Source organism: Saccopteryx bilineata, chromosome 12 (assembly GCF_036850765.1).
Source record: "Saccopteryx bilineata isolate mSacBil1 chromosome 12, mSacBil1_pri_phased_curated, whole genome shotgun sequence".
NCBI lineage: Eukaryota > Metazoa > Chordata > Mammalia > Chiroptera > Emballonuridae > Saccopteryx > Saccopteryx bilineata.
The window spans coordinates 49,102,263-49,174,351 of record NC_089501.1 but is presented as its reverse complement, the minus strand read 5'-3'; the positions used below and the strand labels follow the sequence as shown (position 1 = coordinate 49,174,351).

The 72,089-nt window shown below is 45.0% G+C and overlaps 1 long non-coding RNA gene across 1 annotated transcript; it reads left to right on the top strand.

Moving 5' to 3' along the window:
* Positions 1–53,577: 53,577 nt before the first annotated feature.
* LOC136316447 (uncharacterized) lies at positions 53,578–70,953 on the top strand. Its single transcript, XR_010727708.1, has 3 exons — positions 53,578–54,095; positions 67,616–67,699; positions 70,884–70,953. It is a non-coding gene; the product is annotated as an uncharacterized lncRNA (long non-coding RNA).
* The last annotated feature ends 1,136 nt before the right edge of the window (positions 70,954–72,089 follow it).

The following is a 72,089-nucleotide window of genomic DNA, read 5'->3' as shown; positions in this document are numbered from 1 at the left end:
AATAAATAAATTTTTTTTCCGTCTGAGGTTGGTTGGATCCTGGAACGAAGCACCCTCATATGCAGAGCGCTGGAGGGCCGGCTGGACCAGGTCAAAGGTGAAGTCACTTCTCATTTACACAGTATCAAAACCGGCAGTTTAAACAGCTAGCTGGGCAACAGTCTGTGTGACCTGACCGGGTGGCATGGCCTCGTGAGGTATTCACAGCAGCCCCGTTCCGCCATGCCAGGGCGCAGTGGGACCATTTCTGTGGAAGCGCCTAGCATGGTGCCTGCTCCTAGCAGGCAATGAATTTAATTCTGAAACTAAGAACCCACTGTTACTCTATAGAAGGCAGTTTCGTGATATTTCACATTAAATGCAGCCCTTTTAGTTAGTTGCAGAGAGAGCCAGGTCCGAGAAGGAAGGAGCGACTTCTGGCCAAGGGGAAGTGGACTTGTCTCTCTTGCTTGGGAAGTGGAAACTTCTAGGCCTTTCCACAAGCCACCTCTCCAAAGACTCTGGGGAGGGCCTGGAGCAAGAGCTGCCTTCCATGATTCCTTCCAGCTGGTTTGGCTGCTGAGTACTTTACTTAGGAGGAACGGGCAACTATTACATTAGCAATGCCTACCCTCCCCGCACGTGTCTGTATGAGAGTGTGTGAGTTAGTATGTATGCTGAGAATGTACATGTGTGTGTGTGTGTGTGTGTACATGAGTGTGTCTTCTGTGACTGCCTTGTGTGTCTGTGTGTGAGCATGTGAGTGTCTTAGTGTCTGTGAAAATGTACACGTGTCTGTGTGTAGATGAGTGTGTGTCTTGTGTGACTGCGTTATGTCTGTGTGTGTGTGTGAATGCGTCTGTGTGCATGTGAGTTAGAATGTGTGTGCGTGTGTGTCTGCGTGTGTGTGTGCGCGCGCGCGCGTGCAGGGGTGGGGCAGGGGCGGGGCTGGGAAATTACCTAGTCCCGCAGAGGCCCTATTAGCAATGCAGGCAGTCGGTGCATAGCACCGAGGCCCCAGGCCGGGCCGGGCAGACGCGGGTGTTTTCAACAGGCCTGTTCGAGTATCGCCCGGCCCTGCTCCGCCAAACCCTCGGGTCTGCCGACGGAACTGGTTTCGCTCTCCCCGGCCCCGCCCGGGCGGGAGCGCGGTCACCGCGGGGGGGCGGAGGAGCAGGATCATGGCCCCGCCCCTCGCGGGCCGCCCGCCCCGCCCCCTCGCGGCCTGCTTCTTTCCAGAGGAAGCGTCTAGAACGCGGGCCCTAGTTCTGGAGCTGGCTGCCCCAGGGTGTGTGGTGTGTAAACAGCTTTGTTGTCAATCAGGTCGCGTCTGGGAGTTTCAAGAGGCCCAGGGTGGTTTCTTCCGCAGCAGGGAGTCGCTGAGCTAGGAGCTCACTCCCCGCTAGTGTGTATACAACATCTCCAATTTCTGGGCTCTGTAACCACTTCCAGCTCCTACTCTGCGCCCCTCTGCGCCCCTCTGCTCACTGCTTCTTCTGGGTGACGCTTCCTCCCTCGTCATCCTGGGTTCCTGCAGGCTGGAACTGCGGAGGTGGGCCCTGTGCTCAGGAGGCAGAATCCACCACGTTTTAAACAAGAGCTTTTAACCCAGAGAGTGCGGGGTAGATGGGGATCAGAAGGGACCAGAACGTCCGCAAACTCCAGCCTTCAGGACAGAGTGTGGGTCCCTTCAAACGGCGCTGATTCTTGCCGAGCTGGGGGTCCTCGCCCCAGGGGTCACCCCTTTACTTTTCCTGGAGGAGACAGCTCTATTTCACCAGAGGTAAAGTGATCTATGCGCAGGATTTCAATGGTGTTTTGGAGCTCTGAGGAATGCACAATGCAGCGTGACTTGACGGTACAATATACTTAGGGGAAAATGTGGAATGCACCGAATGTTTTCTTTTCCTTCTTTTAAAGCTAGTTTAAAACTACTCCGGTGACGAAACTGTTTAACCATGTGCAAATGTGTAATTCTGCCTCCCGACAGAGTCTGCCGGGATCGGGATGGTGTGCTGTGCCAAGGCCGGAGCAGGGCTTAGTCACCCGGGGCTTTTCTGAGCCATAGATTTCCCCTGAATTTAGAATACGCTGTAAGAATAAAAAGACGACTACTTTATACAGATTCAATGCTTTTCTTTATCCCCCCTCTTTTAAATATTATATTTAAAATACTATATATATATATATATATGTCTTTAGCAAGAGCAGAATATTTCACACCTACAAAACAAATTTAAAAACCTACAGGGGATTATATAACAAACTTCTCTCCTCTTCAGCCCATTGCAGGTGAAATTGAAGTCTACCTCCCTGCCCTCACATGTCCTCCTTCTTAATCCCACTTCCCTTCCTCACATTCCGGAGATAACACGTGCCCTGTATTTGGTGTTTATCATTCCCATGTATTAAACTATTTTTCCTACATATGTATATACATGTAAACAATTTTGCACGTGTCATTTTGCACGTTTTAAATCCTTATATAAGCAGTATCAACTGCGCCTACATTTCCGCCATACCGGGCTCTTATCACTCCACGTGGTATTGTGGTATTGTGTGAAACACCCACCATTTCAGTACCTCAGCCTCCTTCTTTTAACTGCTGCCTCGCTGTCCATCCTTTGTTGATGGATGTAGGTTGTTTCTACTTTTTCTCTGTTATAAACTACGTTGCTACGAACCTTGTATATGTCTCCTTGTGCACATGTGAAGACTTTCACCAATAGTGGAAATGTTTCAGGACTGTAATAAATCTGTGATGTTATTAGGCGCTACCTAATTGCTCTCCAGAGTCACCAGTTTTATGGTTTCACTGTAGAGATATAAGAAAACACAGATTGTAGGTGAGAAAAAAATAAAGAAGAATCATTCCCTATTTCTCCAACCAAATAAACTCACTTGTAACTTAAAAAAATTTTTTTTTATTATATAAACTTTCAGGTTTATTCTTCTGTGATATCTGTATATCCACATATGTATATGTTTATCTATGTGTATATATATATGTTTGTGTGTATTTACATATATTGTTTAGAAATAGAATAGCTGGGATATAAAGTATGCATACCAACTTTACTAAATACAAATAATTGTTTTCATCATCTTTACCCATTTAGACACCTACCCCTCATAGCAAGTTGTGTGAGGTTTCTGTAGTTTTACATCTTCATCAACACTTGGTATTGTCAGACTACAAATTTTTGCTAATCTGATGACTTGTTTTTAATTTGCATTTTCCTTATTATTTATGAGGTTGAATTTCTGTGACCATTCTTTCCAACCCCTGCCCCCTTAGTGAAATACCTGTTCGTTTCTTTTACCCATTTAAAAAATTGGTTTGTTTGTCTTAGAAGCTTTACTTTTTAAGGTAGACATTGGCAGGACAGATTCTCACTGTAACCTCTAGTTACTCAATGGCTCCATATTGCAAATAAATGGCAGATGGAGAATGAAGCTGAAAATAGAGGAATACTTTCCTAAAAGTGATTATCTGGAAATTTGGATTTCAGAGGTAGAAATGGAGCACACAGCTTCATGCCGAATAGCAAAATATACCAATACTTATAAATTTTCCCAGGATAAGCAACAGCAGCAGGGCCACATTTAAGGGAGAGCGACGAGTTGAATTCCTTGTCCTATTTCCCACCTGTCCTATTTTCTGGTGTTGAAATTTAAGCTACAAGGATGGTTGTAGGAATGAGTTCCAAGTACTTCTCCTGCTGTTGTACCCATCTTTTAGTGGGTGGACTTCATTCATTAGTGCTCCAAGTCACTCCATCTCACTAGTGCCAAGCACAGAAAATCAATAGTGGATCATTTAATAATGCTCCAAAGACTTGAAAAGAGCCTATTAAGAGAGGTTTAAACCAAAATAAAGGAACTTCAGAGAAAGGTGTTCTTATATTTGTTATTTTCCTTTGACTTAAAGAGAACTATTTGTAGCCATGCACCCCCCCCCCCCCCCCCCCCCGGTTGCTAGAATAGAAGTTGGCCTGGGCTGTTAATCCAGATTTTTCAGATAGGACAGAAGATAAGGTGTATCAGCTTATTTCCATGGCAGTATGAGAAAATTTGAGAAGAAAATAAAGTATGATTAATCACTTTTCAGCACACCGATGCTAAGATTTGTACTTTAAAGTACCAATCACTTTACAGTGATTTATAGCATTTTCTGTTTCTTATCTAAATTACTATGGAAAGTAAAACTATTCTTATAGATGGGATAAAATGTACTCTTTCCTACATTGTCTATTATCTTCAACTTTGGATGCTATTTCTATGATTGCAAATGTAAGATTTGGAAATAGAATCTATTGTGTTTCATTACTGTTGGGTCCAACCAGATAAGAAGTTTTCTTTAAAAATGACTTTACATTGTACCTTGACTGGGATGGATGTATAGTTTTATAAAAAAAAATGGAATTGTATATTTGAAATATGTGCGTTTTATAATATGTAAATTATACTTCAATGCAAAAGAAAACTGGACGAAAAGGCATTTCAGAATCACTCTTCTGGCTGGGTCATATCAATTGGTAGTCCTCAAAGTATTCTTGGGAACTTCCTGACATCAGTGAAGGGCCTTCAGTTCTGGCCCAGGATGTCATGTCTGGTGTTCTTGGTGTCTGGGTGGAAATCTTTGTCATAACTTTGGGAAAAGACAGAAGAGCAAGGATTATATTTTTAGCTGCCATGAATTTAACAATAAAAACCATGAGCAAATTTTCCTAGGGATATTTTACCTATGGCCAGCTTGAATTGGAAGAGATGTAATTATATCCCACTTTGTCTTTACTGTGGCCAAGGTAAGGGATGCCAAACTATCTGGAAAATTGTGGAGAGCGGAGATGTAGAAAGCCATCATATTCGAAATTTATTTCAAGCCCTGGCCGGTGGCACAGTAGATAGAGCATCGGCCCAGAGTGTGGATGTCCTGGGTTTGATTCCTGGGCAGGGCACACAGGAGAAGAGACCATCTGCTTTTCTTCTTTTCCCTCTCTCCCGTCTCTCCCTCTTCCCCTCCCATAGTCAGTGGCTTGGTTCAAGCAAGGGCCCGGGTACTGAGGATAGCTCGGTGGTCCCAGCATCACCTCAGGCATTAATAATAGCTTGGTACTTGGGCATTGGCCCCATATAGGGTTGCCGTGTGGATCCTGGTCAGGGTGCATGGAGGAGTCTGTCTCACTATTTCCCCTCCTCTCACCAGTTCTCTTTGCATCCAATCCCTTGCCTTATTGAGAAACAGGGAACACATAGGTAAGAGTAGGTGAGTAGTTTCTGAAGGTTTACATCTGCTCCCCCCCTTCCCTTGTCCCCATCCTCTTCAGAATAACAGCAAACTGCAGTGGGTGGAGGAACCTCCTCATTTTAAGACTTTCTGACTTGGAAACATCGCGAGGGGACTTATACCATTTGTAGTTTTTCATCCATCTGCAGTGACACTGTCCATCTAGGTCGAGGGTCCCCCATGGCCAGGGAGAACACCAACATGTTGGAGAAGCAGTAATCTAATATACCAATTTGACTTCAGAAAGAGACTGTATTAGTCAAATTATTCTTATTTGTAAATATTGTAAGGAAACAACTCTTCTAAAATATATATACTAACCTCTATCAAATGTTTAAAAATCTTTACAGTCACACAACCCTTCTTTCACTCTAATATCAGTCTTTTCTTTTGCAAATTAAATTCATTTTCTGTCTCAGCAAATCTCTGCAGTTAGAATGCTAATTGTCAGTACCAGTAACTGAAGACAAACTGTTGTCAAGTTATCCTCTGTTCTTATTTCCTACTTATTCCCTCTGTCTGGAATAAAAATTTAGCTAGGTATAATAGACGTTTTAGGATGAGAATTATTTTTCCTTAGCAGCATGAAAATGTCATTCATCTCCCACAGACATCTATGGTGACTGATGGCAAGTTTGATGATAGTCTAATTGGACATATTTTGTTGTTTGTTTTTGTTTTTAGGTGTCTGCTTGGGTTGATTTTAAGATTCTCCTCTTTATTAACATTCTGAAGTTTCACTATATTGTATCCAGTTATGAGTTCACAAATTCTAGTGCTGGGGCATGCTCCTGAAATCTAAAGACTCATTTAGGTTTTACTTTAGTTCTAGAAAACTCAGGGATCATTTTCTTAAAGATTGTCTCTTTCCTCTTAGATGTTCTTTTCTTAGATATCATCTCTTCCCCCATTTCTCTGCTCTTTGTTCTGTCTCAATTTCTACTTCAAGTATATTTTGAGTCTTCTTGATCTGTTTTCCATGGCACTTAAGTACAATTTCATAGTTTTCCTATACTGCGTTCTGAGAAATTTTCTCCAATCTATCTTCTGGTTTATGGATTCTTTCTTCACCTTTGTCTTATTTATTCATTACTCCCTTCATTGCATTTTTAATTTCATTGAATATGTTTTCCATTTATAGAGACTTAATCTGGTTCTTTTTCAAAGTTGCTTCTTGTTTTTATATTTTCTCTTTTATTACAGTTTCTCTGCTTTTGTTTATATCTTTAGTCATGTTACAGTTACTTCACAGTTTCTTTCAGAGTGCTCTTTAATACGCAGTTCTCTGAGTGCTGATTCTTCCGTCAGCTATATCTGTTGTCTCACCTCACCATAGTTTATTCCTTCATGGACGACCTTGTCCGTTTTGGCTCTGAACTGATCTCTAATTTTCTTTCTTCTCAATAGATGTACAAGTGTTCCCAAGCAGTTAGTGTACATTTTTACCATTATGACTAGAGGTTTCAAATGCCCTGGCTTGACTTTTATTTAATTTTATATCTCAATGTAGGATCCTTAAGTTAAACAAGTACAGTGGTACCCTGAGATAAGAATTTAATTTGTTCTGTAACTGAGCTCGTAAGTCAGTCAACTTGTATATCAAACTGCCTATACTAGACCCGTGCGCTGATGCGCCAACTAGCGGCAGCTTCTCGAATCACGACTCATATCTCGGAATTTTGCTTGGATCTCGAAAAAAAATACAGACCGAGTCGCAGCTCGTATCTTAAAAATTTGTATGTTGGTCTGTTGGTATCTCAAAGTACCACTGTAGTATAAATTTAGGCTCCCATATACACATGTATCTCAGGCTTAGAGTTTCCTTTTCTCAAATGTGTTTTCTTTTTTTATTTTTATTTTATTTATTTATTTATTTTTGTATTTTTCTGAAGTTGGAAACAGGAGGCAGTCAGACAGACTCCCGCATGCACCCGACCGGGATCCACCTGGCATGCCCACCAGGGGGTGATGCTCTGCCCATCTGGGGCGTTGCTCTGTTGTGACCAGAGCCACTCTAGCACCTGAGGCAGAGGCCATGGAGCCATCCTCAGCACCTGGGCCTACTTTGCTCCACTGGAGCCTCGGCTGTGGAAGGGGAAGAGAGAGACAGAGAGGAAGGAGAGGGGGAGGGGTGGAGAAGCAGATGGGCGCTTCTCCTGTGTGCCCTGGCCGGGAATCAAACCCAGGACTCCTGCACGCCAGGCCGATGCTCTACCACTGAGCCAACCGGCCAGGGCTTCAAATGTGTTTTCTTTCATCCAAGATCCCAGACATACCATAGATGACTTAGGGGTGCAGGCAAACTTGAGTATAGTGGTTTTGTTTTTCTAACATACCAAGAATGTTTGAAGTAGGCAGAGCAGGGAAGAAATACTGTTATCTATGTCTTTTTCCTCAAGCTCCCTGTATCTTCCTGCCCCTCTATCCTTATGAGTGGCTTTCATCCTGTTTCCTAATGGCAAGTTGGCTGGTCCACTTCCAGCCTCACAGCCACTGTCCAGCTAGGAAAGAGAGAATGAAGCAACAAGGAATAAGGGATGGCCTCCCATCAGGAAAAACAAACTTTCCAGGAAATTCCTAGCCCACTTCTGTTTAAGTCTGTCTAGAACTGCGTCACATGGTCTCCTCCAGCTTCGAGGGAGATGAGCTGTACAGCTTGTCCTTAACCCTGGCCTCTGACGTTCTTTTTTATTTGTGCCACTTGGAGATTTCCTTCCCCCTTCTCTCTAACTTGGCTGCTGACACAGATTTTTTTTTTTTTTAGATTTTATTTATTCATTTTAGAGAGAGGAGAGAGAGAAAGAGAGAGAGAGAGAGAGAGAGAGAGAAGGGGGAGGAGCAGGAAGCATCAACTCCCATATGTGCCTCGACCAGGCAAGCCCAGGGTTTTGAACTGGTGACCTCAGCGTTTCCAGGTTGATGCTTTATCCACTGTGACACAGATTTTTAATGCTTTAAATCTAGAATTGCTGAGCATTTGCTTAGGCTGTCATGTTACCTCAACAATCATTCATTTGCCCGTAAGCTATAAGGTTCATTTGTACATTCACTGAAAAGATACTGTGTTCCTACAGTTGTAAACGGTAGACTTTAGAGGGGCTGCTAAAGCCACACCCATTCCCCCCCTCTGTGTCTATTTGGAATGATTTCAGAATTAGCAACAGCTCTGTTCTATTTCTCCAGCCCCAAGATCCACAGGTGTGTGTGGGGGTCCTCCTCAGAGAAGGGTTGTGCTGATTTAGAAAGCGATTCTGAGACCTGTCACTGGGGACACAATACTCAAAATATGTAGATGAGGGAGGGACAGACGGGCTCAAGTATTCCTCAGCCTTGACGTAATTGCCCTGAGGATTTGCTCCACTGTCCACTTATGTTCTCCATACCCGCCAAGCTCAGAGTCTCCCTGGGAAGAACAGGTCCCATCTCCATGGCAGCCCTCAGCAGTGTTTCAGTTTGTGATCTCCTTTGGCTTATCCTTCAGTAGCAGTCCATCTGCTTTCTTGTCTTTCATAAATTTGTCAAGTTTTCTAATTGGCTGTTGACATTCTTTCCTGTTTAAGCACTATTATGGAAGCATTAGTTTTTGTGTACCATTATTTCAATGGGCTTTTGGGAAGTAGGCTAAGTAAATGTTTATACACATTTGCAACAACCTTGAACCAGAAGATCCAGATCTGTGGTTATGCATCCTATTTGCTTAGCACTATGTTTGGCACTACAGAAGACAAAGGAATACAGTATAACATATAATCCTTCGTATCCGTGGTGTGCCGCGGGCAGCCTGCACCAGCTTTCAAGAGCTGACTCAAAATTTCAGCAATTCTATGAGTTGGTTGACATTGCTTTGGTGTCTTGAAATCGACCATGGTAGGAGTATTTATACCACTGAAATCAACTTTATGAATCAGCCCCTTTGCATTTTGAGAGCTTGTTGCTTAACATGTATCAGCACACCACTAGTCTTTACTCTTGGCCAACTGGAGATAAGACATATAGTGAAGAAAAAGTAGAAGTCCAAGTCAGAGAGCCATCAAGTACAAAGCAAAGTAGTACAGACACTCCAGCTCCTTAAGAATTCAGACAGCAGAAATCAATGTGGACTGCAGTAGTTAGGAAACGTGGCAAGCTAGCAGCAGAGCAAACAGAGCGTTACTACTCTTAGCGAGGTAAAGGGTGGTCTCCGAAGCCAGAGTTTGAATTCTAGCCCTGTCATGTACTTCTGTGTGACCTGAGAGAATGACTAGGTCTCTCTTGTAAGCGTAATGACAGTCAACATTTACCTAAATCCTTATTATGGGTAGGCACAGTGCTAGGTGCTTTCCAGAGATGAACTTAATCCTTAGTTTTATCGTCTGCAAAATGTTGCTTATCTGAAAGGGCTATTCTGAGATGATTCATTTAAAGAGTGTGGCATAGCCCTGGCCGGTTGGCTCAGCGGTAGAGCGTCGGCCTAGCGTGCGGAGGACCCGGGTTCGATTCCCGGCCAGGGCACACAGGAGAAGCGCCCATTTGCTTCTCCACCCCTCCGCCGCGCTTTCCTCTCTGTCTCTCTCTTCCCCTCCCGCAGCCAAGGCTCCATTGGAGCAAAGATGGCCCGGGCGTTGGGGATGGCTCTGTGGCCTCTGCCTCAGGCGCTAGAGTGGCTCTGGTCGCAACATGGCGATGCCCAGGATGGGCAGAGCATCGCCCCCTGGTGGGCAGAGCATCGCCCCTGGTGGGCGTGCCGGGTGGATCCCGGTCGGGCGCATGCGGGAGTCTGTCTGACTGTCTCTCCCTGTTTCCAGCTTCAGAAAAATGAAAAAAATAAAAAATAAAAAAAAATAAAGAGTGTGGCATAGTAAATTCTCCATAAAATTAGTTTGTTGGTTGGTTTTTGTTTTGTTTTGTTTTTACTGGCAAATTTCTTGGAGAAGATAAGCAATTTCTACATGCAGATTTTTCCTCCTGGGCCTTGAAAGATGGGCGAGACTCGGTTACGTGAAAGGACTTGTAGAGGTCATTTCAGCTGAAGGGGAGGTCGGTATCAACGCGTAGAAGGGAAGGCAAACAGGAGTGTGGGCGCTGGTTCTGACGCGAGCCGAAGGGGAGTGGAAGCTGTACTCTGGGGAGTAGTTACAGTGGAATGAGCTGGATGGGAACAGATTGTGGCAAGTCCTGTGTTCTAAGTAAAGAACTTAATGTTTCATGTGTTGGGAACTAAGGAGCCAGTGTAAGTTCTGAACAGGGCAGAGAATGATCAAAACAAGGTTTTAGGGATAGAATTCTGGCAAGCAGGTGCTTATGCAAAATGAGTTGGGAGTGAAGGGGCAGAGACTGAGGCATGAGGGGGCAGAGGTGGGTGAGAAAGAAAGACCAGATCTGAGAGGCAGTTCAAGAGAGTGGTTTATAAGACAAAGAGTCCCGTAAAAAGGCAGAAGGATCAGATTATTTTATAAATGAATGAACTAGAAGTATGTAGTCACAATATTTGTAAGAGTAACAACCTGAATCAGAAATTAAGAAAAATAAGCAAGGATTCTTCAATCATCCCCCCTGACCCCGCAAATAACTAATTTAGAAGTAAGTATATATATATATATTTTTTTGTTTATTTGTTTGTTTGTTTGTTTTTAATTCAGTGGAAAGTTTTCCTTTTTTTTATTACATCGCATGTGGGTTTTGGTACTTTCTTTTAATTAAATTAACTTCATGTGGATAAACTTTTTGAGTTTGTTTAGTTTTATAACAAAACTGTGGCATCTGTAGTTAATCCTGCTTTCCTAAGTACCCATAAAATAATGTTAAATGATGGTTTTGTCATGGTTTGGAGCTATAATTTCTTTCTTCACCTCCACGGAGGGTGGAGCGAGGGGCAGCAGGACAGGCTACGCTGTCGGCACAGGGGAGTGTCCGTGACAGTGAGTGAGCTTCTGTCGGTGGGACTTGCGTGCACGATCAAATTGGGGAGATGCCGTGCTTGGAGCACCCGGACCTTGTCCTGTGTGACAGCCAGCCAGCAGGGACGCTGAAGGCTTGTGTGTGGCACCGCATGAGCTGGATTCCTTCATTTCATCAATTTTGGTAACAACCCGCTTTGGCAAAGGCCTCTGGTGACCTTTGTGGGTCTAAACACAAGGGAGATTTTGGGGTTCTCATCTTTTCTGAGTTCTGAGCAGCCTGGACACTTAATCACCCCCTTTTGAAGAACATTTTCTTTTTCTTTTAACCTCTGAGACCCTCTATTCTCCTGATTTTCTTCCCTCTTCTCTAGCTGACCCTTCTTGATAAGAGTAAGTGTATCTATCGGTCACATGTTAAATTCTGGAGCTTCTCAACATTTAATCCTAAATTTTATCCGTCAGTCAATCAACCAGTCAGTCTCAAGCTCTCTCTCTTTTTTTTTTTTTTAATAATAATACCCAATTTATTATTTTATTTTACTTATTGATTTTAGAAAGGAGAGAAAGAGAGGGAGAAACAGAGAGAGAGAGAAGGGGGAGGAGCAGGAAGCATCAACTCCCATATGTGCCTTGACCATGCAAGCTCAGGAATTTGAACCAGCAACCTCAGCATTTCCAGGTTGACACTTTATCCACTGCACCACCACAGGTCAGGCGCAAGCTCTCTCTTTCTCTCTTCCTTTTTTGCTATTTACTTTCTGCTTAGCAAACTCAGTGCTACCCATGGTAACCATTTCTATGCCGGTGATCCCAAATTTATATCTCTGACCTGACCTTTCCATATTTGAGTCCCACACCTGTAGCCATGTGCCCTCTCAGTGTCACCTGGCTGTCTCAGCGGCGCCTCAAGTTCAACACTCAAACTATTTTGCTTTTACCTATTTCATCCTAAGTTACCAGTGTCCATCTGAAGCTTAGCAGGAACTTAGGCCTCGTCCCCTGTCCCCATCTCTTCCACCCTCCCCCAAGGATCCAAATCTGTCACCAAGCCCTGAAAATGTTGCCTCTTCAATAGCTTTTGGATATATCTACATCTCTGTATCTCTGTGTTCACCACTGTTCAGTTGACCATCTTCCCTTGCTTGGATTAATGCAGTAACTGTCTAAGTTGTTTTCCAGAGTCTACTCTGGTTTCTTTTCCATCTACTGTCTGAATAGTATTAGTCGTCTTTTCAAAACCCAGGTAATCCTCAGGCCACATAAAACCCTTTGTTTTTGTCAGAATAAGTTAGATAATATTGGAGTAACAAACAACCCCAGAAATCTCTTACTTTCAACAACAGTAGCCCATTGCTTGTTCAGAGCTTGTCTGTGGCTTTGCCCCATGGAAATTTCAGTTTGAAATGCCAGCTGATGGAGCGGCCTCTGGAATATTGCTGGTCTTGGTAGCAGTAACCATGACGAGAGAGAACGTGTGAGCCACATGCTGGCTCTCAAAGTGTCTGCCCACATTTCATTGGTCAGAGCGGGTCCCAAAGTCTCTCCTCAATCCGTTCGGGGGGGGGGGGGGAATGCGTAATACTCCCCCAGGGAGGAACGCTGGAGCTAGTGTAGCCAGAATATTGAGTGGCAGGCATGCAATACCCCACCCCTGTCCGTGACTGCCTACTCTTTTGAGGATAAAAATCTAAAAATGCTTACCGGGCCTGGCAGGCTTCTGGTGGCATTCTCTCTGCTGAACTCTCCAGCTTTACCTGTCACCTTCCTATCCCTCGGTCTCCGGCTACCGTAGTCTCTCAATCCTTTGAGCCTACTAGGCTCCCCCTTTTCAGGGTCCTTGGTCATCCTGACCCCTCTGTCTGTTTCTTTGTCTCCCCCCCCCCCCCGCCCGCCTTGGTACCACTATTTCTTTATGTCTCAGCCCAAACGTCACTTCCTCAGCGAAACCTGCTCTGGGTGCCTACGCTTCTACAGGATGGTGTTCTTTTCCGTCAGAGCACTTACCTGAGCTATTAACTATCAACCCATTAGTGTGATTAGGTGATGGGTGTCTGTCTTCCTGTCTTGACTCTGGGACCCATGAGATCAAGGACCATGTCTGTGTCTTTGCTCATCATTTTATAGATAGCATGCAGCACAGTGCTTTAGACAGAGTTGGGCTTCAGTAAAAGTTGATTGAGTGAATGAAAGAGAAGGAAACTGTTGAGATGCCTAGAACCATAGGAAGAATAGAGCACATTTGACCTGGAGAAGCTGATACTCATGTGGAAAAGCTAAAAAAAAAAAAGCCGTCCATGAATGAAGGGCTCCCATGAAAAAATGGGAGATTTATTTTTTATTTCTTCAGAGAGTATAAGTAGGACTGAAGTTTAGAAGTTAGAGGTAATGAATGAAATTTTGGTTCATTATAAAAAAATAAACTTTCTGATAGAGTGAGCATGGATGTTAGCAATGGATTTGTTCAAGCAAAGGCCAGATGAACAGGTGTGGAAAACCTCAATAGATATTCTAGATAGCAGTGATAGGAAGAGGGGTATATATTTGATCTCTTCCAACTCCAAAGTGGCAGGCTCCTATTAGGAAACAGAGATAGTAAACAGGGAGGCAAGTGGGTACAAGGCATCAATGATAAGGCCATATATATATATATATATATATATATATATATATATATATATATATAGTCACCCTGATCTATGCCTTCATTTATAATTGCTGAAATACAACGTGTCCGTAAAGTCATGGTGCACTTTTGACCGGTCACAGGAAAGCAACAAAAGATGATAGAAATGTGAAATCTGCACTAAACAAAAGGAAAACTCTCCCAGTTTCATACCTATTCACTGCAGTTCGATGTGGGCTCATGCACAGATTTTTAGGGCTCCTTAGGTAGCTATCCCGTATAGCCTCTACAGACTCGTCACTGACTGATGGCCTACCAGAACGGGGTTTCTCCACCAAACTGCCGGTTTCCTTCAACTGCTTATCCCACTGAGTAATGTTATTCCTATGTGGTAGCGCTTCGTTATAAACGCGCCGATATTCACGTTGCACTTTGGTCATGGATTCAAATTTAGCGAGCCACAGAACACACTGAACTTTCCTCTGTACCGTCCACATCTCGACTAGCATGGCGTGGGCTGCTCCACTGTATACACAGTGTTACGTCATCATCTGCACATGCGCACATGCTGCCACATCATCTTACAGAAACTGGGAGGGTTTTCCTTTTATTTGGTGCAGATTTCACATTTCTATCGTCTTCTGTTGCTTTCCTGTGATCGGTCAAAAGTGCACCATGACTTTACAGACACACTGTAAATTGACTATAGATGTATTTCTTCTGGAGGGTCAAGGGAGTAGGTGAAGAAGTTTGTAAATATAACCAATCTTAGAAAATTAAAAGCTCCAACATTATAGCAAGCCGTGTTAAATAGTGCTTTAATAATGGTAAACATGTATAACTAACATGAAAACATAGATGTTAATTTCATTGCCTAATGCTATAGAATATACATGTATATGCATGTGTATATATATATATATACGGCATATATGTAACACACTTTTTAAAAAACTCCCCACTTTGATGCTTTTGTAAAAGTAACAAATGAGTGGCTTGTTTTACATGGTAGAGAAATAGTGTGGATGAAGTTATGATATAATGTTATTATGCATTCACTAGATGCAAATCAACATAATAAGTATAAGTCAACATTTCAAACTATTAGTTCAGAAGGGGAGTCATACTACATTGGAATAAATAGTTAAAGGAGGAGCATTTAGAAGAGTCCCTAAAACTGGGGTGGATTTTTATAAATGAATGGACGCATCTTCCAAGATGGCTTTGGTTTCAAATATAACCATGGTCCCATAATTGCCAGAGTGGGAGCCCTGCTTTTCAGTCTGAAATATGGTCTGTATGGACATGAACAAGTGTGTGGAGGTGAACTAGGAGTAGCTAAGCAATGAGCTTGTGCATTGGTGCTTAATCGGAGCACAGAGTGGGGGTGGGTGGAGCAGCAGGAATGTGTCACTTTCCGTCACCTACCGCCCGCCATCTCTCCCTGTTCTAAGGCCTTCGCTTAACAAGAGTCTTGCTTTAATTAAGAAAATCTAACATCTGGCATCTACACTGTGAAATCACAAGGCCAAAAAAGTGGGACTGTAGGCGTGACAGAAGATTATCGATTCCTGTCATCCTCATTCCACTAGAAAATTCCACGCTCTTAACTCTATTCATAAATATAAAATTTTCTTCTCAGTAGTATGTCCAATCTGACTTCGGCTTCCCTTTTAGAGTTTCTTAGATTCATACTCTCCCCCTAAGTCTACAATATTATTACTCCATCCATAGTAATATAAATTAAAACAAAAATCTGAAAAAGATAAAAGTAGCTTTTCTTGTCTCCTGTCCCTGCTGTTCCTTTCAGTTGGTTCAGCTGTCAGCGTGGCTCTGAGCAGCTCTGACCACATGGTGGTCATGTAGTTCGTCGGTGTTCAGAGGGAGTGTAATGTTAGTCTGGGTTCATAAGAAGATCAACCTGGGGGGAACCAGTAATTACACACAGCTAATATTTTAATAGATAAACACGTTTATTAAGTGTATTTAGTTTGTTTCGTTTTTCATTTAATAGCCCCTCCCCCACCAATTGTCTCTGAGTTGGTGAGAAAATTAGTGTCACCAAAGTGGAAGGGACACGAGAAGCATGCGGGTTTAGATGACTGATTCTGTGTTTTGGATTTGGATGAATTGTAGAGGTCAGTGACTCTACCAGTGACCTCTACAAGTTGATCATGGAGTCAAATGATATGAAGAATAAGCTATAGCAATTGTGCTAGCTAAAATGACAGAGTAAATGTAACTGGTAAAAAAAAAATTTTAGTGTGAATTCACATAGCAAAATTCGGCCTAAAAAAATATTTTTTGCTTCTATTTAGATGCATCAAAGGCAGCAGTCTAGTGTGTGTGTGTGTGTGTGTGTGTGTGTGTATATATATATATATATATATATATATATATATATGCTCATTCTGTTGATTTTAGAGAGAAAGGAAGAAGAGAAAGACAGGAACATTGATCTGTTCCTGTACATGCCCTGACTGGGATCGAACTGGCAACCTCTGAATTTCAGAATGATGCTCTAACCAACCGAGATATCTGGCAGATGCATTACTAACTTTCTTTACTACTTTTATTTAGTTCTTTATTTTTAGCTTGGCTAATCAGTCATTGATCAGAACACTTACAGAGTGCCTGTGTTGTGCCAGTTTTTACCATGTCACTCGGTCTTCTCATTTTATAACTTATCCTTGTCTCATTCTCTTTCTCCTCTGCCTCCTCTTTTGTTTTTCTTTCTCCTCAATTTTTTTTCCTACTCATATCTTTTTTTAGTTTCTCTTTATCATATGGATATGAAATTTTCCCATAAAATCTATTTTTTTCCCTGCTTCACCTCCCTTGGGAAAAAAAAATCCTTCAGCTGAAAAGGTGGAAAATATCCACCAATTTAAAACATAACAATAATTATGCAAATATGTAATATGCTGTTTCTTCAGTTATTACAAAATAATGAACTTGGTCATGAGGACATGTTCTTGCTTTTTAGGGAATTTCTATCAACTTCGAGAACCATTGTTGCATTCCTTACTCAGCGGGCTACCAAAGACAAACCAGCTTAGCTAAGAAGGAAATCATTCCAGCAACTAGGAGAGTCTGCAAGAAAGCGTGGCCACCGGAAAGCCTCCATTCTCTCTGTTTACATTGGTACTGCTCTTAATGGCATGCTGTTAACTCAACGTAAAGCTATGCTTTTTTAAAAACAATTCAAGTTCAAGGGCATCCCGTTTATAACCAATCATGTTCCGGGCCTCTGAAGTGTTTGCAATAACAATTCAAACCGGCATGTAAGTTAAAGCTCACCCTGGGCAGCTTAAATTTACACGATTAGCCTGGGACTTGCTCATCTCATAGCTCCGGGAAGCAGAACCTCGTGATCAAGGGCAATTCACATCTCACCATTCTAGGAATCGATGTACACGGATACACCGTTATATTCTTATTAAATCCAATTGCTTTGCAATTAACCCAATATGACACCTATACAAATGATTCAAATAAAGAGCCTCGTGTTTCACAGGAGACAATCAATAAAGTGAAATCACAGCTACTGACGACGCCAGCACTTTGTCTTGTTACTGTAGCACTACATTTTTCTCAGGTCGAGGCTGCTGTTCCCCTAATCACAGCCACCATAACTCTCAACTATTGGCTGTGCTGTGCCTCACAAAAGCATAACATTCAAACACGTCTGGCCATTTCCAACCCATCTTAGCTGAGTCATGAAAAGTTACAATCAATCTGGGATGTACGAAGTCATAAATTTTCCTTCTTTGCTCCCAAAATGGAATTAGGGCTTCTTGGCCCAGGCAAGGCTTCTTAATGATGAAAGAAAAAAAAGTTACATTTGTTGATAGATAAAATAAGTTCTTAGAAAAAAAAAATTCTTGCTCTTCCCCTTGCACAAATGTTTTACAATTAGATGTCTGAAAACAAAACCAAATCATAATAGCATCTTTCCCAGGTTTTGTTGTTATTGTTATTCTGTAGCTTTATTTTCTCTATTTAAATTAAGTAAAAGAGCTTCACAGTTATAACCCTGATCAAAACCAACCTTTTACAAAACTGTTACAACCCTCTATTATGCTAACTAAAATAAGTCGGTCAGAGAAAGACAATTACCATATGATTTCACTTATATGTGGATTCTAAAGAACAAAAGAAAGGAACAAACAAAATAGAAACAGATTCAGAGACACAGAGAACAGACTGATGGTTGCCAGAATGGAGGGAGGCTGGGGCCGGTGAAAAGGGCAAAGGGGTTAGGCAGTTCAGATTGGTCGTTACAGAATAGTCACAGGGATGGAATGCACAGCATAGGGAATCCAGTCAGTAATATTGTAGTAACTGTGTATGGTGCCAGGTGGGCACTGGAAATATGAAGGGCCACTTTGTAAAGTATGTGATTGTCTAACTGCTAGGATGTACACCTGAAACTAACACTAAATAGCATTGACTGTAAACTATAATTGAAAAATAAAATTAGATATTACAACTCTTTAATTATATCACCCTCTTTTTAATGTTAATTTTTTCACTTTTAAAATATATTTTATTTATTGATTATAGAGAGAGGAGAGAGGGGGAGAGAGAGAGAGAGAGAGAGAGAGAGAGAGAAGGAGGGGAGGGAGCAGGAAGCATCAACTCATAGGAGTTGCTTCTTGTATGTTCCTTGACCAGGCAAGCCCAGGGGTTTTGAACTGATGACCTCAGCATTCCAGGTTGATGCTTTCACTGTGCCACCACAGGTCAGGCTTTTAATGTTAATTTTCTTTCTTTCTTTCTCTCTCTCTCTCTCCCCCCCCCCCTCTCTCTTTCCTTCCCTCCCTCCCTCCCTCCCTCCCTCCCTCCCTCCCTCCCTTCCTTCCTTCCTTCCTTCATTCTTTTTTCTTTTTAAAGATTTTTACGTCACCCTCTTTTGGCAGATTCTGCCAGACCAGTTGGTGTAGTAGGGAATCGACTTGCTGAGGGCAGGGACTGTTCCTTTCTTCAGAGATCTGATCGCCCTGTGCACAGACGTCCAGTAGGTGTTTGTTGACAGTCTGTTTGAATACTGCCTTTTTAAGGCCTCATCACTCCTATTTTAAGTAGACTGAACTTGACCTTAAGAAGCATTCAGGAGAGGCACTGATCACTCACAAATGTATCTTTCCATGTCTCTCTTTACATACTTGTTTCCAAACAGAGGCCAGTCAAGGCAGGGTCTGCTTCCAAGAGGCTTTTCACGTGTCCTGGAGTGGAGAGAACGGAACAGTAAGTATGTAAAATGTCTCTCTTTTTAAACACGGTGTGGACGATGGAAAACAATGGCTTATTCAATACTCTAAGCAGAGTCTGTTGTCCCATGAATCATACTGTATACAAAAAGGTGATGAAAATGTTCAGTTTGTAATTTCTCCCTGGCCAGGGAGGAAACCATGGCGGTGAATCATGGTTTTAGTGATGACTGCCTTGGAGAAGCTAAATTGGGAAGCCACAGGTTAAAAACGGAGCCTGTTGAGGATGCACTTCAACAGGAATGCAATGGTTGGAAGGCCTGAGGAGGCCGCAGACCCCTTGTGCTGCTCACACCGGGCAGAGGTCTGTGCAGCGGCTGGACGTCCACCCCTCGGAGGGGAACTCTGGAGGTGAGCGAACTCGACACAGCATGTAGTTACCCGTGGACTGGGAACAGAAACGAGGCTGGTTGTTGGGGGGAAGGCAGAGAGCTGGCTGCCTGGAAAGAGGAACAGAATTGCATGCACGCACTCATGTGAAAGAAGTTCATTTAAGAGCAGTCAGATTAGAGATGGAGATTTCCATGGAGGACTTTCGGGAAGAGGACCCCGTAAGGGACGGTGAGGAGGTACATCGGTCATGTGCTACAGAACTGTGAACAGCACTGGGGATTTACATTGTCAAGTGGGAAAATGGGCCACTAAATTGTAATTGAACTATGATTACAGTTATGTAAAGGATGTGTGCTATGGACAAAGGCTGACCAGGGACACAGAGAAATTAACATGAACATAGTCATTGTGTTAATGTAGTGGTGTTATTTGTTTCCCATTGTTTGAATTATGTGGGTGTGAATGTGAGGGCAGGGATGGGGAGAGGCTATTTATAGAGCCTAAGAGTAAGAGAGTTACACAATGACTCAGGAAACTCAGTGTTTAAGTTTCACAAGGCATGCCCTCTGTGAGCGCAACCTCTCTGAGCTTCGGTGTCCTTATATAGAGAGAGGGACTAATGACACCTGCCCCGCACTAATGGGGCAGTGAGAATCGAAAGTATTGTAAGAGACTGGGAGGAGTTAAGACCAGAGTTCCATGGAGACCAGAGACTTAAAAAAAGTCCACAACTCAAAAAGTAACCCTGCACCTCTTCCCAGTGGTCACGGCAAGAGTTGGACAGCTTGCCGTGTCATGTAATTGCAGATGCAGAAATTACATACACTTACTGAGCACCTACTAACTGTTTTACCTACCAGGTATTCCAGTCCCATGTGTAGAATAATCCATTTCTCTTCCATTTGAAACGATGGAACATTTCCTTCATCAGATCCCTGACTTGATTTCTGAACTCTGTGGTTTCACTGCTCACTATTCTGTTTGGATTTTTGTAGCTTTATAATATTTTCAATCTGGTAGGACATTTATAGGTTTAAGAAAAAAAAAAAAGGATCCAGGATAGAGTGGGCGCTATTAAGGATGATGACCTAGCTTGGGTGTGAGGAAGCGAATAACCAGCCCAAGGGTGCTCAGTCTGAGGAGAAACATTGAAATCAGGGAACATTTAGTTCAAATCTTGGTTTACTGATTACCACTGGGGTAACCCAACGCACAGGACTTAATCTTTCTAACCTCTTCCTTCATCTGTAAACCAAGGGTGATAACACCTACTCTCAAAGTGCCGTGTGGATTAAATTGCTAAATGAATGTGGAGTTTGGCGTGAGCCTGGCACGCCGCTGTTGCCACCCTTCCCTCTGGTATGCCCTCCCAGAGACGAGGACGTGGCCTGCCTTCAGTTTTCTTGCACCTGCAAAAAAGGGGAAGGAGAGTGAAGAAGTATCACCCATGTCCACGCAGCATCCTGAAGGCTTGTTCACTGTACAGAGATACATGATAACGATAGGAAACAGCAGTTAAATTGTACATATGTATTCGCTTGTCCCTGAATACGGGAAAGCAGGAGAAGCCGCGTGCCATGTCATTCATAAAACGTGCTGTCACTTTGCAGCCAAGCACAAGGGACGTCACACAGATAGGGACGCCTGGTGTTGTGTTCCCGCCAGACCTCGGGGGAACGGAGCAGAAGAAAAGAGAAGGTGCCCAGGTGATGAGGACAGGCTAGGGCACAGGTGAAAAATAGCAGGGCCTCGCTTCTCCCTTCTGCTCCGACATGTTTGTGTTTTAAGTGATTTGGGGGCAGAGATCACATCTATGATCTCCCTTTTCGTAGTTTCTAAAAGATTATTGTATACCATTCACCCTATTTGATGACTGGAGTGAAGAAGTATCGCATGGGGCCTGCTCTCAGCAGTGGTCAGGCTGGCTTTCATGGGAAGCCTGTCTTCTCTCCCTGCTATGTGATGGGTGGAGCCTAATTGTAATTAATTTTAATAGAGGCCTGACGTGATGTGATAGAATCTTGGCCATCTAAATGAAGTAGAACCAGCCAGCCAGCTTGGACAAAAATAACCAGTTCTCCCTCACCGTTGGCTTTAGAACAAATCCAATCCAATTAAAAAGTATTTATTTATGGAGTGATTTTGTGCCTAGAACTATAAAAGGTATACAAAAGAAGGACCCTGTCTGACATTTACTGTCTGAGTTGGGCAGATAGGAAATATAATAAAATAATAATAGGGACCATCTGTTGAGCCCCTGACTTACTCTGGGCACTGAGTTATGTGCTCAGGGTACATAATCTCTTATTCCTGAATTCTTTCCACAAATGTTTCTTGAGTGCCTATTATGTGCCAGGCATTGTAGTTGCTGGGAATACCACAGGTCACAGGGACAGAAAGTCCCTGCCTCTGGGAATCTACATTCTAGGGCTCATAAGCAAGTGAGTGTGTAATATCATGTCAATGATAACTGCTATGAAGAACAGCGAAGCAGGGTACAGGCACAGAGAAGATTTGGGTATATGGAGGGGGTGTTTTAGGGCAGGCCCCTCTGAGGATAGGACCTGGAGGTTTGGAGGGAGCTAGGGACAGTCCAGCAGGCCTAGTGTCCAAGGTGAGATAAGTGTGGTATATATACTCAAGGCCCAATGTGGCTGGGGTGGGGGGAGGGGCAGAAGAGTAGACAGGTAAATAAGCCATGAAAGGCCTTGTGGGAAATGATGAGCACTTCAACTTTCATTCTGAGGACTGTGGGCAGCTCTCAGGAAACTTGAAGCAGGGAGAGTTACCTGGGGGCTGGACTCGGAGACGGTTACCCGTATGCAGAGGACGGACTCTCACTGCTCTAAGAACGCGGGCGGAACAGGACTGGGTCGAGGCGGAAGCGCTGTTTCCCCAGCAGATCCTGCGGCAGGCTATGGGGCTGGGATGACCATTCAGAATGTTCCCAGCTGAGACAAAGCGTTGGACCTTGTAAGCTGGCATTATTAACCAGGTGCTGTCTCCGGAGAGAGGTGACAAACCTGAGCGAGGCGGCTCCCTTTGGGGCCCGCGGATGCCCGAAGAGGTTTCCAGCTGCGGGCCACCAGCAGCTGGGGCTGTGACACGGCCGCCCTGCGGAGGGAATCTGGGTGCACGTGGGCACCCACTGCAGATCTGTTTCTGTTTCAGTTCTCACCACGGTCCTCCACGTTCAGCACTGTTAGCTCCTTTCTGAGACGCAGGCAGTTTAAGCAGACTGTTCAAGGTCACTTGCTCACAGATCCGAGTCCAAAGACCACGCACTTTAAAAAAATGTGGCAAAATATACATACCATAAAATTGATCATTTTTAGCCATTTTGAACTGTACAGTTCAGTGGCATTAATTGCATTCATATTGTTGTATAACCCTCACTACCAACCATCTCTAAAACATTTCTCATCTTGTAAAACCAAAACTCTGTACCCATCAAACAATGGCATAATATAACAATACTACTAATGTTAAACATTATAATAATATTAAACAATAACTCCCCATTTCTCTCTCTCAGCCAGTCCCTGGAAGCCACCTATTTTTTTAAAGATTTTATTTATTGACTTTATTAGAGAGAAGAGAAAGAGAGAGAAGGGGGGAGAAGGGGAGGAGCAGGAAGCTTCAACTCCCGTATGTGCCTTGACCAGGCAAGCCTGGGGTTTTGAACCAGTGACCTCAGTGTTCCAGGTCGACGCTTTATCCACTGTGCCACCACAGGTCAGGCTGACTTTCTTTTCTTTTTAAAAAAATTTATTTATTTAGTTTTAGAGAGAGAGGGAGGGAGAGAGAGAGAGAGAGAAACTTGAAACTGTTGTTCCACTTATTTTGGTCGATGTTTGTATGTGCCCCAACCAGGGACTGAACCCACAACCCTGGCGCAGCAAGACAATGCCCCGACTAACTGAGCTACTCGGCCAGGACCCCACCTCTCTGCTTTCTGCCTCCATGACTGTGACCACTCTGAGGACCTCATATCAGCGGAATCACACAGTATTTGCCTTTATGTGACGGGCTTCTTTCTTTTACCATGATGTCTTCGAGGTTCATCCATGTTGTAGCCTGTGTCAGAATTTCCTTCTTTTCTATGACTGAGTAATACTCCTTTGTGTCAATATACTACATTTTGTTTCTCTGTTTCTCTGTTGATGGGCATATATTATGGGTTGCTTCCACCTTTTGGCTATCGTGAATAATGCTATGAACATTGCTGGAAAAATACATTTGGATCTCGGCTTTCTATTCTTTGGGGCATACCCCCAGAAATGGAATGGCCGAAGCATGTGGCAGTTCTGTTTTTAATTTGTGAGGAACTGCTGTCCGTACCATTTTCCACAGTAGCTGCACCATTTTACATTCCCAGCAGTTTGCACAGGCTTCCAGTTTCTCCACGTCCTGGCCAACACTTCTTTTCTTCCTTTATTTCTTTTCTTTTGCTTATCCTTTTTCTTCTTTCGTCTTCTTTTTGAGAATAGCCATCCTAATGGGTGTGGATTGTATCTCATTGTGGTTTTAAGACCACGCATTCTTCATGCCACCGTGCTGTCCCTCGGAAAGGCACCCAAGACTGCCAGCGGGCATCTGGTTCCAGGAGTTCGTCTGCGGGTGAAAACAATGACAAAACGAGGCCGAGACCCGAGCTCGGACATTCTCCTTGGATTAACAGTGAGCGACAAAAGTCACATTCTGCATATCCCCAAAGACATCCAGACATGGAAAGCACAATACAAACTTTGGCACTGTATTTGGAATCAATCTTTAAGTTTTTCTCAAGGACCCTAAATTGTTTAGAGAGCTGTGACATTTATAATTTTATTATACATTTAAATAGTTGCAAAAGATATCATTGCTGGCATATTGTAATATTGACATTTTAAGATAAAACTGTTGCATCACTATTTTAAATATATACAAATGGAATCTAAATCCTATAACAGTTTGTTACTGTCATTTGTTTAAGAAAATACTCAAACAAGCTCATCTTTAGCAAGCAAAATTTGTATATTTTTCTGTTTTCTCTTTCAAATTTTATTTTCATCTACTTCCCCTTCAGAATTTTATGCTAATGTAAGATATTTATGATTGAACATCTTTTACTGAGTATCCCATCATACTTTTATCTATCACACATATGTATAAAAATTGAAATTTGGACACTTTTAAAATTCCTGTGACCCTAGGCTTTACATGTTTTCTGGATTGAGTTACCATTACTAGTATTACACATTTGATTGAAACAACCTAAATGAATAGACTCTTTTGATAAATGCTAACATAAAAAATAAGGTTTTATTGGCAGCTTATATTTCTTAATGAGATAGATAATGCTAAAGGCCTTTTCCCAAACATTATATGATATTGGGGATAAATATTACTTATGGCTAGAATGACAGTGTTTAGCATCCATTCTGTTTCTTGTTTCCATTTTTTTAGAGATGAAAGTCCTTGTTTTAAATAAAGATATGGGAATGGAAAGAGTTTTGTTATAAAGATGTCCTTCAGTTTTGGGCCCTCCTTCTGACTTCATTTGCCCCAAGCCACATGGTAACCCATTATCAAATATTTGTTTGAATGATCTGTCAGCTGACAACAACACTATTTCTTTTCTCTTTCAATTTCTTTGAGGGCAAGGTATTGGGAACAACCTGACTTGTGAAGGATTTGCCAGCCAATCTGTTATAGGTCAAGTTGTAGCCCCTCCAAATTCATATACTGAAGTCCTAACCCCCAGTATCCCCAAATGTGCCCTTATTTAAAAACTATGTCATTGCAGATATAATTAGTCAAGATAGGTCATTAGGGTATATTCTAATCCACTATGAACAATGTCTTTTTTTTTGTGTGTGTATTTTTCTGAAGCTGGAAACGGGGAGAGACAGTCAGACAGACTCCCGCATGCGCCCGACCGGGATCCACCCGGCACGCCCACCAGGGGCGGACGCTCTGCCTACCAGGGGGCGATGCTCTGCCCCTCCGGGGCGTCACTCTGCCGCGACCAGAGCCACTCTAGCGCCTGGGGCAGAGGCCAAGGAGCCATCCCCAGCGCCTGGGCCATCTTTGCTCCAATGGAGCCTTGGCTGCAGGAGGGGAAGAGAGAGACAGAGAGGAAGGAGGGGGTGGGGGTAGAGAAGCAAATGGGTGCCTCTCCTATGTGCCCTGGCCGGGAATCGAACCCGGGTCCCCCGCATGCCAGGCCGACGCTCTACCGCTGAGCCAACCGGCCAGGGCTGAACAATGTCTTTTTTAAAAGGGGAAATTTGGACACAGAGACAGACACACACAGAGGTAAAAGGATGTGAATGAAGACAGGGGGGAAAGACAGCCATGTACAAGCCAAAAACCAGAGATCTGGAACAGATTTCTTCTGCACAGCCTTGGAAGGAACCGATCCTGCCCACGCCTTGATCTTGAACTTCTAGCTCTAAGAACTGTGAGAAAATAAATTTCTGTTGTTTGGGCCACTTGTTTGTGGTACGATGTTGTGACAGGGGTTGTGGACTAATACATAGTCCTTAGAGTTCATCACCTCCCCCACATTACACCAAAAATTTCATTTTTTCCTGTAATTGGTGCCCAGGAGAGGTTTTTTTTTTTCCAAACCCAGGAGCAATGCGCCCCAGGAAGACTGAGAATGAAAGCGAGCATCACCTCACTTCGGCAAGGTGAGGGAAGAGCCCTTGTGAAAGGGGGCAGGGTAGCTGGTCAAGGGCAGGTACTGAATATGAGGGTCTGCATGTTGCTTTCCTTCAAAATGTCTTTGGTGATGACTGTGCTGAACTATAGAAAACATACCATCATTCAGGGATGTGGCAAACTTTGGGAGGCTGGAGGTGTTGATGACGTTTTCAGGGAGGATATAATACTTGCTGCCTTGCGTGTGGAATTTTCATTTGCAGGAAGCAGAAGGAACGGCGTTCCAGCCGGGGTGGAAGCAATTTGGGAATGGGCTTCCATTCCGAAGAGTTGGTAGAGTGGGCCCAGTCACAGAGGACTTGCACGTGTGGACCTGGGGCCTTGTACCTAGGCACTAGAGACTGTTGTATGAGCAAGGGTCCTGGTGAAAGGGAGGCTTAGGAAGATTAGCTGGGCGTCAGGACAGAGGATGGAGGGCGTGTGCAGAGCTAGGAGGCAGGAAGTAACGCAACGGACAGTGAGGCCGTTATGTGTGCATCAGTGTAACGGTGGGAGACGTGGGGAGGCCGCTGCTTGTTGGTCGTGATGGAAATTGAAATAGAATCCCTATATGACGGTTAAATTGTGCGCCGACTGCTCGGAGGTCTTCATTTCATACGGTCTGCCAGGTCCCAGAACGAACTCCTGGCCTTTCCTCCACTTCCGCCGCCACCTTCTGTGTTGCGAAACACTTAAAGATTAGAAAGATCGGGAGGTACTATTATAGCCCCATGTGAGTCCCTCTGGGAAGGAGAGCCACTCTTCACATTCCTTCTGGAGTCTCCCGGGTGGCTGGCCTCATGCCCAGACACCCTCAAAGGACTGTTCATTTTCTGTCAGAATTGTAAGCTTGGCTGATGATGTAGCAATAGAAACAAAGCTTTCCTGTGTCCTCCAAATCAGAGTTTTTATGGCTACGTGCTCTCCTTACTCCCCAATCTAAGAAGGGAAGCACCCAGAGCGACCTGGACCCACACGCTTTTTCTCGCTTGTATTAGAAACCTCTGCGCTTTTAGGACTCAGAAAGGATAAGAAACCAGTTTGATTCTAGAAACTAGTGGTCACTATCCGTATCACCATTTCTCTAAATCACCTTCACAAGAGTGACCCTGAGGATCATCGAAACCTTTTGGTCTTCTTAACCCCCAGGGTACACGGTTGGCCTTCATGGCAGAGACATGACCTACTGGTCACATGACTGCTGCCTCTGCTAGCATTTATCATTTGGCATTTCTTCCAGGGATGGAAAGAAGATATTTGAGTGAATTCTCTTGCCTGTCAACTCTGGCATCTCTTATGCATGTGTAAGTATCTTCAGTCACAGGGCTGCAAGAAAAGCCTATCCCACAGCAGAAAGGCTATAAGCCAGGGGTCTCAAACTCAACTCAGCATGTGGGCCGCAGAGCAAGATCACAGCCGTTCCGCGGGCCGCACTAGGTCTACAAAAGGCAACTGTTATGCAACACTTTTCTCACTGCAGTTGAAAACAACAAAAAAATCAGTACAAGCACAATCGTACATGCAGTTTACTCAGTGTCACAAAACGACCAGAAACTGTAGTTCGCATCACAACTGCTGTTAACTAAGCTAATATCTAGCTAGGATGCTAGAGAAATGAAAAATACAAGTAGGCCCCTAGGCTTACTTAATTTTATTCAAAATATTTTGAACTTTGTGGATTAGTCTGCGGGTCGCACAAAATTGTTCGGCGGGCCGCGAGTTTGAGACCCCTGCTATATGCCGAGATGATAACAGTTCCTGTCACTGCACATGTACTTACCTGGGTCAGGGACAGGGCCAAGTGCTTTAGAGACATCAACTCATTTTCTCCACCAACCTGTGGCATGGGAAGGTTAACATTTACATTTTGCAGGGGCGGAAATGGAAACCTGGAGAGGTTAAGTGACTCTCCCAAGGTCACCAAGCAAGGAAGTGGCTGTGTCAGTCAGCATGAGTTTCGCATAACAGACTGCTCCCAAGTCTCAGTGGCTTACAGAAAACAGTGGCTTATTTCGCACCTGTGCGGCCTGTCTATGGAGGGGCACAGCGGCTCTGCTTCTGCTCAGGCCGGGGTTCAGGCAGACAAGCAGCCACAACCTGGGAACTGTTGGTTGTCACAGCACATGTCAAGTGCTCACTGGTGACTCGTGTTTCTTCTGTGCATTTTGTTGGCCAGAACCTGTCACAGGGCCACTCCCAACGTACCATCTGAGAGAGAAAGGAGGAATATTTGTAAGCAGCTCTGATGACCACCACAGGGACAGAGGCAGGCTCTGATCAGAAAGCCTATGGTGGCCCTGGCCGGTTGGCTCAGTGGTAGAGCGTCGGCCTGGCGTGCAGAAGTCCTGGGTTCGATTCCCGGCCAGGGCACACAGGAGAGGCGCCCATCTGCTTCTCCACCTTTCCCCTTCTCCTTCCTCTCTGTCTCTCTCTTCCCCTCCTGCAGCTAAGGCTCCATTGGAGCAAAAATGGCCCAGGCACTGGGGATGGCTCTGTGGCCTTTGCCTCAGGCGCTGGAGTGGCTCTGGTTGCAACATAGCGACGCCCAGGATGGGCAGAGCATCGCCCCCTGGTGGGCAGAGCATCGACCCTGGTGGGCGTGCCTGGTGGATCCTGGTCGAGCGCATGCGGGAGTCTGTCTGACTGTCTCTCTACGTTTCCAGCTTCAGAAAAATACAAAAAAAAAAAAAAGAAAAGAAAAGAAAGCGCATGGTCCCCTCTCCCCGCCCCACACTCACTGAGTACCTCCTGGGGACCAGGAGCAGTGCTAAGTGGTTTTCAGATAGTATCTCCAGTCCTCACAACTACCCCGTTAGATACTATTATTGTCTTCTTTTCATGGATGAAGTTATTGAGCCCAGAAAGGTTTTGGGCCAAATGTCACAGAGAACTGTGCAGCCCTCAGGTCTGCCTGACTCGGGAGACTGTCTTCTTGCCACCTGCCATGAGCATGTCCGGTGCCACAGACGTCACTCCAGTTTCAGAAGAAAAGAACCACGTCCATTTTTAAAAGATTGGAACTTTATTTAATCATGTGTTTATTAGTTTTCGAATAAAAGAGGTAATAATTGCTCATTGTTAAAATTCAGACAACACTTAAATGTTTGAAGTAGACAGTGAAAAATGATTACTAGTCAAAACAATGAGAGAGAAACACTGTTAACATTCTAGATAGGTCCTTCCAGACATGTTGAATTATAATTTGCTTCTTCACATAACAATACATTGTGAACATCTTTCCAATAAACATACTTCATTTTTAATAGCTGCATAATATTCTATTGACTGTGGGACAGTTTAGCTTGAATTTCTTGAGGATGGACAATTATCTTGCTTTCAATGTATCGCTGCGTTCTTGTTTCCAGTTCTGTTTCTTTCTTAATAGTGACGTCTGATATCTTTCCCTATTTTCTATAACCCATTCATGCCTTCACAGAAACAGTATAATGGTCAAAGATCTCTAATCAAAACATTAGTTCTGTTGTTCCCTCTTTTCTTTCCCCTTTCCAGAGACACTACCCCCACCCACCCAGAATACTATTAAAATGTTTATGTTCCCAGAGCCACAAGCCAGGGGTTTTCCTTGGCTTTTCTCTTTTGGTTTTATATACTTTTTCTGAAATTCCCTGGTAAACTGCTCTCCTTATTTTTTCCTTTTGACTTTTTTGATATACCCATTCTATGTTCCTTGTTTTATTTTATATTTGCACATTCCTATTCTAGACCAGTAAATAAAATGGTTTTGTGCAATTCCTGGCTGTGACTTTTACAGCAAGGCATTCACCACCTTCGTCCCCTGCCTTCTACCTTCCTTTCCCATGCTCCCAAGTACCCGGTTCTCAGAGCCCCGGGCTCCCACCCACTGCACACTCCCGCCTTTGCTCAAGTTGTTCTCCCAATGTGGGAAGACCTTTTTCATCTGCATGGCTGTCTTCAGAATCCAGCTCAAGTGTCTGCTGTTTCAGGAAGCCTTCTCTGATCCCTTTCTTTAACCAAAACTGTTTTTCCCTTCATGCTTCAAAGCACATTACTATTATACTCCAATATGCACTCATTTAGGAAAGCATTTAATCAGCGCCTATGGTGTACTGTACTCCGAAATGCTGAGGCAGAACCAGAGAACAAGCCTTGGTGCCCACGGTCTAGGAATCTTGGTCCTGGGGAAGACAGACAGGTAAACACCTAACTTCAACCCAGTGTGAGCAACGCTGAAATGCAGGAAGGCAAGAGGCGCCACGCGAACAAGATGGCCAGCCAGTGATGGCTGACTTTTATTTGATGCATATTTTCCCTTATATAAGTCAAGATCCTAAGGTAAGATCCATTTTAAAATTCACCTTTTGATCCGGGCGGAACGTGCCGCTGACTTTGTGGATAGTAAGCACCCGCCCGCTGCCTGAACAAATATCTCAGGTGTGCCCAAGGGAAGGGAGCAGGGGGCGGGCCAGCGGGCGCAGGTCCAGCCCATAACCCGCATTTCCCGGAGCCCGTCCACTTTTCCCATCCTCTTTCTCCGCTGAAGTGCACGCACAGTCCCCTCCAGCTTGAGAACAGAAGTGCTGACTAGTTCACGAAAGCCCCGAAAATGTGACTTTTCCAAATGCTGTAGGTCGGTTAGAGACCTGCAGGCTCCTAGGCTCCCGGCAAGTGTCGGCCGGGCTGCGCCCTAACGGGACGCGCCTGCTCCGCTGCCGGGGCTGGCTACCTACCGGCTCGCCGAGGCCGGGGCCGAGATCCCGGAGCGGCCGGGCCGGCGCGCCTCGGAGCCGGGGCTCCGCCAGGCTGCTCGCGGGCTCCGCGCCTCCGCGACCCCGTCCGCGACGGACTCCGGCCCGGCTTTTCTGGGCCGCCCGGCGCTGCGCTCGCCGAGCCGGGTGCTGGCGCCGCCGAGGCCGCCGCGGCCCGGGGCGTGGGGGCCGCGCCGCGCAAGCGCGCCCGCGGGGGTGGCGGGTCCCTGTCCCCCGGCTCTGCGCGGCCGGAACCCCAGCGCCGCCGCCCCGCCCGCAGCCGCTCGGTCCCGGGTCCGGTCCCGGGTCCCAGACCTCGGCCCCCGCGCGGCCCGCGCCGCCGGCAGGGACGGTTCGCCCCGCCCGTGTCCTCTCCCCGCGGCGGGGAAGGAACATTCCTGCCCCTCCCCGCCCCGCCAGCGCCTGTTCCCGCTCCTCCCCCGCCGCGTGTTTTCCGCCCCAGTAAAGATCATGCCACACAAACAAGCCTCGAGTGCCCTTTGCCAAGCGGGCGGGAGGGCATCGAGCTCAGTGCATGAGCGGGCCATTTTCAGGGCGCGTCTCCGAAGCCGCTAAAAGTCTTGTTTTCTCCCCAAAGTGGAAGGTGTAGGGGCGGGGGCGGGCGAGAGGCCGCTTCCAACTGCTACACACGCTCGAACAGTTGTCAGTAAAATCAAACTGACGTCAGCCCCGGGGAGAAAGATAGGTCTCTTTTGTTCTTGTGTTCTCTCCCCTTCCCTAGCGATCAAAGGCAAAAAACATTTTTTGGAGGTGGGGGTAAAGACAAAAAAGGAAAAAAAAATTGCCGTGCAAAGAGATATGTTCCATTAGAGCTCCTGCCCGGGCGATGGGAATGTTTAATGAATGCATCAAGCCTTTTGATCACCCTCGCTCGGTTGGGTTCAGTAGTGCCGGAAGGTTAGTTGCATATCCTGTGGCTGATCTGAAATTCGATCAGCAGAGGGGGCAAAGAAAAGAAAAAACATTTTAATGGGAATCGATAGAGAATCATAGGTCCTGGAAGGAAATACGTGTTGATTAAAAATGCCACAAGATTAAAAAATGTTCACGACTGGTTTAAAAAAGAAAAAAAAAAAAAAAAGAAGAGGAAAAAAAAAAAGGAGAGAGGGGGAGGGGAGTGGTGGAAAACCCTTAGCAATCTATTTTCTCTGTGCGTTGCTGCCAGAGAGGCAGTCAGCAAACCGACAGTTTGTGTAAAGCTTTAAGCTACAGCAGGCAAATTTAAAGCTATGTGCTCAGGACAACATAATAAATACTTCCTGAAAATGCATTCCTATTTCTAATTGGGGCTTACTCATGCATTATACAAAACACCTAGGCCTGCAGTAGCCAGGCACAGGGGGACAAATAAGGTGTCCTATGACTCAAATTCTTTCAACTCTCACGCTTTTAACACTTGAGAACAAAAGCATATATACTTACTTTCTTTTTAATCAAAAATTAAACTTATAGCTTTGAAAGGTATCACAGATTTAAGTTGTTTGAAACTTTTAAACCCATCTGATACCTGTGAGAGTGAGGAGAAAGGTAGGACAGGGGAGTTAACAGTGGTAGAGAGCCTATTGGTTGGGTTACAGACTGGAAAGTTACTGCCCTGTGGGTAGAGAAAGTTACCAACAACGTGATAAAAATGGTCCCAGAGTTGTTTGGCTATCTACCCACAGGGGAAAGGGGGAAAGGCTTTCAAAGCCACTCTAACGTAAAAACACAGAGATATACGAGTCTGCAGGGCCTTGTGGAGAGCAATCAATAGCATTTAAATATTTACAGTTAGGCCCTGGCCGGTTGGCTGAGTGGTAGAGCGTTGGCCTGGCGTGCAGAAGTCCTGGGTTCGATTCCTGGCCAGGGCACACAGGAGAAACACCCATCTGCTTCTCCACCCCTCCCCCTCTCCTTCCTCTCTGTCTCTCTCTTCCCCTTCCTCAGCCGAGGGCGCTGGGGATGGCTCCTTGGCCTCTGCCCCAGGCGCTAGAGTGGCTCTGGTCACGACAGAGCTACGCCCAGGAGGGGCAGAGCATCGCCCCCTGGTGGGCGTGCCGGGTAGATCCCAGTTGGGCGCATGCGGGAGTCTGTCTGACTGTCTCTCCCCGTTTCCGGCTTCAGAAAAATACAGAAAAAAAAAATATTTACAGTTAACGAAGTTCCTTCATTAGCATGAGGAGTCTCTTCATTACCAGGAGGGACTTCCGATAGCAACCATGGTGGAACCTTCCTTTCAATAGCTTTTTAAAGATACTTGTTCTTAGGCTCCATTGGAGCAAAGATGGCCCGGGCGCTGGGGATGGCTCTGTGGCCTCTGCCCCAGGCGCTAGAGTGGCTCTGGTCGCAACATGGCGACACCCAGGAGGGTCGCAACATGGCGACGCCCAGGATGGGCAGAGCATCGCCCCCTGGTGGGCAGAGCGTCGCCCCCTGGTGGGCGTGCCGGGTGGATCCCGGTCGGGCGCATGCGGGAGTCTGTCTGACTGTCTCTCCCTGTTTCCAGCTTCAGAAAAATGCAAAAAAAAAAAAAAAAAAAAAAAAAAAAAAAAAAAAAAAAAAAAAAAAAAGATGCTTGTTCTTACCAGAGCTTTTGTGAACGAAACTGTATGTAAAGCACATTGTGTAAAGTTGGGGATATGTAGACATTTTTTCCTTCTCCAAAGGATGCCCCCCCTGCCCAGGAGCCAAGCCTCCTTTCTTCACAATCTTGTGTGAGTCCTGCCTTGAAACTGGGCTGCGGCTGTAGTGACACTAGGACGTTGGAGGCTAGCTCCTGAGAATCTCGCTGCTTCTATACTTGGTTCTCCTGGAAGGCTCCCTCTTGGGACACTCGCTCTCAGGATCCAGCTGCCTTCTTCGAGAGGTACGTGTAGTCCACGTCACCTGTACTGTACAGCTTGAAAACACTCAGTGGCTGCCAGCTCTGAGCTCCCAGCCAACAGATAACCTCAACTGCCAGCCAAGTGAATTAGCCGTCCTGGATGTCCAGTCCTTTTGAACCATCTCAGGATTCCAGCCCTAGCTGCTACCTGACTGTAATTGTGAGAAAGACCGCCAGCAAGAAGTGCTAGCTAGCTCAGCTCAGTCACCCCACAGACCAAGAGATAGTAAGTAGCAAGTAATGACATAAACTATGCAAATGCTAATTAATTTCATCAGTTTTTAAATTTCATAGTAGGTACTAAACCTGTTAGTTGAAAAAAACATAAATGAAATAAGCTAGCTGCTTGGCAGGCTCTTCCTCAGCCCTTCCCTCCTGCCCTTGGGTCATTCTTCATCACCTCCGGTACCATGTTAGCCTGTATTCCTGAAGGTTGCTAAGCTGAGTGCTGGCAGCACAACGGCACAGAATTCTGTAAGCCCTTTCCTCCGGGGGCTCAGACTCCAACTGGGAAGAGAAGATGCTTGTTGCAAGTAGGAGAAGCCATTCATGCAGTCTAGGCCCTGGTGTAGCAATGAATATTGAACCCTGTATTATTACATGAAAATATTGTTTTTTACTTACAATGTGCATCTTGGGGGGGGTAGCTATCTAGGGTTTTATATAGTTGCCCTTTGATCACAGGGATGTTTTTTCTTCTGCTGCTTTTGTCTGGCATAGTTCTATCTTTCCCAGGATTTTCAAAACGTTAGTGTCCAGGAAGACAAATTTCTCCCAGTTTAAGAGCCAAGAATGTGAGCAGATCTAGTGTCTTTATTTATTTAGTATTTATAGTACTGAATGACCACTTGGGAATATCCATCTTCCCGTGTGTAATACAGTCAGTGCCCTTTGGTCGTTGGTGGAGAGGGTGGTTTGCATGTAGTAGGAACAGAGCGTGGGCATGGCTCCCTTTTCTTTGAGACCTGCTGCATCTACCACACGCTTCGCTTCCCAGGGCTGCTGTGGTCACCAGAGACTTCTCTTCCATCACAGGAATTCTACCCAGCGAAGGTATGAGGGGAGGGCAGGGAGGTGTGGGCTCACAAATAACTACAGTTTAATTTGTACTTACGATGTTTTTGTGGTTTTTTCTTACATTTACTATAAAAGTTTAAGTAGATTAAAAAAAATTTTTGTTGTTGTTGGTAAATGTGTGTATACATGCACATAATGAATGAGTTCAGTGAAAAACATACAGTGTGTCCGTAAAGTCATGGTGTACTTTTGACTGGTCACAGGAAAGCAACAGAAGACGACAGAAATGTGAAATCTGCACCAAATAAAAGGAAAACTCTCCCAGTTTCTGCAGGATGATGCGGCAGCATGTGCGCATGTGCAGATGATGATGTAACACCGTATATACAGTGGAGCAGCCCACGGCCACGCCAGTCGAGATGTGGACGGTACAGAGGAAAGTTCAGTGTGTTCTGTGGCTCGCTAAATTAGAATCCGTGACAAAAGTGCAACGTGAATATCGGCGCGTTTATAATGAAGTGCCACCACATAGGAATAACATTACTCGGTGGGATAAGCAGTTGAAGGAAACCAGCAGTTTGGTGGAGAAACCCTGTTCTGGTAGGCCATCAGTCAGTGACGAGTCTGTAGAGGCTATACGGGATAGCTACCTAAGGAGCCCTAAAAAATCTGTGCGTGAGCCCACATCGAACTGCACTGAATAGGTATGAAACTGGGAGAGTTTTCCTTTTATTTAGTGCAGATAGCACATTTCTATCATCTTTTGTTGCTTTCCTGTGACCAGTCATAAGTGCACCATGAATTTACGGACACTCTGTATTTCAGAGCAAACCGGTTAGCTGCTACTCTTTACAGCTCTTCACAGATCCTTCAGAAATTGTGTTCTGAATGTGAGCGTTGCCACAACCTGATGGAATGGAAACTGCCTTCTGGTACCCACCAGCTAGGAGGTGGAATCTCTTCTCGTAAGGTGCTGGCCAGACCTGCCTCCCAGCGCTCGCTGCTGTCTGGCTTGGTTTGCATCCTGTCCACGGTGGCCTGTCGGGCTTCGTTCTCATCAGGTGGTCTTTGGGGTTGAGCCTGGCTCTTGAAATGTAGCTCTTTCCATAATCTTGAAAAGTATGTACGATTCATTTAATTCTTCATTCATTCATTCATTCATTCAGCACACATATCTTCTCCCTCTGCTGTGGACCAAACACTGCACTAGGGGCTGGGTTACAATGAACGAAGGCACAGTGGTAGCCTTCTAACCACTTCCAGGCTTGCCGGAAAGACCCATTGGTCTTCATCAGATAAATGCTGATAGGGAAATGGGAGTGTTTTAAAAACCCCAAGAGCAGCAATTAGGGAACAGAGGAGGGGGAAGCCTCAGAGTGTCTGAGCTGGAAAAACGCCTGGGAATGAGGCAGGTGATGGCTGGGCACGGGAAATGCACTCAGAAGGAAGATCGGGGTCGCATGTATTTGACTGTTTAGTGCAGGCTCCTCATTTTGCTTTGGGATCTGTACGGACACGTAGATATGTAGATGTTTAAGCTAGTCCAGTCATTAAAAAAATTTCCACAGTGATTAGGTCTTTTAAGCTACAAGCTGTTTTTCTCAGACTAAATGTGCCCACCCTCACTCATGTCCCTCAGCAATGGGCTTCTCTTGAAAGAGACTGACCCTCTGACTAATGGGAGCAGCTGCCGTTTTGGAAAAGTGGTTTTTTTTTTCTTTCTACATTTCTAGTTATTGTACCTCAGTGTCACTATTGATGTTGATTATGTTCTATAATATTACTTGCTTTCTTTTGTACCTGCAAACATTTTGAGATGTGCATTGTGCAATGATCACCGCCATTCCTCGCCAGTGACCCGCTCTCTCTTCCCTCCGCCCCCTGGAGTCCCCCATTCTGCTCTGTCTCTATGGATTTGACTATTCTAGGTACTCTCATAATCGTTGTAAAGTTTAAGCTTTTTGGCAGAATGGCTGTCAGACTTGAAATGGTGCTGGCGAAGGAAGTTACAAGATGATTAATTTCTGATTTTTTAAAACTACATTTAAGTGTTCTGCACATAGATTTTTAATTTTTCATGAACATGTAATTTATTCTGAAACTGGCTATATCAGTGTATTTGAAGTCATCTTCCATGGGGTCAAAACTTTTAGCCTGATAAAGACAATTGAACAATTAGGATGACATAATTTTGTACTATATTAAGTTACGAGATTCCATCTCATCTAATTTGATTGGATCTTCCTTCTAGATGTAAGACTATGTGTCTACCAGCTATAACAACCTTATTCAATATTCCTCAGCCTAACTTTGTTATTAATTCCCCTCATGTATGAACCAAGATGAATAATATTTTGATGTATTTTATAAGCACTAATTTTACACATTTTTGAAAGTAAAAATAAGATTTTATCTCACTCACAAATATCTGAGAAAGTATACTGTATGCTCTAGTGCATAAAAATTTCTTAATTTAAATAATAAAGGTGACTGAGAAATAGCAATCAGAAACTATAGCTTACACTGCCCCAAACCAGTGTAAAAAATATATATATATTACACAGTGGGATTACAGATATATTTTTTAAAATTATTTTTTAAATAGTATTTAAATTTTTTTTTCATTGATTTGAGAGGGGGAGGAGGAAGGAGAGAGAGAGAGAGAGAGAGAGAGAGAGAGAAGCATCAATTTGTTGTTTCACTTAGTTGTTTGCTCACCGGTTGCTTCGTATATGCGCCCTGACTGGGGATCAAACCCACAACCTTGGCGCATTGGAATGACGCTCCACCTACTGAGCCACCCGGCTAGGGTGCACAGACATACTTTTAGGTGAAAGACAAACTTATTGCCAGGTTATACATGTGAAAATTTAATTAATAAAAATTATACATTTAGGCTTTTATTTTATTTTTAATTTTTATTCATTTAGAGGAGAGAGAGAGAAGGGAGGAAGAACAGGAAGCATCAGCTCCTATATGTGCCTTGACCAGGCAAGCCCAGGGTTTTGAACCAGCAACCTCAGCGTTCCAGGTTGACTCTTTATCCACTGCGCCACCATAGGTCAGGTGATTTAGGCTTTTACAGCTTTCTGCTTTTAGTGTGATGTCATCTTCGCTAAAACAATTTTTTAAAAGGCCTTCACTCTTAGAACTAATGTCTTTATAGGAATTCTAGTTCTTAGGTTGCAATAGCAACAGAGGAACCTCATTAATTCTCACTTTGCTAATCCATAAACCCTTTAATTTCCACAAAAATTCCTCAGCAATATTATTTTACTTCACAGGAAACATGTTATAGCTGGGAGCTCTAGGCAAATCTCAAATCACTACGAACTCATTACTTTTGCCAAATATACGATAGGCTGGTCACTAGCTGACTATCATACATTTTTATGACTCAACTATGTTTATCTAAATAAACTAGGAAAGCAAATATAATTCCAAATTCAGATGTAAAAACATTCACATACTTCCTTTCATACATAAAAAATATATATCATGTGGTAGACTGTTACAATAATGGCCCCCAATGAATTACACTTTTCTGTATTTATGTCCTTTCGCACCTTCAATCATGATGTGGAATGTCTTTTTTCTATTTTTGACTGTGGGATGGCCTTGTAACTTGACTTGACCAATAGAATATGGCTGCAGTGACATTGGCTGTCTTCTGAACTAGGCTTCTTGAAGTTTTGGAGCCTCCACGTTTCCTCTCTCATAAGACTTTTCCCGAGACTTTGCTCTTTTCATGAGACTACCATGCTGTGAATAAGCCCAGATGGAAGATCTTCTGGTAAGAGAGGCCCAGGTGAGCCCACCCAACTTGCCCCTGATTGTAGTCCTGGAAATATCAGCAGAAGGACTCCTCAGTCAAAGCCACAACATTATAAGAGATAATACACTGTGGCTGTTTGAAACCACTAAGTTTAGGAGTGTTTTATTATGCAGTAATAGGTAACTGATACAGAAATCGGTATCTGGCAGTGGATACAATTGTAGCAAAGCCATGAAACATGTGACATTGGCTTTGAGACTGGGTGGCAGGTGGAGGAGAAAGGGCAGGGACCAGTTTGTTAGCAGAAGCTGGAAGAGCAGCGAGAAGATTGCTACCAGAGGCTGGAAAGTAGTGACCCATGTTGCGTAAGGGGCAGACTGACGCCACAGTAACCAGGAAGATAGAAAGTGCCTAATGCACTTCAGAAACATTTTAGAAGGTCTCTAAGTAACTCCCTTAAGCCAGACAAAATGAGTATTATTCCATAGTGACTTGACACATCTAAAGAAGTATGTCTTGAAAGGAGTTAAGCATGTGCCTTTTGGGCATGCAGAGAAACACTATAAAATTCATGGGAAACCCACAAACTCTTTTGAGAGTACTGTATTGTATTTTGGAGATCACTGTCAGCTTGGATGAAAGGGGAAGGGAGAGTTGAAAATAAAGAGGAAGCCTCCGGGCTCCCAACTTTCTGTGGACATAAAGGAGACTAAGAAAGCTTCTGAGCTGCAAGCATGGGCCATTTCTTATGATACAGGGAAAGGGTTTCAGAAGGTAGAGCCATGAGTCTGGGGCCGAGCCAAGATGTGTGGGAGCCACTCCTGAGGAGGAGCACTGGTCCCCAGTAAAGGAACGTTCCCCTGTTCCCAGAAGAGGAGGTCTGTCACATGTGCCCAGATGGATGTCAGAACTCTCATGGACCAGTGACATTTCTGTGCCTCAGCTTCTCCCTTTTTAAGATGGGACTGTCTATTGCAGTAATCTTATATCTGTCTTTCCATTGGATATTGAGTGTGTGGGGCAGAAAATTGTCTTTTAGTCACAGAGTTCCAGATCAGTGGTAGTCAACCTGGTCCCTACCGCCCACTAGTGAGGGTTCCAGCTTCCATGGTGGGCGGTAGCGGAGCAACCAAAGTATAAATAAAAAGATAGATTTAACTATAGTAAGTTGTTTTATAAAGATTTATTCTGCCAAACTTAGTGAAAATCTGACATAAAGTACTTGGTAAGTAATTATTATTATATGCTTTAACTTGCTGTAACTCTGCTTTATAAATTTTATAAAGTAAAGTTACTTCCCAACTTTATAAATCACCATTACTGTGGATGCGGTGAGCGGTTAGAAAATGTTACTACTAACAGAGATACAAAGGTGGGCGGTAGGTATAAAAAGGTTGACTACCCCTGTTCTAGATGAAGAAGAGCCACAACAAAGTCCTGCACTTAAGTAGCATCTTGTATTTTGATTTGATCTACATGAGATCATAGGCTCTGAGTCCGACGCTGGGATTGGATGAGACTTTGGGGATTTTGCCTGTGAAGCAGATGAAAGTCGCTGGTGCCAAAAAGAAGACTGGGGTATACTAATTTGCATTACGGTCTGCAGTGAATCATGCCTTGTTGTGTTCATGCCTCTCTCCAAAGTGATATTGTTCCTCCTCCTATCAAGAGGTGTATTTCCACACTCGGGGCATATGGGCTGGCCTTATGACTTTCTCTGACCAATGGAATAGAGCAGCAGTGACCTGGCACAACTTCTTAGGCTAGCGCCTAGGAGGCTTCGGAACCTCTGCTTTTGTTGTCTTGGACATCTGAGATCACCTGGTGTGAAGGAGCCCAGCACACAGGACTATGATAGAAGGAGAGAGAGTGGCTCAGGTAGCAGCCATCTCGGCTGAGTGCTGGCCCCAGCGGGTCCATCAATGAGTCTGCTTGTGTGAGTCAGCCCAAGTATGAGCAGCGGCAGACCTGCCCAGCCCACACACAGAATCATGAGAAATAATACATTGTTGTTGTTTTGAGCCACAGAGTGTTAGGGCGGTTTGTTGGATAGCAATAAATAACAGATAACAATAGATAACAGATAAATTAAAATTTGGTATTGATTGGTGTGACTAAAGGATTTCCTTAATGAGTGTGCCTGCTTGTGTAGCATAGCTGCTCACTGTGTGGCTCGAGTGACAGTGTGATTTCCTTGACTGCTGAAAGTTAAAACTAGGAGGCCTTAAGAGGAAAGGGTCAAGGACAGCTAGGGCCGGATTCAGCTGCTTGGGAGGCGCTACTTTAATCTCAGAGGCCTGTTGGCATCAGCAAAATAAGCAACGGTTTTACAGTCAAATTTGTCGGAAATCAAGTTATTGCTCCAGCACTTATTAATTTTGTTAAGTTAATAAACTTTTTCTTTTTTAGAGCAGTTTGGGGTTTATAGCCAAATTGAACAAAAAAGCACAGAGATCTTCCATATACCTGCCTGTTTCTACTCATGTACAACCTCAGTAGCACCTACATCGACACCTTATTATCAGCCAAAGCCCCCCGTTTACCTTGGGATCCAGTCCTGGTGTTGCCCATTCTGTGGGCTTTGACAGATGTATAATATATATACCCACCATTATGGTGGGCAACCACTAATCGTTTTACTGTCTACCATTTTGCTTTTTCCAGAATGTCTTCTTGTTGGAATCATATAGTTTGTAGCCTTTTCAGATTGGCTCCTTTCACTTAGCCACATGCTTCCTTTTAATGGCTAGACGGTGCATTTCTTTTTAATGCTGAGTGCCATTCCATTGCTGGGTGTACCACAGTTTCTTAATGCATTTGCCTACTGAAGGACATCTTGCTTGCATCCAAGTTTTAGCAATTGTGAATAAAGTTGCTATAAACATCTTTGTGGGGTTTTGTGAGGATCTATTTTTCAATTCACTTGGATAAATAGCAAGGAGCATGATTGCTAGATGGTATGGTCACTGAAGGTTTTGTTTTATTAGAAGTTGCCACACTGTCTTCCAAAACAGCCATACCATCTTTGCATTCCCATGAGCCTGAGCTCCACATTTTCACCAGAATTTGCTGTTGTCAGCCTTGCATTTTGGCCATTCTCATAGGTATGTAGTTATATCTCATTTTTGTTTTAATTTGCATTTTCCTAATGGCATATTGTGTGGAGCATCATTTCAAACACTGGCTTGACATCTGCATATCTTCTTTGATGAGGTGACTGTTCAGGTCTTTTGCCCATTTTTAAAAATTGGAGTGTTCATGTTCTTATTGTTGAATAACAAGAGTTATGTGTATATTTTGGGTCAGTTGTTTATCAGATGTCCTTTGCAAATATTTTTCTATAGTCTGTGGCATGTCTTCTCATTCTCTTGACATTGTTGTTTACAGGGCGGAAGTTTTTAATTTAATAAAGCACAGCTTATCAGTTATTTATTTTCTATGGATTCTGCTTTTGGTCTTTAAAAAAATTTTTTAAAGATTTTATTTATTGCCCTGGCCAGTTGGCTCAGCGGTAGAGCGTCGGCCTGGCGTGCGGGGGACCCGGGTTCGATTCCCGGCCAGGGCACATAGGAGAAGCGCCCATTTGCTTCTCCACCCCCCCCCTCCTTCCTCTCTCTCTCTTCCTCTCCTGCAGCCAAGGCTCCATTGGAGCAAAGATGGCCCGGGCGCTGGGGATGGCTCCTTGGCCTCTGCCCCAGGCGCTAGAGTGGCTCTGGTCGCGGCAGAGCGACGCCCTGGAGGGGCAGAGCATCGCCCCCTGGTGGGCAGAGCATCGCCCCTGGTGAGCGTGCCGGGTGGATCCTGGTCGGGCGCATGCGGGAGTCTGACTGTCTCTCCCCGTTTCCAGCTTCAGAAAAAAAAAAAAAAAGATTTTATTTATTGATTTTACATATGGGGGTGGAGTGAGAAGTATCGCCTCTTCATTTTAGGTGTTCATTGCTTGCTTCTTGCTTGTCGTGTGTGCCTTGACCAGGCAAGCCCAGGATTTCAAACTGGCAACCTCAGCGTTCTAGGTCTATGCTCTATCCACTGTGCCACCACAGGCCAGGCCTACCTTTCATCTTGTGCTTAAAAAATCATTGCCATCCTCAAGGTCATTTCGGTTTTCTCCTATGTTGTCTTCTAATAGTTTTATAATTTTGCATTTTACATTTAATTCTGTGATCCATTTTGAGTTAATTTTTGTGAAGGGTTAAGATCTGTGTCTAGATTTTTTTTTTATTGATATGTGGATGCCGACACATTCCAGTACCATTTTTTAAAGAGCTTTGCTCCATTGTATTACCTTTGCTCCTTTGCCAAAGATCACTTGACTATATTTATGTGGGTGCATTTCTGGACTGTTTATTTTCTTTCATCAATCTGTCTCTTCCTTCACCAATGTCATACAATATTGATTACAGTAGCTTTATAGTAAGTCTTAAAGTCGAGTAGTCTCAGTCCCACAACTTTGTTCTTCTCTTTTAATATTGTGTTCGCTATTTTTTGTAACTTCTGCCTCTCTGTGTAAATTTTAGAATCACTTTATCAATATCCACAAGTTAAATTGCTGGGATTTTGATTGAGATTGCATTGAATCTATAGATCAACATGGGAAGATCTGATATCTTGACAATATTGAGTCTTTCTATCCATGAACTTGAAATATCTCTCCATTTATTTAGTTCTTTGATTTTTTTTCATTTTTATTGAATTTATTGGGGTGACAGTGGTTAACAAAATCACACAGGTTTCGGGTGCACACTCCTGCAACACATCATATGTACACCACCCCCAAGTCAAGTCTGTCAATCACCATTTATCCCCCCTTTCCCTCTTCTACCTCGCCCCCCACTCCGGTCCCCTGGGAATCACCACACTGTTGTCTATGCCCGTGAATTATTTCCCTTTTTTTTTTTTTTTTGCTCAATCCCTTCGTCCTCCTCATCCAGCACCCCCTCCAATAGCTGCGAGCCTGCTCTCTATCTATGAGTCTTTCTCTATTTTGAGTGTTCATTTTGTTCATTAGATTCCACAAATGAATGAGATCATATGGTACTTGTCTTTCTCTGACTGGCTTATTTCACTTAGCATAATGCTCTCCAGGTCAGTTCTTTAATTTCATCCATCATATTTTTTGTAGTTTTTCTCATATAAATCTTACACGTATTTTGTTTGGCTTATACCTAATTTCCTAGTTTTTTAATGGTAATGTAAATGGTATTGTGTTTTTAGTGTTAAATTTTACTTGTTCATAGTTGGTATATAGGAAAGTGATTGATTCTTGCATATTGACTACTGTGCAACCTTACTATAATTTCTTTTTAGTTTCAGTTTTTTATAATCATTTTTAAGGGTTCTCTACATAAATAATTATGTCATTTCTGAACAAAGGCAGTTTTATTTCTTCTTTCTCAATTTTTATACCTTTTATTTCCTTTTCTTGTCTTATTTCATTAGCTAGTACTCCTAGTATGGTGTTGAAAAACAGTGGTGAATGGAGAATTCTTACCTTGTCTTGATCTTTGTGGGAAAGATTTTGGTATTAGGGAATGCTGTACAAATAGAATGAGTTAGGAAGTATTACTTGTGTCTTTTGGAAGAGATAGTCAAGAATTAGTATAATTTCTTCATCTTTGGTAGAATTCACTGGTGAAGCCATGTAGGCCGGGTGCTTCCTGTTTTGAAAGGTTATTCATCATTGATTCAATTTCTTTAGTAGAGATAAGCTTGTTCAGATTGCTTATTTTTTATTCCGTGAGTTCTGGAAGATTGTGTCTTTCAATGAATGGGTCATTTCATCTAGGTTATCAAATTTGTGGGCATACCGTGTTCATAATATTTCTCTATTATCCTTTTCATTCCCATGGAATCTGCAGTGATATATCCTCTTTCACTCTTGATGTTAGTAATTTATATCTCTTTTATTATTCTCAGTTAGCATGGCTAGAGGCTTATCACATTTATTGATCTTTTCAAAAAACCACTTTTTTTGGTTTCTATTGATTTCCTGTTTTCAATTTTATTAATTTCTTCTCTAATTCTTATTATTTCTCTTCTTCTGCTTATTGTGGATTTAATTTATTCTTATTTTTCTAGTTTCCTTAGGTGAAAGCTTAGATTATTAATTTTAGATCTTTCTTGTTTTCTAATGTGTCCACTGAATGCTATTATTTCTCTGTAAGCCCTGCCTCCACTGCATCCCACAGATTTTGATAAGTTGTCTTTTCATTTTCATTTAGGTCAAAATATTTTAAAACTTCTCTTGACATTTTTTTCACCCATTTGTTATTTAGAAATGTTTAATAGTACATGTTTAATCTCCATATATTTTAGAATTTTCTATCTCTCTTATATTGATTTTTAGTTTAATTGCATGTAGTCTAAGAGCACAAATTATGCAATTTTTATTATTTTAAATTTGTTAAGAGTATTTTATGGGCGCAGGGGTCCCGGGTTCGATTCCTGGCCAGGGCACACAGGAGGGGCACCCATCTGCTTCTCCGCTTCTCCCCCTCTCCTTCCTCTCTGTCTCTCTCTTCCCCTCCCGCAGCGAGGCTCCATTGGAGCAAAGATGTCCCAGGCGCTGGGGATGGCTCCTTGGCCTCTGCCCCAGACGCTGGAGTGGCTCTGGTCGCGATGGAGTGATGTCCCAGAGGGGCAGAGCATTGCCTCCTGGTAGGCGGAGCGTCGCCCCCTGGTGGGCGTGCCGGGTGGATCCCGGTCGGGCGCATGCAGGAGTCTGTCTGACTGTCTCTCCCCGTTGCCAGCTTCAGAAAAATACAAAAAATTAAAAAAAAAAAAAGAGTATTTTATAGCCCAGTGTGTGGTCTATCTCGAAGAATGTTCCATATAAGAAGAATGTGCAAACTGCTGTTGTTTGATAAAGTAGTCTATAGATATTAATTATAGCCAGTTGACTTAAGGTGTTGTGGAGATCAACTATGTCTCTACTGATCTTCTGCCTCCTGGATCTGTATTTCTGATAAAGATATATTAATGTCTCTAACAATAATTGTAGATTTATCTGTTTCTCCTTGCAGTTCTATCAGATTTTGTCTCACATATTTTGATGCTCTGTTATTAGATACATACACATTAAGGGTTATTATGTTTTCTTGGAGAAAATGATACCTTTATTATTATATAATGCTGTTCTTCATTTCTGATAACTTTCCTTGCTCTGAAGTCTGCTCTGTCTGAAGTTAATATAGCTATTTCTACTTTCTTTTGATTAGTGTTGGCATGCTATATTATTCCCTATCTGTTTAGTTTTAAACTATGTATCTTTATATTTAAAGTGGGGTATTTTTTCTATTTTGGTAGACAACGTATAGTTGGGTCTTGCTTTTTGATCCATTCTTACAATCTCTATCTTTTAAGTGCTTTATGGACTTCTGACATTTGAAGTGATAATTGATATAGTGGGATTAATATTTACCATATTTAATACTATCTTCTATTTGCTTCTGTATTTGACTTTCATGCTTTTTATTGTCTTTTGTGGTATTAATTTAGCATTTTATATGTTTTCATTTCCTCTCCTTTCTGAGGATAACAATTACACTTCTATTTTAAACATTTTTTTAGTGGTTTCCCTACCAGGGGTCCCCAAACTTTTTACACAGGGAGCCAGTTCACTGTCCCTCAGACCGTTGGAGGGCCGCCACATACAGTGCTTCTCTCACTGACCACCAATGAAAGAGATGCCCCTTCCAGAAGTGCGGCGGGGGGCCGGATAAATGGCCTCAGGGGGCCGCATGCGGCCCATGGGCCGTAGTTTGGGGACGCCTGCCCTAGACTTTGTTTTATACATTTACCACTAATCCGAGTTTACTTTCAAATACCATTTTATAGGTAGTGCAGATACCTTATAGTAACCAAATACTCCAATTCCTCCCTCCTGTCCCGTGTATCATTGCTGTCATTATTTCACGCATTCATAGCATACATCATCTAGTACATTGCTGCTGTTATTTTGAACCAACTGTTATATGTCAGGTCAATTAAGAATAAGAAAAAAGTGTTGGGGGCGAGGCAGGAGTGGGCTCCCAACCTAGTCTCTGTAGCATAGCTTCTGTTAAACCACAGTCTGGAGCCAATCATCCCGCTCGGGCAGGAAGTTAGACGCGCCCTCGCTTTGCACCAGAGGCTTCAGGTTAACCACGAATCTAAGTGGCGGAGGAACAAACAGCGACAAGGCTGCAGCAAACCACGGGACAATTCATGAAACACGGAAAAGACCCTTGAGTTTCCCATTGGTATTTAAGCCGCATTCTAAGGCTCAGACAACACTTACCACCAGTTCCATTATCTTTGAATACAAAGGACAACAAAGTATCATACAGTCTGCTGCTCAGTCTAACTTTCTTGTTGGTAACATTTTCAGTGTTTTATTTTTCTCACTACTTGACAATATCATGATTCCTTCCTCCAGGGGATGAAACTTCAGGCCCCCGCCTATTTCCCCCGCTCAGCTATTATTTGATGTTCTATTATAAGCCTCTGGCAGACAGCAGATACAGAAGCCTTTCCTCCTGTGAGGCTACACACGGTACCCAGTTTCCATTCATCTTTATTTCACGCAGGTTACGGGTGGTGCTGCAGACGGACCTGAAGATCTCACTAATCTTGAGAATTATATTGGGGTTTCTGAGCTCCTGATTTGAGAGTCAAATCATGCAGCCCTGGCAAAAGCTGTCCCTGCCAAGTGCCCCTATTATCTGAATTAAAAACTTGATGCCTGATTCCAAGCCGTGTGCTCCTTCCAAAAGCTGCTATGTATTCTGGCATCATGTAAGTCTTAGATCATCATAGTTTAAAATGCCATATTTGTCTCCTCCTGTTAACGCTTAATAATAAGGCCCTATGTCATTTTGGAAATGCACTGTCAATATGATGGTATTTTTTATTTTATTTTTTTGTGAAAAATGAAAAAAGAACTCTATTTTCTCCTAAACAAGCCAGTGAGCAAGTAAGGAGGCAGGCTTAGTATTCATATTAACATTGCATAATTTTTAAGTGAAAGTATCTTTCAAGATAAAAATGCATTTTAAAAAAATGACTGTTTTGTATTTAGCTATGGCTTATTCACACTGCAACTTTAATGATCACTGAAGGTGTGTGCGATTTTGTGCTTAGCAGAGAGGGAGGGAGGGTGTGGGTCAGCGAAGGTTGAAAGACTGTCTAGTAGTTTTCAGTTTTATTATAGATTTCACCGTTCATTGAAAGCGATGGCTGCTGTCTACGTCTTCTTTGAGAGAGCCAAGGTGCCGGCAGGTTCGTTATGGAAAAACACAGCACACCGAAAACCTGTTCTGTAAATTGATTTGGCCAAATTTCTGGATTTGAAGGGAGTTGGAAGGGAGCTCTGCTGCGGTGGGGAGCACAGGGCAGTGGGGACGTGCGTGCTGGGGACACTTGTGCTGCCTCTGTATCTGCCATGGCACCGTAGGTCGGCGCCTGTTTGAAGTGGTCACTGAGTGCTGAGGGGCGGCCAGGCTGGTGCTGCAGCCCCTGGTGCTCCTCAGTGGCAGTGACAGCTCCTCAGGTGCAGTGTGACCTCTGCGGGGAATGTCTGCCACTGGCCCGCCGGGGTGGATCTCAGGCTTGTAGCCCACGGGTCCCTCACTTACGAAAGAAGGGATTTGGATGGCTTGTAAGGTCTCTTCCTATTCGGAATGCCGCAAGTGTAAAATGAAGCCCACTGGACCCAGTAGTAGGACCGAAAGCTTCCTGGGTGTGTGCGGGAGAGAGGGATGGGTTGGGTCGCAGATCGTGCGAGCGAACGCCCCCTTTAGTGTCACTCCTGCCTTTGTCTCCATCTCGAAGGGTTTCTTCCTCAGCGCCTACTCTGTGCTCTGGGCTGAGTAGCCCCGGGGAACTGCACAGAGGAAGCCATGAGCCCAGAAAACGCTCAACCACAACACAAGGCAGTGTCTGATTCCGTGTGGGACACTGCTGTGGTGCAGGCCTGAGAAGAGGTGACAGCTTTTACGTCTTTGTGCCGCTTTCACCTTGTTGGGGAGGCTAGCCTGACCATCGTCTTGTTCTTTGAACTTGACCTCTGCCGCTTCCCGAGCGGGTCTCAGCACCCTTTGCCTGCTCGCCTCTCTGCCGGCTTCTATCTGCCAACATACCCCCGGGCCCAGAGCAGCGCCTCCCCGCGCTGGGGGGCACTTAATACACATCTGCTGGCCGAATGGCAGAGCGGGGCGAGGGAGGGAGCAGACCAGGGAGGTGGCTTTGAAGGTTGGGCACGTTCATATTTGCAGAGAGGGCGTGGGGCCACCTATAAGAGGCTGGCCGCCTTCCACGGTAGATCCACGACTGCCATGTCTGGCACGGCTTGCAAGCTGAAGGTCCAGGAAACATCCTGAAGACGTCCGATCCCGCCTTCTCCACGGACACATGAAGCCTCAGAGGAGACCATGTGGATCGTAACTGAACTTCTTATTTTGGACGATAAGACGTGCCTGGTGAGTGGATCTCGTGGCATCCTCTCCCTCCGTTGTTGGAGACGGTTCTCAACGCCCAGTCAGCAGCGACGGCTGTTCATGGCCCGATGTGGGGCCTCGCAGAGTGAAGTGAGGTTGACACTAAAGTCATCGGAGGGCTCGGCCTTCTGGTGTTGTTCCCCAGTGCTGGCTGCTCCTTATAATCCCCTGGGGAGCTTTAAAAAATACTAGGGTTTTGCCTCTGCCCCCTCCCCAGGATTCTAAACTTAATTGGTCTGGGAAGGAGGGGCCCAGCCCCCATGGTTGGTTTACAAGCTCCCCAGATGATTCTAATATGCAGCCAGGGGTAAAGTCACCAACCTTATTTACCCCTCCTTATATTCATGAGGAAGCCCAGGCCCAGACAAATCAAGCCCCTTGTCTAAAAGTGACAGGCTGCTGCTCCCTTCAGAAATACATCAGGGAAGCTGCAGAGAATGTCTTTGGGTTGACAGTTTTCTCTTGCCCTGATTCTGTGGCAAATTAAACGAATGTAGGCTAGATAATTAAATCCTAGCCACAGACCAGTACTGCATCCCTAGTGGGACGGTGGGAAGACTGGGGTGAAGGGCACGGGTGCCGTGGGGACCCCCGTGCCACGGGGACCACGGATTTATGATGGAGAGCCTTCGAAGAAGGGTTGAAACGGCTGGCGTGGTAGGGTCACGAAGGGGACTTGTCCTGGCTTCGTTTTTCTGCGCAGATCCTCAGTTTCAGAGCCCATTGTCTTGACATGTTCTGCTCTGGGTGTCCAGGACGGTCCGCCTGGGGGTGATTCTCCCCTTCGCCTTTCAGCAGGGCCCAGACCGTGGCCCTGGAAAAACCACAGACTCCTCGTTCTGCCAGGTGTCCTCGAGTCGTGTCGGGAAAAAAGGGGCGGACGTCACACCTTCGCTACCAGTCTGCTCTTCTCAGACGTGCTCAGCGCGGAAGAACCAGCGGTCAGGGCCACTTACGATGACTGCAACTCCCACAGAGCCCTCTCACCCAGCCAGGGATGGTTAGAGGAATATAGGCTCCGGGTGAGGGGCAGAATCACAGGGAAAAGGCTCTGGAGAACGCAGGATCAGGGAAGCCCACTCCCATGCTCCTTTCTAGTGCTAATGGGACACTAGGGTGACCCCGCTGTGGAGCCAGGCTGACAGGGGCAGAGCATCTGTGTCCCACTGTCATTCTCTGTTTTGAAGCTCCCCGGGAAGGGCCCGGGGTTCCCTGTTGAAGAGAGCTGCTCCGAAAGAGAGCTGTGGTCAGCGGTTAGCACCGTCAATATTCCAGACTCCCGGAGGATATTAAATATGGAAAAGATAAACAGGAGCTTGTTTCTTGGGTAGGGGGATTCCTTCAAGAGACATTTACCGAGTCCTTACTTTATCCTCTGCTAAGCCTGGGGCGTTGGCAGTGGTTTTTTCAGATGTCATCAGGAAGAAAAAAAAAAAAGAGAGAACAAAACAAAGAGCAGGACAAGAAATAAAAATGCTTATCTTTCTCCCTTTCTGCTTGTAGAAATAATTACTGGAGAAAGGAAGCCACCCTGAGAGTTTGATCTGGCCCACCGAGCACGAAAACTACAGCTTCACGTTGTGCAGTCCTCGTGGAGGCGAAGGGGGAGAGGAGGGAGAGACGGGTGCTGTTTCCAAAGGGCGATTCTAGGAAGCAGCGTCCTTGCTCTCGGAGAGCTTCCAGCCCCCTGGGAGGCTGTTCACATTCCTCCAGAGAGAGCACGGATCGGAGCCCGAGCTGCATTTTCAGTAATGGAAGGTGAGGTGGTGCAGATAAAGTTGCTAGTGCTCTGTGATTGATGGGGTGTGGCAGGAGAAGAGAGGGAGGTAGAGTGAAGGATGCGTGACGTTCCAACCTGGACGACCGGGAAGAGTGTGTCATTATCGATAGAGAAACAAAGACACAAGATGTCATCTTGGTCCGGTTGAGCAGCAGTAACGAAACACCTTGGATGGGGATGGCTCATACAGAACAGAAATTTCTTCCTGGCCGTTCTGGAGGTCAGGGCTCTAACATAGTAATGGTTGGGGGTGGTGGGGGGTGCACACACATCACTGCCTTGCAGACACAGAATGATATTGAAGAGGCGGTTGACCACCCAGGTGTTTGATGTTCAGCTGATGGAAAAGAAAGGAGGATGCAGAGAGGAAATGTGAGGCCCGGGGAGGGAAGTTTGGACTCTCTGTCCACGGGACAATGAAGGGAGTGTTTCGGGAAATGAAAAGAGGAAAGGAGCCAGAATGCCTGTGTATGGAGGATCCCACTTAGGGGTTAGAGAGAAGAACCCGGGAAAGGGTCAGAGTCTCAGCAGACGCGTTCGGTCCCAAAGACCGGCAGTTTCCAGGGGGAGGTGGGCCGCGGGGTCAGCATTTTGTAGTCCGCAGTCAAGTATTTTGGCTGTTAGGAGTCACTGCAGACTTTGGGGCAACATATCAGGTGATCGTTGGCTGTGTCGCTGGGACCTTTCTCCAGGGGAGTCGCCTACCCTCGTTCAAGGGGCTCTGGTTGGCGAACTAGCTCACATCCCGGAAACGGCTGAGGGCCATACTTGCAGTTGTGACGATTCCAGTCAGGCTCCTTGTCACCAGACCCCGTGGGTCATACCTCTGTTTCAGTCGTTGGGGTACCAAGACCAACTGCTGTATTTTTTTTGCTCCATAAGACGCATCTGACCATAAGACACACCTCAGGTTTTAAGGAGGAAAATAAGAAAAAACATATTCTGAACTAAATGGTGTGTTACAATATTTAATAAGATATACCACAATAATATTTCAACAACGTAAACTCAACAGCAGTATGGACAACCATTAGCACTGTTATTAACAAATGAGAAGAGACTTTAATGTTCAAATACTCTTCTAGTTGTCCGGGAACCTGCAGCAGCTAGAAAAAAAAATACTCGCTCCATAAGATGCATGGACATTTTCCTCTCCGCTTATGAAGAAAAAAAGTGCATCTTATGGAGCGAAAAATACGGTACTCAATACCGAAGTATTTGATGGTTCAAAGCGTGCCGATGACCGCTGGGCTCTGCTGCTCGTGAGGGTCACTTGGCTGCCCTTTGTCTTTGCAGTCAAGCCCCCTGCCACCCTGGCACCCCTTCTTCCCAGTGAACTCGGTAGTCCAGTTTGATGGCTGGGGTCTGGTCGAGACCACTGCAGCCCCCTCGGGCCCAGGAAGAAGCCAGAGCAATCAGACAAGGGGGGAGGGTCCCCCATGGACAGAAAAGGTTCGACAGGAACCGTCTCGCGTTTTCAGGTCCCAGTCAATGTCTTGCTTTTCTTTCTTTTCTTCCCTTTTTTATGATTTTTGCTTATTGATTTTCTCTTTCAAATGACACTAAAAAAGTACAACCACCATCATCTGTTTCTCACTGTCTGTTGGCAGAAAAGTGAGGGGAGAAACTTACAAAGTTACAAAGGTTCCTCCCATTCAAAAAGTTTGAGAATCACAGTTTGAAGAGAGACCTATTTGATTAAGTATGTTTTTGTTTTAAATTGTTTAACTGCGGTAAAATACCTGTAGTAATGCCCTGGTTTTAACAGAAGAGATCCAGCAAGGTTGCAAGTTTAATTTTCTGTGTGATTCAGCAATCCTTAGGACTGACTGTCCTCTCCTCCACCCCTGAGATCTTGACTACTGGAAACCAGTTCTAGAAGCTTCGTGGTCCTTCCTCCAGACCTCAGACTGGGAATAAGAATCCCAAAGGCATCATTTTATTGTATTTTGCTACGTTTTCTAGTCCTCTCAAAAGCAACCAATTCCATTATACTCTATATTTTCACCCAACTCTGTTATAGCGGCAACTGCTTGGTCACACAAAGCCTTGTCTTCTAGACACTGCGTACAGGGGTTACAGGTGGCACTTCACTGAGTATGTTGCCATTGCATGTCCCAAGCTACCAGTGTCCCCTTTGCCACTGGTGACTGGGCCATTACTACCTTTAAGACTAACCAGATCAGAGAACCAGCTCAACATAAATCAGTTCCAAGTCAAAGAACCCTTCCATAAGGTCCTCTCCCCCTGGAACCAATTCTAGTACCAATGCCTGCGTCAAACAGGGTTGCCTCGGAGAAGCAGGGTGTCCGGGAGTGATGCGCATATGCGATTTCTCACGGCAATGGGAGTGTATGGAGGAGTCTATTGAAGGCTGTTTGCCTCTGTGTCTGGTGGGGGACACAAGTTGGGAAGAAAAATTGGATATAAGCAGGGGGAATTGAGGATAAACTGTCACCTGCACCTGTCTCTTACCACCTCCAACCTTGGTGACACAGGTGACCCACGGAAGCCAGGTCCTTTGCCATGGAGCTACACATGTGCTTGGCCCAGGACTCAGATAAGTCCAAAAGGAGGAGCTGTGAGTCCAGGTGTGCCCTGTGTCAACACAGGGACCACCAGGTCTTGGGCCCTCCCTCCACCTCCTTCAGAGCATAAGCCTGCTGTTCCACTCCTGCCCACGACAGGGCTCGTGCAGGTTTCTCTGTGGCCAGCCCTCACCTGAAACCATCCAGGATAGGGAATTCTGGGACTTGTAGTTCAACTTCGCTGTGTTGTCACATTGCAAAACACCTATGGGAGTGAAGGGGGTCCGGGTGAGAGCAGAGCAGCGTGCTTGTGGGTGACGGGAGGAAGGGAGGCAGGCGGTGACTGCAGCCGCGGGGTTAGCATCTGCAGACAGCGGAGGGGGAATCGAAGGGAAGTGTCTCCCAAACTTGCCCAGTCACACCGATTCCCACACCTTGTCTCACGCCTGCCAGGGTGATATCTAGAGGAAGGTGCCTGGGATTAGCAAACAAGGGCCCGGGTGACTCTCAGGCCCGAGCAAGTTTTGTGAGCCTTGTTGTAAAGAGGCGCATGGGTAAAAGGAAGGTTTCGTATGTGTTATTCATTAACTTATTGTATTTATAAGGACGAGAGGGGAGCGCAGGTGTGTAGGCAGAGGGGAAGAGGCTGACTGTGGGACAGAGGTGCAGGAGGGGGTCATTGCTGAGTCCAGGTGTTGGACAAGGCAGGAGGTCTAGCTGTGAAAAGGAGGAATAAGATCTCTTCTGCTGGAACAGAAGGAAAAAACAAAAGGGGATATATATATATATACATATATATATATTGAACTGTCAAGGTGAAGATGGAAGAAGTGATACATCTTCAGGTAGGAAGGGCTCGAGCTCCCCAGTAAAGTGGGGACAAATAAGTCTAATGGGGGTGGGGTGGGTGGAGAAGGAGATCCGGACCACAGGGTGAGACTGGAGGTGACGGTGTGGGGCAGCCGTGTTAGGTGTGCCCGCGGGGTTACCAGCTGCAAGCACTTCGCCTGATTGGTGTGTCAGTGTGTGGCTATGTCACATGTGTGTGGGCTTTATAAGGCTATGGGTGCTTGCACTTAGGAGAGATTAGGGGATTGCGAATGGCAGATTGCCTGCCAGCTCACCACTCTGAGGGGCCATTCATGCGGGTTGTGTGCCTGAGAGGCGGTTTCCCCTGCCTGTGTGCTTCTCCGCCATTGTGAGACTTTATTAAATGGAATGGCCCGATGCTTTCCGGCTCCGTGGTTTCTCTACCATCTGCCTGAATCCTACGTAAAAGAGTGAGCAGCCCCAGCGACCAGCTCCTGGAAATGATTCTGAAGAGGAACTGGCATCAAAAAAGAAAAACAAAGAATCTCAAAAAAAAAAAAAAAAAAAGAGAGAGAGAGAAAAAAAAGAAAAAGGCAATGGGTTTGAAAGATTTTGAAATTGGTCGCCCTCTGGGAAAAGGAAAGTTTAGAAATATTTACTTGGCGAGAGAAAAACAAAGCAAGTTTATCCTGGCCCTGAAAGTCTTGTTTAAAGCTCAGCTGGAGAAAGCGGGAAATTACATTTCAGGGCCAGTTAAGACTACAGTTCTAGCTGGGGATGGTCCAAACGTGTGTGGATGACTCAGCAGTTTCCTTCCCAACATCCATTGTCTGCAAATAGTGGCCAACTCAGTGGGTCTTGTTTTCTTCAAATTTCTCCCAGCGAGTTCCTTCACAGGCACAAAAGCTGGTCTCCAGGACGCCATTGTGAGACTTTATTAAACGGAATGGTGGCCCGCAGTTTCTCTACTGTCTGCCTGAATCCAGTGTGGACCTGCCTGGCCTCGGCTACTGCATTACATCTGGCACACTGGGCAGGGTTCGGAGCAGATCGGTATGGAGCTACTGCCACCCTTGAGGGGTGGAATAGAAGAGTGGGTGTCCCAGTGGCTCTCTTGGTGGGGACTGTGGGCTGGCTGCTTTTTACAATCCTGCGAGAAGAAACCAAGAGCTCTTTGCAAGAAGCTGAGTGAGGTCGAGGGCTCCAGGATGAGCTGCATACTGAGCACCAGCAACGGTGTAAACTGCGGCTAGCGCCAGAGAGGGAGACTGGCTGGGTCTGAGAGTTGTAGTGTGAGGTGCAGTCTGAGCAGCAAAGGCGCCTGGAACCGGAGCAGTCTCTGACAAAGAGGTACGGGTTTGGGAGTTGCAGTTTGCCCTGGAAGCTGAATGTCGGCAGTGACGGCTGTTGGAGAAACAACTGCTCGAGAGTCTGCCTCAGGCTGAGAGCCGGCAGCCACAGGACCCCGAAACAGCTGCAGAAGATGGAGCTGCATTCCTGCCGGTGGAGCAGCTCTGAGTTGGCAGGAGCAGGCATTTCTGAGGGACAGGCTTAGGCTGCAACTGCTGTCCGCAGACTCAGAGCCTGGCCGGTGGTCACCAAGAGTCCCTCAGGGACAAGCACAGCCCCCTCCCCAGGTAGTGGAGCACTCTGCGGTCTGGCCCTACAGATGGAGTTGGAGGTGCAATTTAGGCAGAAAGTCACTGAGCCCCTGGTAGCCTGCTTTCTGCAGTTGTGTAACATAGAGGTGGATGGCATCACGCTCTCCAGAACAGAGGTGGACCATAAGGCTGTGAGCACTGCTGCCCGTGCTGCCCCCTGACTAGCAAGAGAAGCGGGCCTGTGAAGGTTACCCGGACACAGATGTGGGCGGATTTGATTGCGGCTGGGGCAGATAGGGAGAAATCAGATGGCAAGCCTAATAAAGTCTTATTGCAGCTTTGGCAGCAGCTTGCATCAGAACAGAGGTTCCAGCTGCTGAAAAAGCAGGGGAAGCAGGTGGCCCTGGCATCTGCCAGGAAAATGGCTGGTGTTCAGGTTGAGCTAAAAGAACTGTCAAGGCAGCACAGGCCTTGAATGTGTTTGACCCCATCAGGCCCTGTGAGCTTGGACCTCTGAGGGGTTTGGATGGGGCTTGTGGCAATGGACAGCACACTTGTGGAAAGGTGCTGAGGTCTGTTAATAGATTTATGGCTAGTTGCCTCTAATGGACTTTTACCTTGGTGATTTGCACAGACAGCTGTGTTGTCTATCATGAACTGATCTAGAACTGTGACGATGAGAGACCCTGATTGGGGGTGGGCGGCGATGGCACCTGTGGAAGCCCTCCTGCACTGGGAAGCTGCTCTCACCCAGTTGCAGAGATGCATCAAGAACATTTTTGGTTTCAGTGGACATGGCCCTGAACTGTACAGGTCCCCCACTGATGATGGGTGGTTTTGTTGGCACCGTGGGATGGGGAGTTGGAGGTGGGCCTCCAGTTAGCTCCCTGGGCAGAGTGCTCAGGAAGACATTGTGAAGGGCACCTTTGTCATTGTCATTTTGGAAGGTATGTCATGTACCTATTGTGAGGGGAGCAACCCTAAAGGGGTGGAATGTGCGGCAGCTGAGTTAGGCTTGCTCGCTGGTTTCCTGGCTGCGAGCACTTTGATTGGTACGTGAGCGGTCCTCATCATCTGCCGCTCATCAATTCATCAATTAGTTGAAAAATCTATTGAACATCCTGGATGTTGGGTCTCAGTACAACTTTAGGAGATTGATTTCCTCACCTTTAACTGACATATTTTATTTTTCTAACAGAGGTTTCACTAAGTTTTCACACAAGCCTAATTTCTTTTCTGTATTCCTCACCTTTTGGCGTTTGTTAAACACAGAAGAACAGACTGGGGGAAGTCTTCACTCTACCACCTTGGCAGCGTCGATGGCGCTCAAACAAGTTGGCTCTTTAATATTTGGGTTTAGAAGGCGATTAAGTTTATTTCAGTTGTTTTTAGAGGCGTGGCAGTTCACAGTTAGTGAATACAGCAGTTAGGTGTGCGGACTCTGTGACCGGTCACGTGGGTGTGTACCCAGCGTGGACAGTGCTGGCCGGGTTTCCTTGGTGAGTTTCCACCCCATCTCTTTCCTCACCTGTGAGCGCAGCGTGATAGCGCGTCAGCCCAGAGGGACAGAGCTGTCAGCTGACTTGGGAATGGCCGAGGGAGACTTGGGAAGCAGTTCAGTATGGATTGGGTTTGAAAACGCATCCTCGCAGGCGCAGGTGAACAGGTTCCCCGGTGGATCTGGCATCTTTTCCGTGACCGTCCAGTACCCAGCATTCTTCTTTAATAAGATAGGTTCTCCCTCTCCCGTTCTCTTTGTCTTTCCTCAGTTTCTGATCTGCTGGTTTCCATCACACAGGGCAGAACAGGGGGCCCCTTGGCAGTGACAGCCATCTGTGGCCACCAGAAGCACTGGCTAGGAGAGTGCCTCTCCTCCCTCGGCCTCTGTGAGCGCCAGGCCCTGCCTCCTCCCACAGCTCGCTCTCCACCCTGGCCTGCTCAGGCCTGTTCAAGGCTTAGACTTTGTACAGGCTGGATGTGGGAACCGGCCGCACTGCGCAGGTGACCTTGGTGAGGTCTCCTGAGTCGGGAGTACACAGCGCCCTCTAGAGGGCGAGAGCTGTGGCGTCCCGGTAGTCGCCGCTTGTTTCTACTCTTGGCTTTTTATTATCAAGGTATCATCTGTCTTTGTTTGCTGGGAAACAGAGGGGACATGGTGGAGGCGGGTAGAGAGAAGATGAGGGGATAATTTATCTTAGCACTTAAAAAAAAAATCTTAACATTCTTGTTTCCTTCCCCAAGCTGAGACTCTGTTCCTGCGCTCCCAGGAAGAAGGAACGGATAGCCGTGACAATTCCTGGCTGCTCGTGTGTGTGGCACCGCGTGCGCATTCACACCACAACTCACCTGTGTGATGGAGATAAGAGAATTTTATTAGTTTGGAATTCATTTGGAATTAATGGTTTGTCTTAGCGAAGAGCCTTCTTCTTCTTTTTTTTCCGGAGGACAGGGAGGCTGTGAGGAATATTTTATGCATTGTAAGGCTGTCTAACCTCTGCTGAATAGAAGAAGAAAAACTTAGAAACCCAGCCGATGTAAGAGTTCCCGTCTCCCAGAGGCTGGGAACATCCACGTGCACGGAGCTTTTGATTAGATCCGCTGTTTCGCTCGTGGCAGTTATCCATAAAGTCTCCTTTCCCAGACCCATCACTCGAGCCTCTACACATGACGCAGTTGCTTCTTTCTTTTCTCATCAAAGCCAAACAGGGTGGTGTTTTTCCTTAGTAAAACCGCCCTCCTTTTTGGCTCCATGCCTGGCTCTTCCCAAGGTGCTTGGAAAGAAAGGAAAGAAACTCAGAATCGTTTCCTTTTGTTCCTGACTGATTCATGGGTGGAGGGAGGGAAAAGGGTCGTTTTCGGTTTGAAACATAGAACGGTGTTCAAACAGTTTTTAAAAATGGTGTTTGTTAACCCTCGTGGTGTGGCACTGCTCTGTTCGTTACGGGTTCTTTTTTATCCTCTCCCTTTATTTTTTTATCCGCCTTTGAATGCCCGGCCCCGGTGCGGTGCTTGGCACATAGTAGGCGTCTGGCAAGTTAAAACACAGAATGCTGAGATGCTAGGTCCTGTGTAGTCCAGTCAAACGTCAGCTAAGTGCCTATAAATTTACAAGTAAATTAAACACAACAGTTGTGGCTACACATCTCTACTTCAAAAGCTTTATTCATGATGTGCAGTAGCATAAATCAGTCTCGACTTGGCACAGCCCCAAAGAAGAGTTATGGAGGAGCAAGAAAATCAAACCCGTGCTTTCTTAATTATAGCACTGGTTTGAAAGTGGTTATTGACCTGTAGCATCTCATTATCTGTCTTTCTGTCCATCCATATATCCATGTGTCTAATATAGTCAGGAGGTCAGATAGGATTACAGGCAGAAATACGGTGTTCCTAGTGCAACAGATAAGAGTCTGAATTGGCGTGAACCTTCTGTGGCCGGGGTCCATTTCCAGCACCGGATAGAACCAAACCAGCGGCTCAGGGAGAAGACCCTTCCGCAAGATGACTTTGCTAATATCATTATGTGCAAAAAATAAAAATTAAAAAAATAAAAAGACTACGCTTTCACAAGTGTATTTTATGAAACTGAAAAAATGAAAGGAAAAGAAAAAGGCTGGGAAAAACAAGTACCTTCTCACACATTTCTTAAAAGGAAAATCCATTCTGTCCTCCCTCCCTGTGCAGCCTCGCTGCCTGGGAGGAAAAGCCTGTTAAAAGAACGTATTTGTGTGTGGAACAGGGTCATGCACTTATTGGCTTTCTGCTGCGCAGCATCAATATACCAGACAAGGAGAATCCGTTCCCTCTCACTGGAGCCTGGGCCTGTGCACGAGTCTGCAGCCCATCTACATCCTCTAATGCTGCCCGTGCCAAGGTACGGACGGACTCAGAGGCAGGGGCTTAGCAATGAGAGGAGAACAGCCGAGTGTTTGTTGTAAGAAATAAATGTTACCTGGGAACGTCCTTACACTCTGAGTGATTGGTGAGGGTGATGGAGGGGCTGGGGGTTGGGTGTGCGTGGTCCAGGTCTCCCTGAAGCTCTTTGATAGACGACCTCCCAAGTGTTTCTCGAACGCCCCCTTCTCTCCTGCGCCAATCTGCCCAGCCACGGCAGCCTGACTAATAGTACGAACCGCCGTTGTGCTGTTCCCGCTGCTCCCATTACTGCTGTGCTAACACTTCATTTCTCCGGCACCATCAGGGATGAGCTGTTCCACATAACCATGTTTTCCAGCTGGCTGAACTGTCCTCCTCTGAGCACCCACGTTTGGTTTGTTTTTATCATTTTAAATAGCAATCTTTTTAAAATGTTTAAACACCTGTTTTCTTGAATAGCTTCCACGAGCAGGGTGGAGGCTTATCTCAGTGATTTGGGGGACATTGTTATATGTACCGATTGTGCTGAGCTATAAAACAGGGCTGCCCCCACAGCCCTTGCTGGCCACTGCGCACCCCAGGACTGCTTGGCTCTGCAGGGGGGCTCCGGACACCCCGTCATTCTGAGTCAGCGGAAATTGCTATACTTTTCTCAGTCTCCACTTCCTCCTCTGCCAGGGAGACATGGCAGTGCCGACCTTGGTGTGGGGATGAAATAAAATAATGTATGTGAACCTTAGCATGGTTCACGGCACATGGAAAGCGTTCAGTAAATGTTATCTATATTTTAAATTAAAAAAATTTATCTTTTTAATTACTGTTGATGTAAATATTAAATTATTTTCAGGTGTACAGCAGTGATTTGATATTTATATAATTTCCAAGTGATTGCCCTGATACATCTAGCACTCATGCGGCACCATACATTATAATATTGTATTATAATATTGTTGGCTATGTTTTCTATGCTGTACTGTCCATCCCTGTGACTATCTTTTTAAAAATTTATTTATTTTTATTTAGACAATTAAATTTAACAGGGAGACGGTCAACTAGAGTACGTAATTTAGAGAAAACATCTCCATATCATTTGGACAGTTGATTATGTTGTATACCCATCAACAAATCAAAGTCAAATCATCCTCCATCACCTATTTGTTTCTCTTTATGCACCTCCCCCTCCCCACCCTTCCTTCTCCTCCTTTCCCCTCCCCCTGGTAACCACTGCACTCTTATTACGACCACATGGATGCACCTTGACAACATTATACTGAGTGAAATAAGTAAATCAGAAAAAGCTGGCCCTGGCCGGTTGGCTCAGTGGTAGAGCATTGGCCTGGCATGCGGGGGACCTGGGTTCGATTCCTGGCCAGGGCACATAGGAGAAGTGCCCATTTGCTTCTCCCCCCCCCTTCCTCCTCTCTGTCTCTCTCTTCCCCTCCCGCAGCCAAGGCTCCATTGGAGCAAAGATGGCCCGGGTGCTGGAGATGGCTCCTTGGCCTCTGCCCCAGGTGCTAGAGTGGCTCTGGTCGCGGCAGAGCAATGCCCCGAGGGGCAGAGCATTGCCCCCTGGCGGGCAGAGCATCGCCCCTGGTGGGCAGAGCATCGCCCCTGGTGGGCGTGCCGGGTGGATCCCGGTCAGGCGCATGTGGGAGTCTGTCTGACTGTCTCTCCCCGTTTCCAGCTTCAGAAAAATACAAAAAAAAAAAAAAAAGAAAAAAAGAAAAAGCTAAGAACTGTATGATTCCATATGTAGGTGGGACACAAAACTGAGACTATTTTTATAACTACCAAGTGGTACTTTTTAACCCCTTCACCGGCTGTACCCAGCCCCCCAACCTCTTCTACCTTAGCCATTCTTACTTTAAGTGAGGACTTATAGTCGTCATAACCACTATAACAATAGCGCAGTGAAGATGAAATTGGCCTGTGTGCATGGAATGGTTTAGAGATTTCCAACTGTTTATCCCACACAGTTTAGTAGAGTTGACTGTCCCCCCCCCCCCCCCCCCGTTGTGCTGTCCTGCCTGCTCAGGGGATCAGGGGAGGTGTCAGTCCCCGCCGCCTGGGAGCGGGACAGCCTCTCTCATCTCCTTTCTCCACCCGGAACTTGGCTCCAAACGCTTGTCCCTCGTCCTCTGCTGGTTCAAGCTGCTGCTAAGCTTCCTCCCTTTGTTGTGCTCACTTGCATTTGACCCAGCCTGACTCAGCAACCCCTCAGCCCCGTGTGCTCGGTTGGTTTGGGGCAGTTTGTCTCTGTAGGTTGCTTGCCAGGTGTTCTTAGAGGTGAATGTGGGCCCCCACCTACAGGCTTAATCAAGTCACGTCATCTAAAAGCCCATCTTTCTGGACATGGCGGCCGGGGGTGCAGAGTGGGAAGGAGGAGGCAGATTTGTAATTAGCCCATAGGGAGGGGAAGGCAGAGTCTGGCATGCCCCAGGGACACTCCGGGATGGAACTGCAGTGGGCGCTCTGGCTGCGATGGTCGCGCCTTCTCCATCCACGTGTGGAGACTGTTCCTGGGCGGGGTGGTCGGCGGCACTGAGGGTGGATTGGCAGTCAGGGCCTTGGAGAAACTGCACCTCCACTGGTGGGCAGCGGTGGGCCGTTAGGGGGCAGCGCCCATCTCTGGGCTCTTGAAGGAGATCATCATGGGTATTCTCCACGCACCATCTTGGCCCTCTTGGACGTGAATGCCTCCTTTCACTCATCCCCTCCTCACTGCTGAGCCATTTCCTTGAACCGACCACTTGGCTGACGCGCACACGGAGTGATTAAAGCAGACTCTACCGGGGTAAAGCCTGGTTGCTTAACGTCCAAGTAGAATCTGCTTCTGGTCATCCCTGGGGTCCCTACACCCCACTTGCTCGGCCGATTGCTGGGAGCCGAGGTCTGGCTTTGGGACTGGCATGCCCCTGGGCTCCTCCCGCTGACTGCCCTTTCTCTGCTGAGAGATGCCCTTGCTCTGCAGAGCAGAGGCCACGGCGTCAGCAGCCAGTGCCCGACCGCCTCCCAGGGCTGTGGCCTTGTGGACCACATCACTGCTGCTTCGCGGTAGGGAGGTAACCACGAGAATAACAGTTCTTGCGAACAATGAGAGAGGTGCTTCCCCTCACCTGCTGCCTTACATAATAAACGGGTTTCTGGAACGTCTATAATTGAAATGATGTGAATAGAATCGTGGATCCAGTGAACAAGGCTCGTTGTTCACAGACTTACCCAGGTGGCAGCGTACCTGGATGTCTTGATGCTCTTTCTAACACAAACCCACGATAAGGAGACGTCTTCAGTCATGTCACACGAGCCAGGACCGTTTTCCCAGCAGAAGGTGTGATGACCATACAAGTACAATATAAAATCGCCAGCATCCAACCCTCCAGAAAGATCAGGCTGTCAAATGTGACGTGATGGGTTCCTTCTGAGTGTTTTCTTAAATTATTGGCATTCCTGAGTTGCTTTGTCAACTCTCCCTCAAGAGCAGGTTACTGGCACAAGCACCAGGTGTTTAAAAACAGCATATGAGAGACAAAACTAAAATGGTTAAAATCATCTTCACTAATCTAAGTGGTTTTCTATGCATTTCTGCTATTGCTTTTTTTTCTTTTTCTTTTCAGTGTTAGCAGCCAAATAGTTCTGTTTAATTTATGGGCACTGCTGTATGGCACCTTGTTTGGGAAATGGCTGCTGGAAGAGGACTTGCCGCAGAGAATTTTTTTGAAAATTGAAGAATAATTGTGTCATGCGAATCCTAACCTCTGGTTTTTCCGTTTTGTAAGTTTGAACATGTGTGTGTGTCTGTGTGTGTATTCTCTCTTAATTTATAGCATCAGAGAGGATAGTTATAATGTAACCTTGAACCTCTGAGATATAGTTCAGTTTATTTGGTTAGGGTAGAATGCCAATTTAAGAAACGTCTTCAAATACAGTACAATGTGTGTCCCAGAAAGCTACTAACTACTCAAATTAGCATCATCTGGGATGTTTTATGAAAAAAAAAAGAGATTTCTAGGGCATACCTGAGGCCTGCTGAGTCAGAGTCTCTGGCTGGGGTCAGGATCCGCTGCTGAAGCAGTGTTCTGTGTGATTCCCGTACAGCTCAGAGTTAGAGAACCACTGCTACGGAATTTGAGAGGGCAGTGTCGGAAGTCAGCCTCTCTATCTGCCACTGGTTGGGCCTGCGGCAAATTACTTAAGCTTTGGTTCTCCCTCTCCTATAAAATGGGGACTGTTAGGCACATTTTACCCCCTGGGATTGCTGTGGATGAAATGACATAAAGTGTGAGAATCATGGGTGCAGAGTGTGTGGCTCAAAACGAGGGCTTAATCTATGTACCGTGCTAGGTGGGAACTGGAAATATCAGGGGACACTTTGTAAAGCATACGATTGCCTAACCAGTGGGCTGTGCACCTGAAACTGGTACAGAATAATACCGCATGTCAATTGTAATAAAAATAATATAAAAATAATAACAACAACAGTAAAAACCCAGGGCTTGATAAGTGGTAGACGTTGCTTATGGCTTAGATTGAACTTTTTTTTAACATTCTTTTCCAAGTAAGAGGAGGGGAGATAGAGGGACAGACTCCACATGTGCCCTGACTGGCATCCACCAGGCAACCCCTGTCTGGGGCCAATGCTCTGCCCATCTGGGGCCATGCTTGCAATGGAGCTATTTTTAGCACCTGAGGCAGAGGCTCCACATAGTCATCCTTAGAGCCCAGGACCAATGCACTCGAACCAATCAAGCCATGGCTGCAGGAAGGGAAGAGAGAGAGAAAGAGAGAGAGAGAGAGAAGGGGGAAAGGGAGGGGTAGAAAAGCATATGGGTGCTTCTTCTGTGTGCCCTGACCGAGAATTGGACCTGGGACATCCACACACCAGGCTGATGTTTTACCACTGAGCCAACCAGCCAGGGCCCTAGATCGTAATTCTTAATAATGATTTGACTAAAACATCTTCAATTATGTGGACATTTGGGGGCTAACATGGAATCTGCACTACTTACTGCACAATGTGGATAGGTCCAGGCTATCCTGAGATTGACCCTTGGAGGAACAGTTCAATTGGGACATTCTGCATTGGTCCACATGTCTAATGAGGCATGAACGGGTTCACGAGAAAGAATAGGGTTCTTGTTGTCTAGATCTGGGTGTTGGGTTGAGCTCCCACAGTGGAGGGCCCAGCTGGCAAAAGATTGCAGTGTGCTTGTTCTTGTGATCTTTGCTTCTGTAAAAAAGAAAGTTTCAGTGAAAAGGAGCAGCGAAGGGAGAAGAAAGTGAAATATTTTCGGGTGCGTAGCTGGTGGCTATTGGTGGTAGATATTCATAATGTCTCTCCTTCCCTGTCCCCCCTCTATCAAATCTATACATTCCCCTTCCTTTTTAATATGACACTTTTTATTTTTAAGGAAAGGATAAGCTTTTCCCCTTTAAAATCTTCCTTAGGTATATTTCTTAGGTATTTATCGCTTTAATCTTCATATAGCTCATGTTTTGCTGGCGTTAAAGGAGGAATTTGTCCTTGATTTTAAATACTCTGTTCATCTTCGTTGCTTGCCACAGTGACCGCCGCAGCGTGAGCAATGCGGTTTTGACGTTCACTGCCCCTCAAAACCACGTCACCCGTGGCTTCTCCTAAGGCCATCAAGCTGGTGACTATATTTTGATACCACTTATTAACCAACAGTTAGATGCCCTGACCAGTGACTGAGAATAGAAAGTAAGGCTGGGCAAGCGTTCTTCTTCCCTCTCGGGCTCCTGTGACCACTCGTCTCCAAGCTGTTGGTTCTGTGACATGGCCTATTAAAAAAGAATGCTGTGAGCACACAATGTACATGCATGTGATATAAACACACATATGTGTGCAGTTGTACCTCAGTCTATTGTGGATATTGTGAAACCATATGCAAAAAATACAAACTAAATAGGAGAGAAATGTGAAATAAATTATGTTTAAACATAAATTTATTTTGTCTTATTTTAATGGTTGTGATGGTTGGTTTATGTGCCAGCTCGATGCGGCCATGGTTATCTGACTAAACATATTAGGTTAAACCTTTTGGGTGTGTTTGTGAGGGAGTTTTTGGATGCACTTGACATTTGAATTGAGTGAGGGACATTGGGAGAGGTTGGTAAAGGGTACGACCTTGCAGTTATAAGATGAATAATGTAGGATCTGATGTGTAGTAACATGGTGACTAGAGTTGATAACACTGTATTGTAATAATTGAAATTTGCTAAGAGAATAGAATTTAAATGTTCTCACAAAAAAAAGGAAAGAAAGAAAGAGAGAAAGAAAGAAGGAAAGAAAGGTAAATATGATATGAGTTGATGGATATGTTGATTAACTTGATGGAGGCCTCATTTCACAATGCATACGTATATCAAATCATCTTGTACAATTTAAGTATCTTGCAGTTTTATTTGCCAATTACACTTCAATAAAGCTGAACCCCTCCCTTTGCCCCCAGTTTGAATTGGTAATCTGAGTAAATCACATTGCCCTCTCCAAGGTTGGTGTACCTCCTCATCAGAATTGTTGGCGGCCAGGGCAGAGCAAAGGATGGTGTAAGAGATTTCGTTCTCTCTGTCTGACTCCCTGGTGGGAGGAACACAAATCCTCAGGGGTCAGAGGGTAGATAGGTAGCTAGCTGCCAAGGTGACCCCCAGTGATCCTTGCCTCCTGGTATTCACATCTGTTCAGTTCCCTCCCACAGTATATAGGGGTGGTCTATGTGACCAACAGACCATGGTGGAAGTGATGGGGTGCGACTGCTGAGGTGAGCCGTAGAAGATACTGCCACTTGTGTATTGCTCTGAATCTTTAGTCTGGGGGAAGCCAGCTGCTGTTATAAGGAGACTCAAGGAGCCTAGTGGAGGGGTTCACATGGTGAGGAATTGAGACTTCTTCCCAAAAGCCAATGCCAACTTGCCAGCCAAGTGAGGGAACCATCTAGAAGGTAGATCTCCAAGCCTTAAGCCTTCAGATGACTGTATCTGTGGCCAACATCTTGACCACAATCTCAAGTGAGAACCTAAGCCAGAATTGCCCAGATGACCTGCATCCAAAATTCTGACCAACAGAAACTGTGTGAGATGCTGTTTATTATTGTTTTATGACACTGTGTTTTGGGATGATTTGTTACACAGCTATAGATAACTTACACAGAATTAAATATTTTTGTGGACTGATTTTCAGATACCATGAGTTGTTGTTGTTTTTTTTTATAGTGTTTGCCTTTTATGGGACTAACAAATATAAATTCTAGGAGTGGCTTCTGCCATTTTTGTCTTAACTCATTTGTGTTTGTATTGTTGACATTGTCTTCAATTGGAAGATTTCTTGTTGCAATCTTTTAAGCCGTTTGTCTGTATGGGGCATGTGACACTGCAGTGGTAATGTATTGCAGTATATTACAATACAATACAATACAATACAATACAATACAATACAATACACTGAAAGGGAAGTGAGGAACCACTGTAAACACGGCTGCATTTGGGGATGCCCCTTACCCCCCTCACTGTCCTTCCATACCACCCATGAACTCTTATGCTCTGCCATCAAATGAATGAGATCACCAATTTCAATCTTTGCATTAAATATGAACAGATTTCTTTCTTTCTTTCTTTTTTTTTTTTGATAAAAAGCATAAACAAAAATCCTGATACTGTCTTCCACGCCCCAAGGCTCATCGTGAATTCAGTCCATTTTGGAGACCATTGTTGTAGAACAGGGATTGGCAAACTACTGCCCATTTCTATAAACACAGTTGTTTTCAGAACACGGCCACACTCATTCGTGTCTGTATTATCTTTGGCTGCTGTCGCTACAATGGCAGCGTTGAGCGGTTGCAACAGAGACGGTGCAATCTTCAAAACCTGAACTGTTTACTCTCTGGCCCTTTGCAGAAAAAGGCTGCCACCTCTGCTTCAGAAAATGAATGGAGCTTGAGGGGTCCTAGCTGTCTAGCATAGAGAATGCACCTAATTCATTTGTTCACTGAGACAAGGGCCACCTGAAGTGTAAAAGTCATCTGTGGACTAACGAGAGAATGTATTTCTATGTCTGTCATTTCCAGGACCTGGCTTGGAGTCTCCAAAACAGACTGTATCCAACAGCTTGAACTTTAAGGGAGCCGAGAGCAAGCTGGCAGTGTGTGTAGGTGGGTGTATGTAGCCGTGGCATCTTGTTTACTATGTCTGATGGGAAACACGCTAGCCTTCCTGTGTACCTATGCTTGTCCTAAATGACAGTCCGACGGCTTTGCTCCTCTCTCGCCTCACAGCCTTTGTCCTTGCTTCTTCTTGTCCTTCCATGGCTCTTCTCTCAGATGTTGGTGTGGTTGGTGCCTTCTTTTCCAAACTCAGCTTAAACGCCAGCTCTTTAGAGATGCCTTTTCTGAATATTCGATTTAAGGTAGCTCCACTGACATACCCCCCCATTATTATAATCTATGTTATTGTTCTGTATGAAATTTTTTATTATACTTATTTAAGTGTCTGACATGACTGTATGCATGCCTCTTTATTGTCCTTGATAATAAAGGATGAGATTGCAAGAACCAGAAGAGAAAAGACCGCGGCCGCCTTATTCATAACTGGGTCCTTAGAACTCCCGATGGCTCCTGACCCAAAGCCTGACTATTTGAGAAGGAACAGGAAGATGCCTGATGCTATTTTGTTTCTGGCTGTAGAATGGATATTGCACCATGGCTCATAATTGAAGCAATTCGTTGGCTAAAGGTCCAGGCCCAAATAAAACATGTTCCTTTTCCTCCTTGCTTTGGGTGCAGTAGCAGTAGCGATCAGACCAATATTTTTAATCTATGCAATAGTTTCCTTTTAGAAAATTATAATGACAGTATATTTGTTCATTTCTAGAATTCCGATTTGTGTTTTATTTTAATACTATCTCTTCCTTCCCCCTCCCCCAACCCTCTTGCTTTTCTGCTTTCCTTCTGGTTTATAGACCATCTTCTCTGTCTCTGGCAGGAGTGTTCGCTCCACATTCTCTCCGATTACGCTATTGTCCGTATCTCTTGGAGAACAATTTACTTTTTCCATCTGCTGCCTCTGCTCACTCCCTTATGGTGCTGTGGTTCCCCATGTTTGTCACCTTTGAACGTGAACTCGTCTTTGGCAGAGACTGTTCCCTGGAGCGACACCGGTTCCTAGTTGTGCTCTCGATGAGATAGTCTTGTTTTCCGTTGCTTTCTGGGCCCAAAGGGTTTCCGTAGTGCTGGGCCAGCTCTTCCCTGGCTGTGTTCAGTTGTGGTAGGATACACATAATCTAAAAGTCACCAACCTGACCAAGTCTGCAGTTCAGGAGTCTATCCACACTGTTGTTCAACCAATCCCCAGAGCTTTTTCATCTTGCAAAACTGAAACTGTGTTCATGAAACGATGGCTCCCCATTCCCCTTTCCCCTTAGCCGCTGGCATTGCCCATGTTTTCTGTCTCTGATGAGATTGAGCACACGCAATAATAGTTCACGTGCGTGGGGTTGTCTAGTTTCTGTCTTTCTGTGACGGGCTTATTTCACTTAGCACAATGTCCTCTGGCTTCAACCCTATTAGAACATGTGTCAGATTTTCCTGCCTTTTAAAGGCTTAGTGATACTCCTTGTATTTATAGATCATATTTTGTCTATCCATTTATCTGTTGATGAACATTTGGGTTGCTTCCATGTTTTGGCTATTGTGAATAATGCTGCCATGAACGTAGGTGTGCAAATGATCTCTTTGAGACCCTGGTTTCGAGTATTTTAGGATAAATGCCAGAAAGAGTGTGTGTATTACTTTCTCAGTTGGGGAAGTGCATATTTGTACAGAAGGCGTTCTGGTTCTAACTTCCTATAGGGAACTTTTCCCACCGATTGCCCTAAACTGATGGCAGTCTTCCTTGCTCAGCCCCGAAGCCCCCTGTGCTGAGTGTCTGTCGCAGTCCGGGCAAAGCTCCATGTTCCCAGCTTCCTACAGGAGCTTCATGTCCCCCCACTGCCTTGCATGGGCCCTGCCTCGTGCAGTCCTTAAAACCCGAGTGCCCCGCCCGCGAGGCTGCGTCTGTTTACAGCACCCTTGTCATCTCCTTGGCCTCCTGCTCTCTCCTTCCTCTTTGACTTGTTCTTCATTTCTGACATCTGGGGATTTCCTTGCCTTGCCTCTGAGTTTGGCTATGCATTAAAAAACAGGTTTATTCAACATGTTCATGGTAACGGCTGTGCGTGTCCTCTTAGGTCAGCTTCGCCTGCAGTGCCAACAGATATTTATTTACTCGAGTCTTCAGTATTCTTTGAGTGTTTATGGGCTGCACAATGATAAGCCTAAAATGACTAAACAGTCAATCTTTTGAACTCCTGCAGCTCGGGAAGATGATTCATCACAGCACACAGAACAGCCAGATAGAGACGTTGCTGTTCATTCGGGGCAGCGGAATCCATTTGTAGCTTGGACTTCACACAGAAAGCCTTTCTTTTGTGCCGAAGCCACACAATCGGCCCCTCCTCAGACTGCACTGTTGTGGCGAAGCCAGGGGCAGAGACAGGGAAGGTAGACCAGAACTCTCAGCCTGGAGGTCGCAGAACAGGCCTGAAAGGGTGGGAAGCAGTCCTGGGTCAGTCATAACAGGCAGGCATTTCTGTGGCGTGAGTTGAAGGATAGCCCAGGTGAGTAGAGGTAGCATTGTTAATCAGCATTTAAATATGCAGGTAGCGAGCACATCAGCAATGACTGAGAATTTTCTGCAAGAATAAGGGCCACGAGACAAGGAAGAATCTACCCCTGAACAGCTTGATATGGGGAATAAATTGCCTTGGACACGCAGCAGATGATTAGCAGAATTTGGAAAATGCAAGGAAAAGAGAAATGTGGACGAGACCAGAGGAGATCCTCTGATTACTGTTGTTGTTACCATTATTATCAATGTTACCTATGTTGGTTTTTTAACAATCCCTTACTGAACAGTGATTAGAAGTTTATACCAGAGCATCATGATAAAGCATTTCTAGTTTGGAGCATATTATGTTGCCTAAATTAACTGAAGGGTAAAATATATGATATTCATTTTATTTTATTCACTCACAATTTGTATTTTTTGTGCCACTTATAACATGGTGAATTAAAGAGCACTTTTAGGTATTTTAGAAGGTACTTGAACCAAGAGGATCTTACCCAACTTTGCAGGTTAAAGTTCTAATGCTCAGAGCACATAAAAAAAGAAGTTGTCCATAGACCATTGTTCAATAAAGTTGCTTCTATCTAATTACTAATAAATTGTTCTATATAATAATAATAATTTACCCAACAACCCAGTGAAGTAGATATCATTATTTTTCCCATTTTTTTTCAGATGAGGAAACTGAAGCTTAGAGAGAACAAGTAATTTGTCCAAGATGATACCACTAAATACACGGAGGAAGAAACTGGGTCATAGAAGGATGGGTAGGATTTTTTTTTTCTGAAGGGATTTTTTTTTTTATCATGAAGGGGTATGGAATTTTTCAAATGCTTTTGTTTTGCATTGATTGATATGATTTACGTAGCTTTTCTTTTTCAGTTTGTTAATATCATGGATTATGCTGATTGAGTTTTGAATGTTGAACTGGCTTTGTATCCTTAGGATAGAGCCTACTTGGTCATGGCATATACATTTTTTAATATATTACTGAATTTCTATTTGCTAATGTTTTGTTAAGGAGTTGTGCCACTACATGTGTGAAGGACATTGGTCTGAAATTTTATTTTTTGTACTGTCTTTTTTTTGCTTTGATATAAAAGTTTCATAAAATAAATTGCTAAGTATTCTCTTCTATATTCTGAAAGAGATGATGTGAAATTGGTGTTAATTCTTATTTAAACGTTTAGTACAATTCCCTATGAACGATCTGGGCCTTTGGCTTTCTTCTTTTGGAATTTAAAAATTATAAATTTAATTTCTTGGATAGTTAGTTATGGGCTATTCAAATGATCACTTAATGTTGGGTGAGTTGTGTTGTGGTAGTTTGTATTTTTTGAGGAAATGGTCCATTTCATCTAAGTTGTCAAGTTGATATATGTGGAATTGTACTCCTTTGTCTTTATTGATGCTTTTTATTTTCTCATTTGCTTCAAGCATGATTATAGTTGCTTGTTGAAACACTTTTTATCATGACCGCTTTAAAATCGGTGTCAGATAAATTCTGACCTCTCTGAAATCTTGGTGTTGACATCTATTGATTGTCTCTTTTTCATTTAGTTTGAGGTCATCCTGGTTTTGGAGATGATGAGTGATTTTCAGCTGACACCTGACCATTTTGTATTATGCTGTGAGGCTTGAGATCTTTCTTAGACTTTGCTTTAACTGCGGGGAGCACTGGCTCTGTGCTGCTGGGGGTAGGTGGGCGTTCTGGGTCCCCATGTGGTTCTCCGCTGACACCACTGGATGGTGTGGGGTGGGGCAGTGGGTTCTGATGCTCAGCTGGGGGGAATGATGTCCTGACTCTGTGCTTGGTCTTCTCTGATACCATGCCGATGGGTGTGCTGGGTTCCTCATCGCACCCTCACAAGGGTGGGCATC